At 36.9% G+C, this 70271-nt stretch overlaps 10 protein-coding genes, 1 non-coding gene and 2 pseudogenes across 14 annotated transcripts; 3 read left to right on the forward strand and 10 right to left on the reverse strand.

The window, feature by feature from the left end:
- Window positions 1-2263: 2263 nt before the first annotated feature.
- Window positions 2264-2952, reverse strand: LOC116108043. Its single transcript, XM_031394328.1, has one exon. It carries the CDS (start codon window positions 2860-2862, stop codon window positions 2416-2418), a length of 447 nt encoding a protein of 148 aa, XP_031250188.1. The 5' UTR covers window positions 2863-2952; the 3' UTR covers window positions 2264-2415.
- A 5952-nt stretch (window positions 2953-8904) lies between these two features.
- LOC116108013 lies at window positions 8905-9351 on the reverse strand. Its single transcript, XM_031394300.1, has one exon. The coding sequence runs from the start codon at window positions 9349-9351 to the stop codon at window positions 8905-8907; it is 447 nt and encodes a 148-aa protein (XP_031250160.1).
- Window positions 9352-13519: 4168 nt separating this feature from the next.
- On the reverse strand, window positions 13520-14095 carry LOC116108014. Its single transcript, XM_031394301.1, has one exon. It carries the CDS (start codon window positions 14093-14095, stop codon window positions 13520-13522), a length of 576 nt encoding a protein of 191 aa, XP_031250161.1.
- Window positions 14096-18506: 4411 nt separating this feature from the next.
- LOC116108044 lies at window positions 18507-19284 on the reverse strand. Its single transcript, XM_031394329.1, has one exon. The coding sequence runs from the start codon at window positions 19279-19281 to the stop codon at window positions 18565-18567; it is 717 nt and encodes a 238-aa protein (XP_031250189.1). The 5' UTR covers window positions 19282-19284; the 3' UTR covers window positions 18507-18564.
- An 8376-nt stretch (window positions 19285-27660) lies between these two features.
- On the forward strand, window positions 27661-30855 carry LOC116108036 (pentatricopeptide repeat-containing protein At2g15980). 2 transcript variants are annotated; one of them, XM_031394320.1, is made up of 3 exons: window positions 27661-29278; window positions 29376-29430; window positions 30532-30855. In XM_031394320.1, the coding sequence occupies exon 1, from the start codon at window positions 27727-27729 to the stop codon at window positions 29185-29187; it is 1461 nt and encodes a 486-aa protein (XP_031250180.1). In that variant the 5' UTR covers window positions 27661-27726; the 3' UTR covers window positions 29188-29278; window positions 29376-29430; window positions 30532-30855. The 2 variants fall into 2 exon arrangements, with proteins under 2 accessions (XP_031250180.1, XP_031250179.1); XM_031394319.1 differs by lacking the exon at window positions 30532-30855 and having other exon boundaries at window positions 29376-29450.
- A 750-nt stretch (window positions 30856-31605) lies between these two features.
- Window positions 31606-33392, reverse strand: LOC116108037 (CASP-like protein 5C1). Its single transcript, XM_031394321.1, has 3 exons — window positions 32999-33392; window positions 32098-32230; window positions 31606-32005 (listed from the first exon to the last, which is right to left on the reverse strand). The coding sequence occupies exons 1-3, from the start codon at window positions 33133-33135 to the stop codon at window positions 31805-31807; spliced, it is 471 nt and encodes a 156-aa protein (XP_031250181.1). The 5' UTR covers window positions 33136-33392; the 3' UTR covers window positions 31606-31804.
- A 2633-nt stretch (window positions 33393-36025) lies between these two features.
- Window positions 36026-38562, reverse strand: LOC116108041 (mitochondrial import receptor subunit TOM6 homolog). 2 transcript variants are annotated; one of them, XM_031394326.1, is made up of 2 exons: window positions 38313-38562; window positions 36026-36283 (listed from the first exon to the last, which is right to left on the reverse strand). In XM_031394326.1, exon 1 carries the CDS (start codon window positions 38484-38486, stop codon window positions 38322-38324), a length of 165 nt encoding a protein of 54 aa, XP_031250186.1. In that variant the 5' UTR covers window positions 38487-38562; the 3' UTR covers window positions 36026-36283; window positions 38313-38321. The 2 variants fall into 2 exon arrangements, with proteins under 2 accessions (XP_031250186.1, XP_031250184.1); XM_031394324.1 differs by having other exon boundaries at window positions 38309-38562.
- A 3390-nt stretch (window positions 38563-41952) lies between these two features.
- Window positions 41953-43851, forward strand: LOC116108040 (RING-H2 finger protein ATL65). Its single transcript, XM_031394323.1, has one exon. It carries the CDS (start codon window positions 42082-42084, stop codon window positions 43303-43305), a length of 1224 nt encoding a protein of 407 aa, XP_031250183.1. The 5' UTR covers window positions 41953-42081; the 3' UTR covers window positions 43306-43851.
- A 1733-nt stretch (window positions 43852-45584) lies between these two features.
- On the forward strand, window positions 45585-50586 carry LOC116108030 (annotated as a pseudogene).
- On the reverse strand, window positions 46189-46262 carry TRNAI-AAU. The gene has a single exon. It is a non-coding gene; the product is annotated as a tRNA-Ile (tRNA).
- Window positions 50587-51309: 723 nt separating the features above from the next.
- LOC116108034 (cold-regulated 413 plasma membrane protein 1-like) lies at window positions 51310-57297 on the reverse strand. 2 transcript variants are annotated; one of them, XM_031394315.1, is made up of 5 exons: window positions 57191-57297; window positions 52810-52975; window positions 52278-52385; window positions 52121-52191; window positions 51310-51758 (listed from the first exon to the last, which is right to left on the reverse strand). In XM_031394315.1, the coding sequence occupies exons 2-5, from the start codon at window positions 52959-52961 to the stop codon at window positions 51505-51507; spliced, it is 585 nt and encodes a 194-aa protein (XP_031250175.1). In that variant the 5' UTR covers window positions 52962-52975; window positions 57191-57297; the 3' UTR covers window positions 51310-51504. The 2 variants fall into 2 exon arrangements, with proteins under 2 accessions (XP_031250175.1, XP_031250174.1); XM_031394314.1 differs by lacking the exon at window positions 57191-57297 and having other exon boundaries at window positions 52810-53008.
- Window positions 55248-57187, reverse strand: LOC116108016 (annotated as a pseudogene).
- A 5101-nt stretch (window positions 57298-62398) lies between the features above and the next one.
- LOC116108032 (cold-regulated 413 plasma membrane protein 1-like) lies at window positions 62399-64650 on the reverse strand. The gene is made up of 4 exons (XM_031394313.1): window positions 63619-64650; window positions 63131-63238; window positions 62974-63044; window positions 62399-62741 (listed from the first exon to the last, which is right to left on the reverse strand). Exons 1-4 carry the CDS (start codon window positions 63801-63803, stop codon window positions 62488-62490), a joined length of 618 nt encoding a protein of 205 aa, XP_031250173.1. The 5' UTR covers window positions 63804-64650; the 3' UTR covers window positions 62399-62487.
- Window positions 64651-70271: the final 5621 nt, after the last annotated feature.

Consider the following 70271-nt stretch of genomic DNA (forward strand, 5'->3'; position numbering starts at 1 on the left):
TCTCGGAACCTTGAAACTACCAATCGAGTAAGAGCTCTAATGGCTACCTCTATTAACAATCAAGAAAGAACTCGAACTTAGAATCTCTTGATTAATACACCCAAAAGTCCTTCTCGAACCATTCAAATCAGACTCTTATTCACTCCTCGTACTATCTTATAAAGTCGAAGCCAACTATAAAAGTGAATAGATATTTGTCAGTTTAAAATTTAACCCATGAGAATTTGCTAATGATACATGTTAAATTAATGTTTGGTTATGTTTTTTATTTGGAAATTTGTAGAATATTTGACAAAGATAGCAATAGCAGTATAGATATATACAAGGGGGGAAGCTGTCTACAACTTGGACAGTCTTGAGAGGCTCAAAATGTTCCTTGGGAGAAAGAATCCAAGGCTGAGGCTCCATGCCTCTCATTATCCTCAATCACTATTTCTGACGCTTCTGAATCCATTTTTTAACTCTAAATATTTTAAACAATGTGTTTCTAATGTGAGTTAAAAAAAAAATAAAAAAAAATAATACTTTTATTAAATCAATGTATTCTATATACATTTGCGAGACTTCGGAAAGATTCTTATAACTATCCACTCATGGGTGGCCCAGCAGTAAGGACGAACCACAGGGATTGTATATGACTTCAATCCACAATTCTAGGTTCGATTCCTCGTTAGACGTAAAGGTAATATATTTAGAGATGACAATGGGTCCGATATTTTTGGGTACCCGATCCGACCTGTCCCGAAAAGGTCAGGCTTAACTATCCACTCATGGATGGCCCAGCAGTAAGGACGAACCAAAGGGATTGTATATGACTTCAATCCACAATTCTAGATTCGATTCCTCGTTAGACGTAAAGGTAATATATTTAGAGATGACAATGGGTCTGATATTTTTGGGTACCCGATCCGACCTATCCCGAAAAGGTCGGGCTTTACTTGATGTTCGCGGGCTTGGGCTTGGGCCTGGGCCTGATTTTAAGGCCCACCTTGAGTACGGGTTGTGCCTGGGTATGTCTTCAGGCCTCGGCCCAGCCCGATAATTTTAGTATTAATTATACTAAATTACCCTTATACTATATATTTAATTACAAGATTATCCTACATATATATACTCATTTTCTCCAAACCCTACATGGATAGATGGATGCACTTTGTGAAAAGTTATTTATATATTTGGTGAGTATTCAAAAATAAATTAATATTTAAAAATTGTTTATAGAATTAAAAATATAAAAAAAAAATTAAAATTTATTAATATTTAAAAATTCACATTATAAAAATGAGCAGGCTTGGACTGGGCCTAAGGTTACAAAAAGTTCATCGGGTCGGGCTTGGGCTTTACTTGTGATACCCGTGACGGGCTTAGGTGGGGCTTGGGCCTTTGTTATGAGGTCGGGCTTGGGCCTGGGCCAAAAGATACCTAGTCCCGGCCTGGCCCATTGCCATCACTAATATTTACTTATGATTTAGTTAAAGGGCCGCGACGATAAATTGTTATGGGATAGCTTCCCCTAAATATTTGAAGGTGTTGTTGCTATGGCTATCAACACTCATGGACATGGTGTCAAGTCCATGGTGACTTCAGGCCCATCTCTAGTCTTTTGAATTTTTGATAAACCAAAAACCATTTCCTTTAACAAGTGAATACAAGAACGAAATAGGTAAAAAAAATAAAGTGATAGAAACCATAAAAGGAAGGAGACTAGGAGACCAATTACTTAGAAATATCTTGTTAAAAATTTTTATACTAAATTTCTAAGGAAAATATTTCTAAAAACATTTAATAGAAGTATTCTTCTGATTTTTTTTTTTTCATTTGTTATTTTAAAAAACCAAGACTATTTTTTTTTTTTTTTTAACTGAGGTATTCATATCAGTTTACGCATATATCAATTAATCTTCAAGAGAAAACTATATTACAGTAATCCACCGTCATGGCTCCTTAGGAAAATCATTTATTTACCTAACAAAAAGACTATTTCACCGCATACCTAACATCTTTAATTAAAAAAAATTAAACCCTTTTGAAGGGGTAGTGTGAACAAGACATTTAACCTTATTAAATCTCTTAATTATTGACCATAAATCTATAATTAAGCAATTAAATATTTAAACACATGATAATATTTTCATATATTTATTTTTGAAAAAATATAAGGTTTTCTTTTGTCCCTTAACAAAATTCAAACCCTCTCTCACATGTTCAAGTATTATTACATCAAGAGCTACAATATTAATTTCAAAATTCAAAACATGCCTAATTAAAATTTTAAACTATATTCTAATTAATTAATATATTGTATTAACATTAATTAACAATTAATTAAGCGCGTTACACACTAAAATCTCAACATTAAAAAATATTTAAAGCTTCCAGCTAGGGGACATCTCTTCGGTTTCATCGGTCGGGTCGTCATCTCCTCGCCGGAACCTGAAAGCCGGTCGGAACTTCACAGAAACCGGCTGGCGCAGGCGTGGCAACCACTTGATACTTGAAAGGCGGTTGTGGGGTTAACTTGGGAAGAGCTGAGCTAGCTTTTATGGCTAGTGAACACAAGTCCTGGAGAGTGAGCGGCGCCTGAGACTTGGAGAGTGGCATGAGGAAGTAAATTTGACCCTGTTGGAGTTTTTCTTCTTTTGAGAGATGAGGGACTTGGGAGCCGATGAACATGGACTCGGAGCTACAGAGATAGCAGTTGGGGTTCTGGGAGAGGATATTTCTGGCTTCAATGGGTTCTCTAAATTCCTGTAGCCGTCCATCCAAGTGAATGATCTTGACTGTGAGTGGCCTCTTGAAGTTGTTGTTGTTGTTGCCACCATTTCCCTTCCTGTATGAAGGAGATACTGCGCAATTCCCCATTGATTGATTCTGTAAAATGAGCTGAGCTGAGTTGAGTTTGGTTGGATTGGATGAGGAAGAAGGTAAAGAGAATTGTGTTATATATAGGGAGAGAAAAAGCATATTTCAAGATCGACATTCCAACAGTGATTCCTGCTGTATTATATAATATTAAGTACAAGCACTTGGAATTTGATATATGTAAGAACTTTTTATTTTTTAACCTTTATGGGCTGCTAAGCGAAGGTATGTGAAGTCAGTGATTATGTATGATTATAAAGATAATCATCTATGATTAATTTAATGTAAAGAAAAAGCCACATGACATTTACTAGTGGATCATAGACTAGTTTTCTTTTTTAATAATTGAGGTGTTCGGGTCAGTTTACGCACACTTCAACTAATCTTCAAGGAGAGTTATCCCATAGCAACTCACCGTCGCAGCCCTCCAAATAAATCATGAGTAAATGTACTACATTTACACCCAACAGGGAATCAAACCTAGGATTAATTATAGGTTAGACCATTTGTAGCCTCATCGGTTCGCCCTTACCCTGGACTACCCATGGGTGGGTAATTGTTGCATGTTTGCTTACAGGATCCACCAGAAAATTAAAGATGTTAGGAGGATGGTAACCTGAAAATCCAGACTAACTTGTGCGCACCTCAACTAATCCCTGAGATCTATTAAATACTCTACAAACCTAAAAGACTAAGTAAGTCATAATGTTATTGTGGTAGATAACTCAAGGTTTGAATTTTAAAATTCAAAGAAGTGAGTAAACCTCCTTAACCGTCAGGTCAACCCTTTAGGATTAAATCGATATACTGTTCATTAGTGTATGCCTCCGATTTACAAAAAGTATTAGCATAGTTTTAGCCTATCAATCTAGAATATACTCAAATAATTCAGAAGAAAAATAAAAGCGTGTGTTGGGAGGAGAAATGTACAGAATTTGATAGTGAGATCACGAGAGGACACATTACATCAAGGTAGGGAAGGAGGAAGAATCGAGGTCAATACAGGGAAATTGACAAAACCGCGGCCTTCAATTAACAATTTATGATGGTCGTATGATTCACATTTGAGAGGCAAAGACTTGGTTTCTGAAACTGCTTTTCCTCTTTTGACCTTTTTTTCTCTTCTCATTGGATCTCTAATCCTTTAATGGGGTCTCTCCTCCATTTTATATAATCACTTCTCTCCTCCATTTTATATAATCACTTCACTTGCTAGACGAATGAGGATGAAGCAGATGAATTTAGATACAGTGAAAGGTCTTAACAATAATTTATAGTCAATATTCTTCACATATATATGATCATTCTTTAATCCAACAATCGCTTTAATTAGTCTTTATTTATGTTTTTTAATTACAATGATTGATTAATTTTTATTTTTTTATTATAATTAGAGTGTTTGTACCAGTTTGAACTCACTTTAACTAATATGTGATTTTCCACCTCCATTGCATGTAGCTTTCACTATATATCATAGCAAATTTCGACTGTTGTTTCCATATTTAACAAAAATTAAAATTAAAATTCTAATAAATATCTTAGTTACAAGAGATAATGAGATTGTATCAGCCCTAAGGGTTTAGTCTGACGATTAAGCAGGTTTACTCACTTTCTTAAGGTCTTGGGTTCAAATCTTGAAATCATCTACCTCAATAATATTGTAGCTTACTTAGTCCTTTGGGCTTGTAGGATGTTCAATGAATCCAGAGATTAGTTGAAATACGCACAAGCTAGCTCGAACACCATGATTATTAAAAAAAAAAAAAAAAAAAGATTGTATTTACAAGAAAAGCAACAACTAGTGTTTTCTCTAAAACTTAATTGGAAATGCAATTTTTTTTTTTTTTTTTTTTTTTTTATGACCAAGGATGTCTGGCCCAACTTATGTACACCTCAACAATATCCCGAGATCTTGAAACTATTGGTCGAATAAGAGCTCTAGTGACTACTCCTAATAGCAACCAAAGAGAGACTCAAACTCAAAACCTCTTAAGTAATACACTCAAGAGTTCATATTGAACCACTTGACCACCCAGGTATAGTTAAAATGCAAATTCTTGAAGTCTCCCATCTTGTAGGATCACTTTGGCCATGGCTACATTTGTTGCCTAATGAACTGAAAATGCCCATATGTTTTCTTGATCAATTTCATGAAAAGATTCCAATCCCATGTTTTTTCTAGAAGCAAACCAATCATAAGACCGTTTGGCTAACCCCTCGTGGATGGATGGATAGTACAAGAATTTAATTATATACTGAAAATAAATAGATTTGAAGCTTTTGCTATGGCATATTGATGTGGTCAAGATTTTGTCTCAAGAGTAATACTACACTAACAACCCTTTCTCATAACTCTGACGTGACAACTCGCAATTGGTCAGATCGTAATTAATTAGTGGGACCCATGTGGGAAAATAAGAGACCCGTTGTGAACTGGTCAATTGTAAGTTGTCAAATCAGGGTTATGAGAGAAAGTTTGTAAGAGAGGACTGTTGGTGTAGTATTATTCTTGTCTCAATTCAAATATTATGATCCATGGAAAATTGACCTTTTAATCCATTAAATTTCGTTAATAAATCTTTGTATCCAATATAATTTTGTATTTATTTTATGCGTTGGATTGATAACAAAAAAACAAATTAAAATATTTTTGATATTTCAAAAGAACAAAATAAAATAAAATTGCTGATAATGTTTGAATTTGTACTATTTTGATTAAATAAAATAACCGCGTAAAATTTTTCCAAGAGCCTCGGCCGGCGGCCGGGCCCCCGCCCACCATTTAGTGGCTCCATCGCTGCTATGGCTGTCAACATGGACATGGAGTCAAGTCCACGGTGCCTTCAGCCCCCATCTCTGTCTTTTGATAAACCCATAAAGCATTTCCTTCAACAACTCAATACAAAAATATGAAGTGATAAAAACCACAAAAAGGAAGGAGACCAGGAGACCAATTATTTGGAAATATCATATTGTATAACTTTTAAAAGGGTTTATCACACTGACACCCCTAAGATTTGACAAGAAATTATTCCGCCCTAGTTTTGGGAAACTAACACCCTCGCCCTCAGTTTATGTTCGTTAAATATAACAGTATTAATCGTTTTGATATTATTGCATTTCTCACATGTAAAAATAGGTTGATAGTTTATAAAAAAAAAAAAAAATTATCCTTTAAACCGTTACATTTAAGTCATAGAACATAATCTCCATTGTAGGTGATAGTGTTAGTTTCCGAAAAGGGGGAAAATGTTTATTAAGTCAAATGTTGGGGATAACACTGTGATTATCCCTTTTAAAAAACAAAGACTATTTCAGCACATACCTAACACCTTTCCCCAAATATAAACACAAATTTGAATTAAGACTAAATACATTTAGTACCCCTAAGATATCGAAACTTACATCCGGTCCCTATGTTATCTGACTTATCCAACGACCTCCCCTATTGTTAGTTTTTTTCCGTTAAAACTAATGTTTGACCAATTTTGAATTTTAGAATGATCAAATAACCCCTAAAAATAAGTTTATAAAAAATTAAGAAAAATATCTAAATTTTTCAGAGAAATTTTAACTTAAGATGAAAAAATTCAACAAAATTCTTTGAATTTAAGATTTTCTTTTTAAATTGGTTGATTTTCGATTATTTTTTCAAATTTTTTATGATTTTTGGTTCTTTCAATCTTCTTATGAATTCAATATAATTTAAGATTTTCTAGTATTTATAAGAATGTTTTTCGAAAATTTTAGGTTTTTCAAAAAAATTCTTTAAGGGCAATATTGTCATTTAGTGGTCAAAACCAGTCAAAAGTCAATTTTAATAGAAAAAACTAACTACAAGGGAGATAGTTGGATAATATGGATAACACCGGGACCGAATTTCAATTTCAAATAACCCAGGGGTACTAGAGGATTTAGTCCCTTTAAATTAATCCCTTAATGGTGAAGGGTTTGTATGAACAAGATATTGTCTCATATTGACCTTATTAGATCTCCAAATTTTTCTCCAAAAAATCTATAAGCAATCAAACATTTAAACAATTCACTCGTAGGTTGCCCAACGGTAAGGACGAACCAAGGAAGATGTGCATAGAGCCTCCTCGCTCACCACTTAGTGGCTCCGCTGCTATGGTTGTCAACACGGACATGGAGTCAAGTCCATGGTGACTTTAGCCCCCCAACTCTGTCTTTTGATAAACCCATATAAAGCATTCCCTTTAACAACTCAATACAAAAATATAAAGTGATAGAAACCATAAAAAGGGAGGAGACTAGGAGACCAAATGCTTAGAAATATCATATTGTATAACTTTTAAAAGGGTTTATTACATTTTCCCCCCTAATTTTGGGAAACTAACACCCTCACCCTCAATTTTTGTCAATTAAATATAACAGTATTAACCATTTTGATATTATTGCATTTCTCAGATGGAAAAAAAGGTCGATAGTTTGTTAATTTTTTTTTTAATCCTTTATACCGTTATATTTAAGTCATAGAACATAATCTCCATTGCAGGTGATAGTGTTAGTTTCCAAAAATGGGGAAAAACGTTATTATATCAAATCTTGGGGATAACAGTGTAATTATCCCTTTTAAAAAATATATATATTTCAGCACACGCCTAACTGAACACCTTTCCCCAAATATAAACCAAATTTAAGTTAGGACTAAATCCATTTAGTACCCCTGAGATATTGAAATATTATCCGGTCCTTATGTTATACGAATTATCCAATTACCTCCCCTATTGTTAGTTTTTTTCCGTTAAAACTAATGTTTGACCAATTTTGAATTTTAGAATGACCAAATAACCCCTAAAAATAAGTTTATACAAATTTAAGAAAAAAATATCTAAATTTTTCAGGAAAATTTTAACTTAAGATAAAAAAATTCAATAAAATTCTTTAAATCTAAGATTTTCTTTTTACATTGGTTGATTTTCGATTATTTTTTCAATTTTTTTTAATGATTCTTGGTTCTTTAAATTTTCTTATGAATTCAATATAATTTTTAGATTTTCTAGTATTTTTAAGAATTTTTTTTTAATTTTAGGTTTTTCTTTTAAATTTTCAAAAAAAAACCTTTAAGGGTAATATTGTCATTTAGTGGTAAAAAACAATCAAAAGTCAGTTTTAACTGAAAAAACTAATGACAACAAGGGAGATGGTTGAATAATTTGGATAACACAGGGACTAAAGTTAGACTTCAAATAACCCAGGGGTAGTAGAGATTTAGTCCATTTAAATTAATCCCTTAATGGTTAAGGTTGTGTATGAACACGATATCGTTGTATTGACCTTTTTAGGTCTCTTAATTATTCTCCATAAAATCTATAAGCAGTCAAACATTTAAACAACCCACTTATGGGGTTAGCCTAGCGATAAGGGAGAACCAAGGGCTATGTGCTTAGCTTTAACCCATAGTTTTAGGTATCGCAAGCGGTAGGTTGATAGTTTCTCTCGAGAATTAGTTATGTTGGAGTCCCACACCGACTAGACACGTTCAACCTTATTGATTTATAAGAGAGAATAATTTTCCTATTCAACAAGGCCTTATTTGGTGAAACCTACTGGTATTAGAGCCCATGTTAAGTTGAGCTGAGTGTTTGACCAGCGAATGAGGAGTTAGAGCCGACAACTACCTTCAATAATAGGCATGATCCAACATATGAGTTTGACCATAAGAGGGAGTGTTGGAGTCTCACACTGATTAGGCACGCTCAAGCCTCCTCTAATTCAACAAAGCTTTATCGGGTCGAAGTGTGTCGAACACCTCGGTTAACAAATAAAATAAAAAATAAACATTTAAACTCACAATAATATTATTTATTTATTTGAAAATTTTATGTATTTTCTTTTGTCCCTTACACAGTAATTGTTCTATTATTACATCACCCTCCACGCTTTGGCCTCGAGGTTTGCATCAAAAGCTACAATATTAATGTCAAAATCCAAAGCATACCTAATTATAATTAAACTATATTCTAATTAATAAATATATTATCATTAGTCAGCAAGCTGATCGTCACTTTGGTTTTATCGTCATCCTCTTCTCGCCGGAGCCTGAAACCCGATCGGAACTTCACAGAAACCAGCCGGCGGCGTCGTGACTGCTGCTGCTCGATACTTGAAAGGCGGTTGTGAGGTTAACTTAGGGAGAGCTGAGCTAGCTTTTATGGCTAGCGAACACAAGTCCTGGAGAGTTAGCGGTTCCTGAGATTTGGAGAGTGGCAGTAGGAAGTAAATTTGACCCGGTTGAAGTTGTTCTTCTCCGGCGAGATGGGGGACTTGGGAGCCGACGAACATGGACTCGGAGCTGCAGAGATAGCAGTTGGGGTTCTGGGAGAGGATGTGTGCGGCTTTGATGGGCTCTCGGAACTCCTGTAGTCGTCCATCCATGTGAATGATCTTGGCCGTGAGTGGCCTCCTGAAGTTGTTGCAGCCACCATTTTGTTTTGTGTATTGAACCGATATTGCGCAATTTCCCATTGATTGATATTCTGTAAAACTGAACTGAGTTGAGTTGAGCTGGGGAAGAAAGTAGAGAGAATTGAAGTATATATTATGAAGATCATGTGATCTGTAAGAGGGGTTACGTATATTATGAAGGTAGCGAGGAAGCAACGAGGTCAATAAAGGGAAATTGACGAATTTCAGGGGGCGGGGGTTAGGGGTTGTTTCGATTATTAGATATGATTCACATTTGTGACGGGAAGACTTGCTTTTAAAAACTTCTTTTTCCTCTTTTGACCTTTTTCTTTTTCATTGGCTGTCTAATCCCTTTCATTAATCCTTTAATGATACTTTATCACCGGTAGACTTTTAAAATATTATTTTATTATCTAAATTTATATTTCAATGATAAATAAAGAGCAAACTCGATCCAAACTGTTGAAGCTTTTGAAGAGGAGAGGTCGATGAGTCTTTTAGTGGTGAAAGGTTAAATTTTGGTAGTTAGGATTGATCAAAATTTGGCTTGGTAAGAGTGACTATGCAAACTCTAATAACTTGATTATCAGTGATTGGCGTGGTCGACGGGAGTAGGGTTTGAAAGATTTTAGAGAGTGATGATCGAAGAAGAGAATGATGGTAGTTTAGGGTCGCAAAGATGTCGGAATTGGGGATGAGAATAGTGGTAGTTTGGTATATTTTGAAGAGAATCGGGGAAGATTTAGATATGTTTCACATTTGTGTGAGGGGAAGACTTAGCTTTCAAAATCTTCTTTTTCCTCTTTTGACCTTTCTCCTTTTCATTGGGAATCTTATCCCTTTCGTTAATTCCTTTAATGAGTCCTCTTTATTTTATCAATAAAGATTTATTTATAATTCAATCTTACAAACTCTCTCATAATCCTGATTGATCAGTTTACAATTAGTCAAATAGGATCGATAATTGGGTAAGCGGGACACATTACGAGCTGTCACATATGTGTTATGAGAGAAAGTTTGTGAGATTAGATTATAAGTGTAGTATTACCCTGATTTAATATAACAATAAAGATTGACCCACAACCCAATCTTATAAATTTTCTTTCACAACCTCGATGTGGCAGTTCGTAATTGGACAGATATGACCCATTACAAGTTGACCCATTGCAAACTTCCACGTCAAGATTGTAAGCAAAAGTTTGTGAGATTGAATTGTAAATAGTAATGTCATTTATATAATTACTTAGCTACATGAATGAGGATGTTTTAATTATTATTTTTTTTCACATATTTATAAGTATTATCTGATATAAATATTTTGAAGTTTGAAATTTTTAAAAATCAAAGGATAGGAAGGTATGATAATTTGATTGGATTAATTGACACTTTTCGATTAAATTAGAATAATAATGCTTATATTGGATTCTCTACTACCAATTTTTGAATTTTGATGCATGAAATTGCCATAGTCCCAAATTTTAATTACATTAATTAATTCCCAATATTTTTCNGTAAGCGGTTCCTGAGATTTGGAGAGTGGCAGGAGGAAGTAAATTTGACCCGGTTGAAGTTGTTCTTCTCCGGCGAGATGGGGGACTTGGGAGCCGACGAACATGGACTCGGAGCTGCAGAGATAGTAGTTGGGGTTCTGAGAGAGGATGTGTGCGGCTTTGATGGGCTCTCGGAACTCCTGTAGCCGTCCATCCATGTGAATGATCTTGGCCGTGAGTGGCCTCCTGAAGTTGTTGCAGCCACCATTTTGTTTTGTGTATTGAACCGATATTGCGCAATTTCCCATTGATTGATATTCTGTAAAACTGAACTGAGTTGAGTTGAGCTGGGGAAGAAAGTAGAGAGAATTGAAGTATATATTATGAAGATCATGTGATCTGTAAGAGGGGTTACGTATATTATGAAGGTAGCGAGGAAGCAACGAGGTCAATAAAGGGTAATTGACGAATTTCAGGGGGCGGGGGTTAGGGGTTGTTTCGATTATTAGATATGATTCACATTTGTGACGGGAAGACTTGCTTTTAAAAACTTCTTTTTCCTCTTTTGACCTTTTTCTTTTTCATTGGCTGTCTAATCCCTTTCATTAATCCTTTAATGATACTTTATCACCGGTAGACTTTTAAAATATTATTTTATTATCTAAATTTATATTTCAATGATAAATAAAGAGCAAACTCGATCCAAACTGTTGAAGCTTTTGAAGAGGAGAGGTCGATGAGTCTTTTAGTGGTGAAAGGTTAAATTTTGGTAGTTAGGATTGATCAAAATTTGGCTTGGTAAGAGTGACTATGCAAACTCTAATAACTTGATTATCAGTGATTGGCGTGGTCGACGGGAGTAGGGTTTGAAAGATTTTAGAGAGTGATGATCGAAGAAGAGAATGATGGTAGTTTAGGGTCGCAAAGATGTCGGAATTGGGGATGAGAATAGTGGTAGTTTGGTATATTTTGAAGAGAATCGGGGAAGATTTAGATATGTTTCACATTTGTGTGAGGGGAAGACTTAGCTTTCAAAATCTTCTTTTTCCTCTTTTGACCTTTCTCCTTTTCATTGGGAATCTTATCCCTTTCGTTAATTCCTTTAATGAGTCCTCTTTATTTTATCAATAAAGATTTATTTATAATTCAATCTTACAAACTCTCTCATAATCCTGATTGATCAGTTTACAATTAGTCAAATAGGATCGATAATTGGGTAAGCGGGACACATTACGAGCTGTCACATATGTGTTATGAGAGAAAGTTTGTGAGATTAGATTATAAGTGTAGTATTACCCTGATTTAATATAACAATAAAGATTGACCCACAACCCAATCTTATAAATTTTCTTTCACAACCTCGATGTGGCAGTTCGTAATTGGACAGATATGACCCATTACAAGTTGACCCATTGCAAACTTCCACGTCAAGATTGTAAGCAAAAGTTTGTGAGATTGAATTGTAAATAGTAATGTCATTTATATAATTACTTAGCTACATGAATGAGGATGTTTTAATTATTATTATTTTTTCACATATTTATAGTTACTATCTGATATAAATATTTTGAAGTTTGAAATTTTTAAAAATCAAAGGATAGGAAGGTATGATAATTTGATTGGATTAATTGACACTTTTCGATTAAATTAGAATAATAATGCTTATATTGGATTCTCTACTACCAATTTTTGAATTTTGATGCATGAAATTGCATAGTCCCAAATTTTAATTACATTAATTAATTCCCAATATTTTTCAAGCTGAATGGGAAAAAATTAAATTCCCTTTCAGTTAATTAAGTTTTTAAATTGTAAAACCCGTGTGTTTGACCTTTTGTAGTGAGCATCCGTTAGTTTCAGAAATACGAGTCTAACCCTTGAGGGTTTTTTTTTTTTTTTTTTTTGTGTGTGTGTGTGTGTGTGTCTAGTGAGTACACATTAGGAGTGAAATCGAGTCGACTATCTGACTAATCGAGTCAAATCTGACTATTCGAACTCAACTCAATTGCTATAGTACTGAATTTGAGTTCGAATTCAAGTTTGATAGAGCTTGAAGAATCGAGTTCAAACTTGAAATCGATACCTGAAATTAGAATTCGAGTTCGAATTCAAGGTTTAATCGAGCTTAATCAAGCTTTTTTGAGTCAAATTGTACCGTGATCAAACTCGACTCGAATCAGTATTCGAGCTATTCGAGTCAAGCCCGAGCCAATGCCTACCCCTGTTACCCGGTGGTTTTGGAAATGTTACAGTAAAACCAACGGATGCTCAGGCCGGACATAAAGGTTAAGATTGTATTTCTGAAATCAAATGGATGTTCACTACCAAAAAGATAAAAAAAAAATGCCAAATTTTACTATAAAAAAACTCAGAAATTAGTTACAGTTGGTATTTACTTATTTAATTACCAACTGTAACTTTCTCTGTAGATGTCACCTCAAATGGAATTTAATTACTTTTGTCTTTCTTCTTGGATTAAGTAGTAACCAAGAACAAACTGATCAGCTTCTTCCTCAAACATGCTCTCTTTTAATTTGATTTCTTCACATGATCATCGTCGATCTACACTTTCCCTATACATCAGGGCAAAAATTTCAGTGGAACATGAGTGTTTGGCTTAAAGGAAAATCATAGAGAAAATGAAAGAAAAAATCTCTAGTATTCATTCAATTTGCAGACAGTTAAAATATATATAACCTTCAAATTTTGAAGTTACTTACAAGGATAATATATGGCCATCAACTCCGATGATCATCTCCTTTTTCCTCTATAATAACGCTCAACTTTGTAGCAAAATGACCTCTTCCACGACCACGACCACGACCAAGACTACCGCCGCCTTGGCGTCTCTGCCTCACCATGGATCCTCGACCAACACCGCGGACAGCACCCCTGCTGCCACGTCCAACTCCACTGCCAACGACAACCTTCGGACTACCTGGATCCAAAGCCCTAGGGCCCGTAGTATACATTAAAACATCATCTGTTTTCACCCCACACGACCCGCAACACTTCCGGTCGCCATGGCCCCCACCACCGCCCTTCCTCTTCTTCAAAGCCAAGCTCGCTTTCACGACCAAAGACGCCATCTTCTCGCCTCTGAGCGGACTCTTCAACCAGCTCATCGGCAAGGCAAAGTAAAGCCGACCCGGTTGAAGATCTTCGTCGCCATTAATGGTGGAAATGAAGCTGTCGAAGTCCATATCATCCATGTTGGACAAAAAACAGCTGGGGTTTTTCTCTAAAACCTGTGAAACCTTAACTGGACATGCAAATTCTTGAAGCCTCCCATCTTGAAGGATCACTTTGGCCATGGTGGCTACATTCGTTGCCTCACACGAACTACAAATTCCCATATGTTTCTGAAGATCAGTTTCATGAAAATTAATGGAGGGGAAGAATATGCAAACACGTCTAGATTATATAAAATATATTTTGTTGGTTTATGCCTTGAAGCAAAGTCAATAAAAAAATCTAAGAAATTCGTTCGGTCGACGTTCATTCCACAATTGAATTAATTAATTAATTATTGAAATAATTTGTCCTAATATTTTGGATCCATTTGTCTTGACCAACTTTAATTTGATCCAACTCAAGAAACACGCAATGTTCATAGATTTTTAACTATATTTTGGAGGTTTATGTATGATGTGTGACGTGATTAATTAATGGATTATAGAAAGAGTAGACAACTTTTTTCCACTCTAAAAGTTTCAAAATACCATTTTTCCACCCAAATTTAATATTCCGTTACTATCCAAAGTCAATTCCGACGGCAAAAATTCTCTCCGTCACCACCATTTAAACCTCCGGTCTCTTCTATACAAAACCCCTCTCACTCGGACACCTGATTTCTCGCCGATTGTTAGCTACTGTAAAACTAAGGTTTCATATTCTTAGATGATGATTTTCGATTGATTTTTACGGCGAATATTCAATCGGTCACTACCATTCGATCCATCGGCCCCCACTCTACCAAAACTCTCTTATCCTGACTCCTAGTAACTCGTTGAACGTCGGCTGAGAAAGTGAAGTGTATTTTGGATATTAACAGAATATAAACGTTGGGTGAGAAAGTGTCATTAAGGCAAACCTTGGGTGGAAAAAAGTCGTTTACTTGATTAGAAATAATTTTTTTTAATTAATGTTTTGAATGTTACTCAGTTAATTAATTTAAAAACAAATGTTGGACAGTCCGACATGAAGCCAATTCAGAATGATTTGGAAATTAATTAATTTTGTGATTATGTTGTATAAACTTTCAGAACTATATTTGGAAACAATGTATATATATACAGTCTGTTTGGATTAGATTCTAGTTGGATCATCCTTGAGATCAGGAAGACGAACTAGTCAAAAGAAGATTAAATATAAAGGTTTCTAATCTTCTTTATAAATGTTTAATTATTTAATTTTCTCACGGGTGGATCAAATAAGTCTAAGATTCTTCATTAAAATTATGAAACCTCACATCTGTAACTTCAAGAGAAAAGAGATGCTCATCGCAATGAATAAAAAATATATATTATTTCCCTTCCAAATCAATATATAGCATTCAATTTTTTTTTTAATAACTGAGCTGTTCGAACCCCAGGTAAATCATGGGCAAAGGTACTAATCCTCACCATAGTTTTATAACCCGGATCAGACCGACTAGTCGGGCCAGTTTGACTGGGACCCAACAGCCTCTCCTGTCTGGTCCAGGTTCCAAGGGGTTTCTGCTATATTTCAAATTTATAGGGATTACTTTGTAATTTTCAAGGGGTGTTTTTAAAATATTTCAAAGCTTTAGAGACAACTTGAATTTTTTGGGCATTCTTGAAATAAATTAAAATTTTAGGGACTGATTTGAAAGTTTTTAGGGGTATTTTAAATATACTATAATTCAGGGACTAATTAGCAATTTTTTTAAAATATTTTTGTTGCTGACGTCACTGGTCCAACCGGTTGGACCGGTTGATCTATGACCCTATCACTTTGTTCGGTCTCACAACGAGTCGGGTTTTAAAACAATGATCCTAAGGGGGAGCTATCCCATATTAACCCATCGCCATGACCTATCAGATAAATCATGGACGAAGATATTAGCTTTATACCTAGCAGGAACCGAACCTGGGATTATGAGTTCTACCGATTTGTAACCCTCTTGATTCGTCGTTACTGTTGGACTACCCACTGGTAGGTTATAGCAATCAATTTTGAAGGAAGTGAATCACGAGAGACAATAAGACACTTTGCCTATCCTATTTGATAAAGTTTGAGGTGGGTTTGACTCCTCACCCAATAAAGCCTTGTTGAATGGGAGGATTACCCCCTCTTATAAACCAGTAGGCTTAAGTGTGCTTAGTCAGTGTGGGATTCCAACACTCCCCCTCACGATCAAGCCCATATATATGTTGAGTCATGCCTATTATTGAAGGTAGTTGTCGGCTCTAACTCCTCATTCGCTGGTCAAGCACTCAGCTTAACTGAACCTGGGCTCTGATACCATGATAAAATTTGAGGTGGGCCTGACTCTTCACCCAATAAATACCATGATAAAATTTGAGGTGGGCCTGACTCCTCACTTAATAAGGCCTTATTGAATAGGAGGATTACCCCCTCTTATAAACTAGTAGGCTTGAGCATGCCTAGTCGGTGTAGGACTCCAATACTATTCCTAGTCAAGTAGCTAATTAATCAGCTAATGAAGAGATTTGGGAAATATCTTTCATTGATTGATTAGATATCCATTCTTTGTTTAATTTGTAATTAGTTTATTCTCTTTCACACAGAATTCATTGTATTAAGTTGTTATGTGAATGTTTAAATATATATATATATATATAATTTCATTCCTAAAATTTATTTTAGCTCGGCCCATTTATTTGTTAACTTTTACCTTTGACCCCCATAAATACAACTTTCTGAAATCATGTTTTATATTGTATTATCCCTCTCATAAGTGGAATTAACAGAATCTAGTTTACAAGTGAATATGTATTGATCATTTTCCCAACAATTTTGATTTCTCAGTTTGGTTTCGGTTAACACAATTTAGTGCATCCCATGAGTCTGTTAACACTAAATTATTTTAGAAAAATCAGCAAAAAAGATTATAATATTATATATTTCAACTTCAATTAGAAATGAAATTCGCAAACCATTAGTGCATATTAGAGGTGTTCAAAAGAATCGATTGGAATCAGAACCAGCGGGTACCCTAGGTTTGGTTCCGGTTCCTACCCAGAACCAGTCGTCAATGGGTAGGTTCTAGTTCCAAATTTTTGGAACGTTATTGCGCTGTTCCGCTTCCGGCCGGAACCAGGAACCAGGAACCAAGACTAATATAAAATAAAATTAAAGATTAGGGGGGTTAATAAAAACTTTTATAGAAAACGTAATGTGAATACATTTATATTTATATTTCATAACATTTAAAATAAGTTGGTTTGACTTTTGAGAATCCACCTTTACAAAGTAATGGAGTTTGTAATTTTGAATTTGTAATTTTATTTTTGTTAACAAGTGCCAGGTGGGGGGTATTTGTAAGTTTTTAAGGGTTTTTTTTTCCATTTTAAAAACTTTCAGGGGGTCATGTAATTTTACAGGGTACCCAGAACCGGAACCGGAACTAGAACCATTGTTATAGGTTCTGGTTCTGAGTACCTAGGAACCAGAACCGTCGGTTCCGGTTCTGGTTCCAAATTTCAAGGAACCGTCGGTTCCGGTTCCTTTAAAAAGTGTAGGGTACCCAGAACCGAACATCCTTAGTGCAGATAATGTTTTCTTTTATTATTATTATTATTATTATTATTATTTGGTGATTAAGATAAGTATATACAACCACTTGTCTTGTGGGCGGGTAGTAAGATTTTAGCCATCTGAGTGGGTTATCTAGAGGTCTTGTGTTCAAGTTAGGACTTCGAAGGTTAGTTGAGGTACACGTAAACAGACCCGGATATCCTAGTTAAAATAATAATAATAATAATAAATTAGATAAGGGTAAATAAAAAATTGAGATTAAGAGACTATAGTTGAAAAACCCACCAAAATATGCTAACTTTCATTTCAACCCCTTAAAAGGAACCAAGTTATATTCATAACATAGAGTTGAGATAGAATTTGGAGCAAACAACTTTTTCCCATCCAGATAATGGCTTAATGACACTTTTTCACCAACAGACTTTTAAAATACCATTTTACCACCAAAATATGTATTTCGTTTCCGATTCCGACATCGTTGCGACCCCGCATCATCACCATTCTCTTTCCCGATTATCACTCACCAAAACCCCTCAAACCTTACTCTCGTCGACCCTATCAATCGTCGGCAATCGAGCGATTAGGATTTATGCAACTACCCCTCTTAAGTCAAATTCCGATCAATCTCAACCACCAAAATTCAACGTTCCACTACCAAAAGACTCATCGGCCTCCCTTCTTCAAAAACCCCAATAGTTTGGACCGAGATTACTCTTTGTTCACCACTGAAATATAAATTTGGATTGTAAAATGACATTTTAAAAATCTGTGAGTAGAAAAGTAGTTAACTTTAGAATTTATTAACATAGGGACAAGGGCACATGGACCTTAAACATTCCCTACAAATTAAGATAAAATGAATAAAGGATCGATCATTATGTCATTGAAATTAACCCTGTTGAATAAGAATAAAGTAGTCAATCTCTGATGACGATCTCTCATACTTATCCAATGATCCAAACATAATCGTTATTGATACCATCTGACATCATACAATTCTCGGAAAAGGATAGCATTACCGACGATCGATCGTCGATCATCATCCTCTCGACATCAAGTTCCCAATAACCCCAGCAATAAGAGTGGTCGGATCTCCGAGCACGGCCGAAATCACAAATTGTACCGCCATACCAGCCATCTCGCAGCATTTCTGCACCTTCCCTTTACTCTTCTTGTGGTGAGCCTGCAGAGTGTTCTTCAAACTCGGAATTCTAGTTTCCAATTTCCTGCTTTTCCCACGTCCAAAATATAACTCATGCCAATTCTCCACCAACATATCTTTCACACACGCCACATGCAAATTATATTTCTTGCAGGCCGACCTGTAACTCCAGCTCCTCCCTTTGCGTCCACATTTGTGACACGAAGAGCTCACCTTCCTGTACAGATACAGCTTCACTTCGCCGTCGTCGAGCACCATTGGAAGCTTCGCGCAGCAGGGATGGAGGTCGAACCCACACGTATTGCAGTGATAGACAAAGCCGGTAACGTCCCTCTCGCAGGCGTTACAGTAGCGGGGTTTGTCCCCCGGCGGCCTCGACAGGAACTGGAAGGAGCATTTGGTGTAAAAAGGGTGAGAGATTGAAGGGGAAGGAACAGCACAGTGTACGTGAAGATCGAAATCACAGGTGGAACATTTGTAACGCGATCCAATTCCTACTTCTTTGCAGCCGTCACACTTGAACGGAACTTCATTGTACTCGAATTTGAGCTTATGTTGAGGGTGGCAGAAGTGGGAAATTTCATTATACTTCATGGTGAGTCTATGATAATAATTGGCAATGGCTGGCCTTTGAGAATTGAAGCGATTATATATAATGGGATTGAAAGGGATTAATGGTTGATTAAGGCTCTGTAATTGGGATTAATTTAGCTTGTTGATGAAGCTAAGTATAGAATTATGCTTGGGAATGGTGAGAATGAAGGAATCCCCACGTAAGATGAGAAAAAGAGTAACTTTTTCCCACCCAAGGTTTGCGTTAATAACACTTCACGCCCAAAAGGTTTCAAAATATCACTTTCTCACCCAAATTTAATATTTCGTTACAACCTAAAGCCGATTCCAGCAGCAACAATTCTCCCCATCACCACCATTTGAACGTCTAGTCTCCTCTATACAAAACCCCTCTCACTCTGGTACTTGATTTCTCATCGATTGTCGGTTACCGCAAAGCGAGGGTTTCATATTCTTCGTTAATTTGTAGTTGATTCTAGTGTCGAATATTCAATCAGTTACCAACATTCGATTCATCGGCTTCCACTCTTTACTCTGGCTCTTGGTAACTCATTTAACGTCGGCTGAGAAAGTAAAGTGTATTTTGGGTATTAAAGGAATATTAACTTTGAGTGGAAAAGTGGTATTTTGAAACTTTTTGGGTGGGAAAGCGTCATTAAGGCAAACCTTGGGTGGGAAAAATACGTTTACTCATGAGAAAAAAGAGAAAGACACAGCATATTGAGTCATGTCCCACGTAATTAAGAAGAATTATATTCGAATTTTCCACTTTAAATCTATTAGTGTATATGTCAAAATTTGTATAAGCAAATCAGGAAAGTGCACTAGATGGAATGAATATTGTATTGGGAATTTTTTCTATTAAAATGAATTATGAAGAACAAAAGCATGGTTTCTATAACACTTCTCTTCTGTCAGGTATCCTCTAATTATTCTATTTTGATGAAAACTTAGAGAATTTATGTCTGAAAGATTGTGTAATTTGAAGCATAAATCCTGTTTACAAACATCGTTTATAGTTTCTGGATCTATAAATACTTGAATTATCTCAGGAATGTTGAATAAATCGTTTAACTTTGAATAATAAATGAATAAATTATAGGGAAGATTTTTTATAAAGATGAATCTTGAAACATATGGCTATTCTATAGGACTTTGATGATGGAATCGAATAAGAACAGGGCATATAAAAAGTTGGTCTGGGCCAGATTAATAAAGATTACTAAATCAATTAATTAAGCTAATTATATGCTTGGAATTTTAATCTTTAATCTCTCTTTATCATAAGGCAAAGAATCCGAAACAGGATAGCTTGAAGAATTCATCAATGGATGACTTTGATGATGATGATGAATTTTCTATTATATATCGACTGGAATGGTCATCAAATTCTCAACATAAAAGAATAAAATCTCCAAGTGCAATCTATTTATATCCATTGATCTTGCACAACATGATAAAGAATAACTTTTTCTTTTGTCATGAATACATATCTTCTTCTTCTTCTTCTTCTTCCATGGAAAGATGTGTTCTCTTAACTTGTATTAAGGAAACATATGCTTGGTGACCACCATTTGATTTTTTAATGAAATCTATACGCCATAAATTCACTTAATTTGATGCAAATCCCTGGGTTCACGTCACGTGTCATCTTTTTTAGGTTAATTTTATTTACAAATTTGTCATTATAATAGTGTATAAGCTTATTTTTTTAATTCAAATTAGGGATCTGATTTTGATTCATACTTTGTAAGCCTTACTTGTACACAAGGTTTTAAAACCCAGCCGGGGAGTAACTCGGTCAAGTCATCGGGTCACTGGGTTGGCTGGTCGAATCAATTCAACCACCAGGTCAAACCGTGATGTCAGCATGATGACGTCATTCTAACATCAACATGACATATAAAAAAATAATAAAAAGCGGTTCAACAGCTAGGTCGAACCGGCAATTCATAACAAAAAAATCGATCGAACCGCAATTCAAACAAGGTCATTTGAAAATTCCGGCTTTTTAGTCGAATCGACCATGCTTATACATAGAGAAAACACAAAAAACAATACAAGAACAGTAAATATAGGATTTGCACTTAGCATCCGAACCATTTTCATTTTTTTTTTCTTATGCTATTGTTTGGTTCTTATTCATCCATTGATCTAACATCGAAATCACAGTTTATACAAACTCCTACATAGATTCGACCATAGAACCTACATACTTCTCATTAGTGCAAATCACAACATCAGCATATCCTTTTACTATTAATGATTAAATATATATATTGTATTATCCAATTGTACGATTGTATATATCTTGATCAACTTGAAGGAGTGCTTGGAAAATTCGAAAAACTTGGCATCTTTGCATCCATTATAGCCATGTGTTGACATAACATAACATTAAATGAATCGATTCCCCTTTTAACATTGGAAATAAACTATGTTTCAAGGAGATAATTAGAGAGATATCTCTGTTAAAGTATTAGTTCAGCAATATAATATTAGGGTTATACCTGCTTTGATCAGTTTGTTGAAACGTAGATGATGACGATGGTGATGAGATTGTAATGAATATATGCTTTACCAATTACTGAATGAAGTTTCGTTATCAATTTGTACAACGAAACTTCTGGAATATTTTGCAGTAGTAATGTATTTGTACTTGGCATCTGCAAGCTGCTTCATCTTCATCTTCATCCACACTCATCATCTTATAATTCTCTGCTGATAGCAATTGTTCTTGGGTCAAAACATATCGATTCTCTGCTCTTAATTCTTTCTTCATTCGTTTTCTTCAACACCTTTTTAGTCCTCCAGTCCTTGAAAGCTATTGAATCTTCACTCTCAAAGAATTGTTACGTGTAGGTATTTTGATTTTGACAATTAATTGAGATGAGATGAGTACGTGTAAGTTTTGAGATGAGATGAGTAGTTGGTGTCAAAATCAAGCATGTGTACTCACTGTTTTAATTTAATTGTCATTATTTCCTTAATCATTCATGAGTACTTATAATTTTTCGTACATCACAAATATTACACATGTGGGCACAAGACCGCTTTCTAACTATTTGCAATAGTATTTGTACAAATAATATATACGAACAGAAAGGCACACATTCGAGAAACAATATTACATAAGAGCTTATCTTATTTACAAGGCTTAAAAGAGTAAGTCTATACATGAAAATTAGAAAATGAGTTCGGAATTACTGATAATAGGGACGAAGATGTTCAGCATTCCAAGCTCGCGGTACTTCGGAACCGTTGAGTCTTTTAAGGTGATAAGTTCCCAGTCGTATCACCTTAGCGACGCAGTATGGGCCTTCCCAATTTAGTCCCAACACTCCCGCACTTGGTTCTCTTGTACCGAGAATGACTTCTTTCAAAATAAGGTCGCTGACCTGGAAGTCTCTTCTCCTAACCTTAAAGTCGAAGAACCTTTTCGCGCGCTGTTGCTAGGCTGCTATCCTCAGCTGAGCCTTGCTGCGATGTTCTTCAACAAGATCCAGACTTGCACGCATAAGCGCTTCATTGTCTGTTTCATTGAACAAGTCTTTCCGAAGTGAACCAGTCCCTACTTCCATTGGGATCATCGCCTCGCAGCCATATGCCAGCGAGAAGGGTGTTTCCGAAGTAGAGGTTCTCAGAGTTGTCTTGTATGCTCATAGGACTTCTGGGAGGTCGTCGGCCCAATTACCCTTGGCAGCGCCAAGCTTGGCTTTCAAAGTATGCTTGATGGTCTTGTTGACAGCTTCAACCTGGCCATTTGCTTGCGGTCTTGCGACTGAGGCGAATTTTTTATGGATCCCCAGCTCATCGCAAAACTGCTTGAATTCCTCATTGTTGAACTATTTCCGTTATCGGAGATGAGGGTATGAGGTACACTATGTTTTTGAAGACAAAGTCCTTGAGCTTCTTGGTAGTGATTGCGGCCAAGGGTTCAGCCTCGGCCCACTTGGTGAAGTAATCCACAGCGACCACCGCATACTTGACCCCTCCCCTTCCAACTTGCATGGGTCCAATAAGATTGATTCCCCATATGGAAAATGGTCAAGGGCTGGTCATGAGGTGACTTCGCTGGCCTGTTGCTCAGATTCCTTAACCAGTTGATATGAGAATTTCGAAATGAAATCGGCAGCAGCCTACCCTTTAATGGTTGCTTTCGATCTGTATTGTAGATCGAACTGATTCAGTTCCATAGCCCACTTGAGCAACTTACCCGAAGCCTCTAGCCTCTAGAGGACTTGCTTGAGCGGATAGTTGGTCAATACATGGATTGTGTGGGCGTGAAAATAAGGTTGCAACTTCCTGGAGGCGATCAGCAGGGCATAAGCTAATCGCTCAATTTCTGGATACCACATTTTGGCGTCCAACAAATGTCTACTCGCGTAATATACAGGCCATTGGACCCTGTCTTCTTCTCGAATTAGAGCTGCACTGACTGCATACTGAGAGACGGATAGATATAGGAGAAGAATTTCCTGAGGGAGAGGCTTGGACATAAGAGGTGGCTTTCCGAGGTGCTCTTTAATACTCTAGAACGTCTATTCACACTCGGGAGTCCACTCGAACTTCTTGTTGACCCTGAGTATGTTAAAGAATGGCAAGAAGTGATCTATTGCCTTTGATATGAAACGACTGAGTGCCACTATTCGCCCATTGAGACTCTGAACCTGTTTTCGGTTGGTCGGGCTTTTCATACCAAGGAGAGCTTGAATCTTTTCGGGGCTGATTTATATTCCCCTCTGGTTAACCATATACTGCAAGAATTTTTTCGAGGATACTCCGAACGAACACTTGAGAGGATTGAGCTTCATTCTTTATCTCCAGAGTATACCGAACATCTCAGCGAGATGCGCTATGTGATCTGAAGCGATATGCGATTTGACCAGTATGTCATCAACATAGACTTCCATTGATTTTTCAATCTGCTCGGAATACATTCAGTCAACCAGTCGTTAGTAAGTCGCCCCAACATTCTTTAGGCCGAAGGGCATAACCTTGTAGCAATACAGCCCCCGATCTGTAACAAAGGAGGTATGCTCTTTGTCCGGCGCGTACATTGGAATCTGATTGTATCCCAAGTAGGCATCCATAAAACTCAGCAGCTCGTGCCCGGAGGTGGCATCAACGAGCTGGTTGATTGAAAGATGTCCTTTGGACAGGCTTTGTTGAGGTCAGTGAAGTTAACATAGGTCTGTCATTTTCCATTAGGCTTCCTTACCAAAACCGAGTTGATAACCTAGCTCGGGTAGAGTGCCTCCCGAATGGATCCATTTAGGAGGAGATTATCTACCTCAACTTTCAAGGCAGCATATCACTCCAGATCCATTGCTCTTCTCTTCTGGCGGACTGACCTGACCTCATTATCGATATTCAAGGCATGGCATATGATATTTGGGTTGATCCCGACCATGTCGGCATGAGTCCATGTGAACACGTAGATATTTTCCCTGAGGAAGTTGGTCAAGTTACTGGCGAGCTGGGGGTTGAGATTACTTCCAATTCTCAACACTCAGCTCGGCTCGCTCTGATCGACCGATACTTCAGATAGGTCCTCAACCGGCCCACTATAAGGGCATTCTTGGATACAAGGATCCATGTTATCCTCAGCTGGGCCAGGCTGTGGCTCGATCTTGCTGATCGCCATTACCTGTTCAGGGATGCCGACTGGAGTTCATTTTCCCTTGCACGCCATCTGCACTACCCTTACATAGCAGTCGCGAGATGCGCATTGAGATCCGCTTACTTCCCCTTTCCCCGTTGGGATAGGGAACTTCATCTTTAGATGGTAGATTGAGATGACTACTTTGAAGCTTCGTAGTAGGGGTTGTCCCAAGATGTCATTGAAAGCGGATGGACAGTCCACTACTAGGAACTCAGTCATTTTGGTCATTTCGTCGGTATCACCCAACGTGACCGGGAGCGAGATTATCCCCTCGAGAATCAGATGATCCCCGGTGAAACCATACAGAGGGATGGAGGCAAGCTTCAGATTGACCTCATCCAGTTTCATCCTTTCGAAAGCTCGCTGGAATGAGATGTTCACGGCGCTTCCATTGTCCAACAACATTCTGTGGACCTCACACCGCCCTATTTCGGGTGTGATGCCAAGAGCATCATCATGACCACCATTTGATTTTTTAATGAAATCTATACACCATAAATTCACTTAATTTGATGCAAATCCCTGGGTTCACGTCACGTATTATCTTTTTTAGGTTAATTTTATTTACAAATTTGTCATTGTAACAGTATATAAGCTTACTTTTTAATTCAAATTAGGGATCTAATTTTGATTCATACTTTGTAAGCCTTACTTGTACAAAAGGTTTTAAAACCCGACACGGGGAGTGACCCGGTCAAGTCACCGAGTCACTAGGTTGGTTGGTTGAACCATGATGTCATCATGTTGATGTCAGCATGATGACATCATTCTGACATCAACATGACATATAATAAAATAATAAAAAGCAGTTCAACCGCTGGGTCGAACCGACAGTTCATAACAAAAAAAACGGTCAAATCGCGATTCAAACTGGGTCATTTGAAAATTTCGGTTTTTTAGTCGAATCGACCCAGCTCGATCACCAGTTCCTGGTTCAACTGGTTGAACCAGTCGGGCCAGGCCGGGTCTTAAAATCATGCTTGTACATAGAGAAAACACAAAAAATAATACAAGAATAGTAAACGTAGGATTTGCACTTAGCATCCGAACCATTTAAAAATTTTTTTTCTTATGCTATTGTTTGGTTTCTTATTCATCCAGTGATCTAGCATCGAAATCACAGGTTTATACAAACTCCTACGTAGATTTGACCCCAGAACCTACATACTTCTCATTAGTGCAAATCACAACATCAACATATCCTTTTAATATTATTGATTAAATATATATATTGTATTATCCAATTGTACGATTGTACATATCTTGATCAACTTGAAGGAGTGCTTGGAAAATTCGAAAAACTTGGCATCTTTGCATCCATTATAGCCATATGTTGACATAACATAACATTAAAGGAATCGATTCCCCTTTTAACATTGGAAATAAACTATGTTTCAAGGAGATAATTAGAGAGATATCTTTGTTAAAGTGTTAGTTCAGCAATATAATATTAGGGTTATACCTGCTTTGATCAGTTTGTTGAAACGTAGATGATGACGATGGTGATGAGATTGTAATGAATATATGCTTTACCAATTACTGAATGAAGTTTCGTTATCAATTTGTACAACGAAACTTCTGGAATATTTTGCAGTAGTAATGTATTTGTACTTGGCATCTGCAAGCTGCTTCATCTTCATCTTCATCCACACTCATCATCTTATAATTCTCTGCTGATAGCAACTGTACTTGGGTCAGAACATATCGATTCTCTGCTCTTAATTCTTTCTTCATTCGTTTTCTTCAACACCTTTTTAGTCCTCCTGTCCTTGAAAGCTATTGAATCTTCACTCTCAAAGAATTCTTACGTGTAGGTGTTTTGATTTTGACAATTAATTGAGATGAGATGAGTACGTGTAAGTTTTTAGGTTCGGTGAATATTAATTTTTTTCAATCATATTATCATTAATGAGTAATTCTTAATTTACAAAATTTGGTATAGAAGAATATCTCCTAGAATGGATAGACAGACGGTCTCAAGTTTAATTTCTCATATGAGTCTTCACGATTTAAGTGAGAGTTAAGTAGGGGGCTGTGGCGATGAGTTATTGCGCTAGTCTTCCACAGGGGTTAAGTTGGGGGTCGTGGCGGTAGGATATTGCGCTAGTCTCCTCGAGAATTTGTCGAAGTGGTAGATATTGGGCTTTCAATGAGGTGTCAGATATTGGGCTTTAAATTTTTTTGTTTTTTTTAATCACCAGGAATGTCTGGCTTAGCTTGTGTGCATCTTAACTAATTTCTCGGGACCCTGAAACTGCCGACCAAGTAAGAGCTCTAATAGCCATCCCTATTAGTGTATAAAACTTCTTTTTGCTCTTTTACCGTCAGGCCACCAAATCATGGTTAGAAAAACTTTCAATTCCATGCACACCTTAACTAATTTTCTGAGACCCTAGAATTATTGGTTGAATGAGAGTCCTAATAATCATCTCTATTATTGCTTGAGAGAAGTCAAACTCAAGAGCTTGTAGAATTTTCTTTTATTCTTTTATCATCAAGCCATCAAGTCGTGGTTAGAAAAATGTTCAATTCCATGCACACTAATTTGTTTTTAGAATTGATAATCCTTAATTAATTAAATTGAACACTGTCTAGGGTGATCCCAAGTTTAATTTCATAAAATAATAATACTAATGATAAATTTGGAACGCATTTCATCTAAGAAAAATGAAAATTGTTGAATAGGGTCACCCATTAATTATTTCATTAGATATATAATATTTGAAGAAAAAAAAAAAGAACTGAACTGAGACTATACTATGTCGTTTTATTTTTAGTTGCAGAGGCAGAAGCTTGTAAGAATGGCAGTTCGAATCCTTAAACACGCACGCTTTACAATCCCAAACACCCTGTTTTTGTCCCAATTTTCTACCTCATCTCCTCCACCGTCTGATCAATCCCACCACATAATCTCCACCGTCGTTTCACTCCTCACTCACCACCGCTCCAAGTCACGTTGGACTCACCTCCACTCACTCTGCCCCTCCGGTTTCACACCATCCCAGTTTTCCCAAATTGCCCTCGACCTCAAGAACAATCCCCATCTTGTCCTCCGCTTCTTCTCCTTCACACAACGCAAATCTCTCTGTAAACATGACCTCAACTCTTATGCTACTGTCATTCACATCCTCTCTCGGGGCCGCCTCACTTCCCATGCCCAAAATGTTATCCGGGTCGCCATTAGATTTCCAGAACCGAACCCGGTAATGAAACTTTTTGAAATTCTTGTTAAAACCTATAGAGAGTGTGGTTCAGCTCCTTTTGTGTTTGATTTGTTGATTAAGTGTTGTTTAGAAGTGAAAAAGGTTGAAACTTGTGTTGATATCGTGAGAATGTTGATGTCTCGTGGGCTTGGTTTGAAAGTTAGTACATTTAATGCTTTGATATGGGAGGGTTCGAGGTGTAAAGGAGTGAACTTTGGGTATGAGATTTATAGGGAGGTTTTCAGGTTAGATTGTGAAGAGAGTGAAAGAAATGGTAAAGATGTGAAAAGGGTTGTCAGGGTTAGGCCTAATGTGCATACATTCAATGCTTTGATGGTGTGTTTTTATAGAGAAGGGTTGTTGGAGAGAGTGGAGAATATATGGTTTGAAATGGAGGGAATGGGATGTGAAGCTGATTGTTATAGTTATGGTGTTTTGATGGTTGTGTTGTGTGAGGAAGAAAGGATGAGAGAGGCGGAGAAGTTATGGGAAGAAATGAGAGATAAGGGTGTGGAGCATGATGTAGTGGTGTATAATACAATTATTGGGGGGTTTTGCAAGATTGGACAGATTGGGAGGGCTGAGGAGTTTTTTAGGGAGATGGAGTTGAGTGGGGTTGAGAGTAGTTGTGTTACTTTTGAGCATCTTGTTAACGGATATTGTAGAGTTGGGGATGTTGATTCGGCCGTTTTAGTGTATAAAGATATGTGTAGGAAAGATTTTAGGCCAGAGGGTTCCACGGTAGAGGTTTTGATTAGAGGGCTTTATGATAAGAGAAGAGTTTTTGAAGCAATGAAGATACTGAGGGTTGGAGTTGAAAAGTTTGGTCTATCTCCTACAAAGAAAAGCTACATGTTCTTGATAAAGGGATTGTGTGAGGAGCAGAAGCTGGAAGAAGCATTGAAGGTTCAGGCAGAGATGGTGGGAAAAGGGTTTGAGCCCTGTTTAGAGATTTACAATGCTTTTGTTGATGGATATATGGAACAAGGAAATGTGGAAGTGGCAAATATGCTGAGAAAGGAGATGTTAGAATCTCAAAAGAGGCAGGAAGAGGTTTAGATTTTTAATTGTTGTATGAGTGTTTGCCGACGCCGAGTCATAACAGCAGCCAGTCACCAGTTATTTTGAGTTGAATGGTGTGAACTATATGGTGCGTTTTTTTCTTTACAGTAGCACACTTAATATTTTCTAATGAAGCAATTAAAATAATTTTACCAATTCCTGAACATTATCTATGGATGCTTCAGGTTGACGTTTGCGTTGCAGACTTCTTATCTGATTGATGCAAATTCCTTGTTGAAGGTGAAGTGAATCTTGATAAGGTGATGTATGGCACTCAATAATGCCTTTAGCAGTTTGATTTGAGTTGCCTATCAAAAAGTAATAAAATTTTATTTTATAGAATGATCTAATACGTTTGGGATCATAACAAAAATGCATTTAACATGAGCCATAATGGGCAAACTTGAGGTTAGAGCTCTAATCTTTATGGCAAACTGCAGATTATACAGGTAAAGAAGAAATAACTGTGAAAAATTATTTGATAATCAACTTGAATGATCAATCTTATTGAGTGGTTGTGGCGGGGGTCCATCTATAATTAGTTGCTTTCTTCTCTCATCCTTATCATGGTCTTCTTCATCTCTGCCAGAGTGAGCTGATTTTTTTTGGTACACATTGGATGAACATTGAAGAAGCAGAGAAGAGATAAAACCAGGAAATCCAGAGATACCTCTTCATGCTAGAGTTGTACCTTTAGAACTCATCTTCATCCATGTTAGAATGCCTTGCATCTGCCATTACTCAAATATTTGCTCCATTGCCGTGAAGATCATAGAAGTAGAGCTTTGAAGACGATGTCCTCTTTTCCATGATTCTCCCTTAGTAATATGATTGTAAAGGTGAATAAGAGATATAAACACAAAACTTAAACCAACCCTGTAATTTAATTAATAAGTACCAGCTAAAGATATCTCAGTGGTTTCAACATGTTCCATATTTGCCAATGAATTCAGTTATGGACATTGAAACGGAGGACTTGATGAGGATATGGATTCAAACCACTTTCCTTAAGTGATGCCAAGCCTTGTAGTCTGTTGTTCAAATATTGCTGCCACAAAAATAATCACTATTAGGGTCAGTAAAACAACAAAAGAGCAAGTATTGCTTCCTCACTTTCTCAATCATGTCAAAGAGAAACGAAATTTTTTGAATATAATCAAACGGTTGAGTATACCGTTGAGTCCATGAGGCAGTAGAATAGGACTGGCAAAGAGGGCTTCATGAATCCACAACTAAAGCTTTCAAAAGAAAACTTTAATTTGAAAGCCATTTTTACTTTGTATATTATGTGTACAGATATTTCATTAGATGTTGCTCACAGATGACTATAACTTGCTGCAGAAAAAATGGCTATGAGTGGTTCCTCATGCACTGCAAGGGAAGAATTCAAATGTTTCGGCACCTTAGTCAATGACAGAATCAAAAATGGAAATGTGGAGCTGTGAAGAAGCAGAAGGTGATTTTTTTTTTTCTCAGATGCCCGTCTTGTTCACCATTTTCTTCGACGTAACATTCCATATATTAGTATGATTTCTGTATGTTAAATTGGATGTTGAAGAATACAGTCTCCCTTTGTGAATAAAATGGCATTCACTGGAAGTGACTTTCATTTGCTGTTTCCTTTGAATTTGATCAGCATTTTGAGTGAATTTCCATATCTGTTTTGGGGAGTAAGAGCACAAGNACTTAAAAGCCATTTTTACTTTGTATATTATGTGTACAGATATTTCATTAGATGTTGCTCACAGGTGACTATAACTTGCTGCTGAAAAAATGGCTATGAGTGGTTTCTCTTGCACTGCAAGGGAAGAATTCAAATGTTTCGGTACCTTGGGCAATGACAGAATCAAAAATGGAAATGTGGAGCTGTGAAGAAGCAGAAGGTGATTTTTTTTTTTCCCATACTCAGATGCCCATCTTGTTCTCCATTTTCTTCGATGTAACATTCCATATATTAGTATGATTTCTGTATGTTAAATTGGATGTTGAAGAATACAGTCTCCCTTTGTGAATAAAATGGCATTCACTGGAAGTGACTTTCATTTGCTGTTTCCTTTGAATTTGATCAGCATTTTGAGTGAATTTCCATGTCTGTTTTGGGGAGTAAGAGCACAAGAGATTGATTCTTCACCTTCTTTTCCAATTATTAGGGTTAAACCACCACTGGGTGGCTTAACGATCAACAAAGACTCTTGGGTGTATTACTCAATAAGTCATGAGTTTGATCTACCTATGTTGCTAATAACGGTGACCACTGAGAGGATTTACTCAACTGTAAACTTTAGAGTCTCAGGAGATTAGTTGAGATATGTGCAAGCTGGTCCAAACACCCCTGATTAACAAAAAAAAAAAAATATATATATATATATATATATATGAAAGAGCTGAAAATTTTCAAATCTCAGAAAAAGTCTCTGAAACAATATTAATAGAATTCTTGCATTGGTACTTGAACTGCATCTATGTTTATTGTTATAGGAGTGAAACAATTTAAGCTTGCCTAGAACTACTGCTTGTGTACAATTTGCAACTGTATCATTGATGATTATGAAACATTGAAGGCTACTACTATACAAACAGAACCACAAAATTCTGAAACTTCTGAGATAGACAATCACCACCACAAAGATGGGAGTAACCAAAGGTTGAAAAGAGACGAAGCCGAAGAAAGAAACCAGGTCAAGAAGGCCATTGCAGCAGATATTTGATATCTACTGCAAAACTTTGTAGGGCAATAAGCTCCATCAGCGTGGAGTAGGAGATCTACAACACTAGCAGTTGAGCATGCTGCAGCTAGTGTAAGAATTGATAAAACCTGTCATGAAATATATCATGAATTTATCAAATCTGTTTTCCATTAGATTTATCCATCTGTTTTGTAAGTGAATCAAACTGTACATAACATACCCAATCTCCTAAAACAATTATCAGCAGAATTCCGGGTTGTCGAATGGGGCATTTAACCAGAACAGAGTATCCATCCACAATTGCCAAAGTAACACTCCAGGGAATGACCAAACCCATTATTGTTACCAAATAGCTGAAATTTAAACAGTACAATGAGTATTAGAATGTGAAGAAAATTGTAGATTAATGGAGATATGAAATGATTTTGTTGGTGAGCGAGCAACTGATATTGAGAAAGTCAAATCAGTGGAAGAACTATCAAAAAGGCCAACTCACATTTATGAAACTGCCAAGACAACCATGTGGGTATCAATAAGAACAAAAATAATGAATTAGGACTTAATCATACAGACTAAATCTATTACTTTAATGACTATCCATGATAGCAGCCAAGGCACCACTAAATTTTAGGCTTTTGAGCTGGCACACACCGCACTCAAACTTTCTTTAGGCCTGGATGAACAAATTCTTGATCATCAAAGTGATTCAGTCATATGATGCGGAGCTCATCAAGGGTTCTGGTTTTGATATGATATGGAACAAAACTGGCCACAGTAGTTGGAGCTGATGACTAACTAAATTCATATGAAAAGGAAAAAAAAAAAATTGCTTAAATTTCAGAATCAAATGGGAGCCCTACAGTCAAATCACTCTGAAAAACAAAATATAATCAATCTGATGTAGTGAAAATTTTGACAGATTCTATTCAAAAGAAAGACTTGGAAGTCTTAACAACAAAAAAAAAGTATGCAATTTTCCTTTCAATCAATCAATCAATCATTTAAAAATCAGACCAAAATTCATATTCTATTTGTCCAAGAAGTTAGCAACCAAGATGGAATCCATAATTGAAAGGAAGAAAAGAATAGAAAAGAGAGAAGAAAGAAGAAAGAAGAAATACCAGAAAGCAGTGTAGCTATAGAACTCAACACCTAAAGACATGAAGAGAAGAGAAGCAGAGGAGAAGATGGCCTGGCCTAATCTCAAAGAGAAACTGGCACTGGTTCCAACAGAGCCAGGTACTACATCCGTCGCCATCTTTGCATGGAACCTATACTTATACTACTACTAGTATTATTATTATTATTTCTTGCTCTGTTCTTCACCTTCAAGCTCATCTTCCTCCTTCAACTTTCAGCCATACCCGCCTCCGCCACCACCACTCCACAAAATATGTCATCTAGATTTGGTTGCAAACATTCTCCGCGCAAGTATGGCAAAGGCCAGAAAGAAAGAGAAAGAGAAAGAAAGAATGATAGAAAACCGGCAAGTTTACAGGTCAAGAGTTTGAACTCGTGAAATGCAAAATACCTTTGATCATTGAATAATTGATAATAATAAGAAGAAGAAGAATTAATATATACTATAATTAATACTTAATAATCAAGGTTTTTCTTCAATTATGGTGAAATTGACACTTGTGTTTTGTAATCTCTGTTTTCGGGTCTCATTGCATATGATTGTTGTAGGTGGGATTTGTAACTTTATTATAAAGTAACTTTCTTTTTTGGGAACCGGAGTGTTCAGGCTAGCTTACGCACGCATCGACTAATCATCAGGATTCATCAAACACAAAACCTGGTAAGCCACGGTATTATTGTAATAAGTAACCCCAAGGTTTGAATCCAAAAACTCAAAAAGTTAGCAAACCTCATTGATCGTCAGGCCAACATGTTTATTATAAAGTAACTTTGATTGACATGTAAAAATGGTATTAATCGGGGTGTCCGGACCAGCTTGCATACACCTCGACTAATTCTCGAAGTCCATTGAACATCTTACAAACCCAATAGACCAGATAAGTCACAAATATGATAAATAACCACTTTGTTAGACTCGAATATAAGACCACTGGATAACTCACCCAGATGGTTAAAGTCTTGCCGTCCGACCACAAAACTAGTGGTTTTAATAAAATAAATCTACTAACCCCATTAACTAATTAATGTTTATTACAAGTTGATAGATCTCGTTAATCAAAATTAGATCATTAACCTTAGGATTAAGGGTTCACCAAATTGTTAAATGGGGTAATGTCGTATTATCAAAGCAATAGATTTCTTCTAAACAACAAGCAAGTATATAATTAGGTCATTGAAAATTAAATAGAAAATTTAACCACACCACCCCTTTATTATTCTATATGTCTTAAATGGTTGGTAAGAAATTAGGGACATATGGGAGTGGGACCAAAAAAGTGCTTTTTTCTAAGAAAGCTAGAAGCATTTTTTTTTTTTTACAGAATAAAATTATAAAAAATAAAATAAAAAAATAAAAAATAGTAAATATCTTAGTCAAATTAATATGCAAATAAGGAGAAGAACAAGGTGAACCAATGCTTTTAGCTTTTAAAAGAGGGTTGTGGACTTGCCACTTGTCATTTCTTTAAACAATCCCTTATTAGTGGGAAAGTTACATATCTCAATTTAGTGGTGAATCTTTGTTTTTGGATTTTATTATATCAAATTCCTCTTTTTAGTTACAACCTTCAACCAATCAAAAGCATTCAGTCTCGTAAAACCAGTCAAAATCTGAAAATGTTAAAAGACAAAGTTCCATAGTTGTGAGATACAAGAAAATTTATCCCATACAACTAAGAAAATATCTTAAATTCGATACGATATGATTCGTTCACTTTGATGACAACACAAATGGTTTAAAAGGCACAAAGAGGAGTGAATTATTTTAAGAGTTAACGACCTTTTCTCACTCAAATAATAGCTTAATGATACTTTCTCACTCACAAACTTTCCTACTCAAACTGTTGGAGTTTTTAAAAAGGAGAAGCCGATGAGTCTTTTATTAGTGGAAAGTTAGATTTTAATGGTTGGAATTGATCGAAATTTAACTTCAAAAGAGTGTCTGCACAAACCCTAATTGTTTGATTATCGACGATTGACAGAGTCGACGAGAATAAGATTTTAACAGTTTTGATGAGTAATAATAAAAAAAGAGAATGGTGATAATGTGAAGTCATAACGATGCCAGAATCGGAAACAGAATATAAATTTAGATAATAAAATAATATTTAAAAAGTCCGTGAGTGAGAAAGTATCATTAAACCATTATTTGGATGGGAAAAAGCCATTATTTACTCTTATTTTAATGGTGAATTCACATGGTTAAGTGTGTCGGCAAGAACTCACATTGGTGGGTGGGGTAGCACCCATTATCCACACATGTTGTCATGTTCCTGTCACCAATTCTCCTGTACTAAAAAAATTTCCTATCTTCCAAACAAAGACTAAGAAGAATTTGTTCTTTGCAAAAATCCCAAATGAAAAAACAAAGACTTTAATCAAAATGAATGCAAATAAATGCAAAGTAAAAGCGACAGCACACCAACCAAGAATCAAGAATTGAGTTTTCTTTATCAGCTGGGCATTGCCGTTGCAACTTGAAACACCAACCCAGAATTTCTTGCTATTAAAGGATTGGGAGGTCCTGGCTTGTAATACAATTGATTGGTTGCAGGGGTTTTGATAGATTTCACTATCAAAAGTCAAATAACAAATAAGGTTATGAATCAGCTGTATGCATGTGACGTGTTTTCTAAGCAGACAACTGAAAACTCTTATCATCTATTCAATGCTCACCTAATTGTTTGTTTATTTTCTACACATCTATAAACTAGTTATATGCAGTTCACCCTAATTCTAAAACTGTGTTTTCAATGAACTTGTGCAACTACTTCCTTCACACAACAGTCAAACATAAGAACATCAGAAATCGGAAATTTCATCAAGTAACGACTAAATTAAACGGAGAAATTCAGGCTGAACCACTCGTTTGTCAAAGATATTCACGGACGAGAAACAGAAATCAAATAAAGTTAGCAATTGAGGCAAATTATACACCTAGCCATCACCCTCTAAATGGATGAAGAAGGTGATTGATTTGTTTGGGGATTCAAGCATAGCCGCCAACATGTGAAAAACATGATAGAAAATATTATTCCTAGGATGAAATTAATTTACCGATATTACTACCCAGTAACAGAAAGTATATTCAATGAGATATAATACTAGACAAGTCATTACATACTGTGAAAGTAGCCAAGCCTCCAAATTATAAAAAGCTACAGGGACATTGCCACAAAGCAAAGCAAGGGCACATTTAACCTAATGCAAGGACAAGCAGACCTCAAACTTTTCCCATTCCTGTGCATTCCTCTCTCTTACACCAACTGCACCACCAAACAAAGAGACAGAAAGAGATATATCAGCAACAATAACAACCTGATGTAATACTATAGACATGAAAGATAGAAATCCTTGATAGAAAAAGAATTTGGAAAAATAATAAGTCAGCAAAACCATATACTTCATGAATGAATGCCTCACTCCCATACCCACTAAACCAATAAAAAATGCAATTACTCTGGATATCAACACCTCAGAGATCGCTATAATAAATGGCCTCACCATAATGAAAGAATAAGAGAAGCTAAAATGCAAATGCAGTACAACCAATTATTTCACTGTTAGGGCGACTTTCACATTCACAGACAACTGCTGATCTAGGCAGCATCCCCTGAGGGCAATCATATAATTCATGCAATTTGTTTCTTGATCATTCGATGCAGATAACAAGCATACAACAGAAAATGACATTTTACATCAAAAAGTGCCACTAGCAAAAGGGCCAGAAAACCTTGAAGATTGGGCTCAGATAATAGATCATTTCTCAAAGCCCCACTGAAATAGATGCCAGCCTTTACTTTTTATGTTTTCCCAATTCAATAAAAACACACCAAATACACAAAGTACATATAAAACATCAAGATGACTAGAAGGCATGTACAATGAAGTGTAAGAGATACAGCAGCACGCTGAGAAATAACACGGCATCAATGCCAGGCAGACATCAGACTGAAGTATAGACAATGTAGTATTATAGCTTCAAAAGTTTTAACTAGTACCAAGCCAGAAGGAGAACATGATAGTTGCAAACATTACAGATAATATAGCATACATATTTATCCAAGTAAAGTTCCCCACAAGAACTATGACCACAAAGCCCGCCTTTACAAATAGTAAAAATTTGGAACAAACCAAACAAAAGATGTTATCATTCAAAGGAATTTAGATCTCTTAATATCTATGCCAAAAGAGTGCACATCCATGCAGACAGGAGATAAAGAGAAGTCCTAGATTTGCTATATAAACTTAGCACAATGGCAACCTGCAGCTACTTCCACCACTCTAATCAAATGAAAATTGGGGAAGAGAAACAGGAACTTTCTAGATGCATCTGCATCACTTTGCACTAGCCACCCACATTCCTTAAGACAAGACAATGATCATATCTCCAAAAATCACAAACATTATTGGAAAAAAAAAAGTAATTACTAAGATTTTTTGTGCGAAAATCTCCCAATTGTTTTAATTTTGGCAAACTCAGGTGCAAAGATAATCACACCAGTTTACCCTGAAGGAAAGCATTAACAAATATCACTCCAGTCAATGCATTTGCTTCTATGAAACAAAATAAATATAGTCATGGTCACTAAGATTTTTTCTTCCCATACCAATGCTCCTAGTTATTAGGTTCAATCTGCATCTGAAACTCAGATGGCTATTAGGTGGCCCTTACAAAGCAATACTCCATTAAAACCCTACAGCTTCCTGTAAATTCAACATTGCAAATTTTTTTATAAACAACTTCCTTCCAGTTGCTTCATACATAAAAGATACTTGACACAGTACGCACAAAAAAATAAACAAAATTACAATACTCCACCACTCCCTACTATTTTCATTCCATAAAACTTCTCCTTACCATTCCATCTTACATTATCACTAAATTAACAAAGCATTCTCCCACTCTCCACTATTTTACCTTTATGTTGAATCAGTATATCCAAACCTTCTCCACAGAATCAATGCATGCCTATTGGGTTCTAATACCACATTCATCACACTTCCTCTTATGGAAATTAAATAAAAATAAATAAACCAATCCACTAATAGACCTCTCAAAATCATATCCAACCGCAAGTAAAAGGTTCAACAAAACACAAAGACGTCCACGAGCAATCCAAACAATATAATTTAAAAAACCAATAAATAAATAAATAAGAAAACCCCGTTAATTCTCATTCATAACGAAACGAATAAAAAACTCAGATCCTTGACAAAAACGAACCCAAAAAAAAAAAAGACCCACTTCCCAAATCGACCCAAAAATAACAACGAAAAAAATAAATTACCTACAAGTGAGATCTAAAATTCGAGCTTTAGCTCTTCACTTTCAGCAGAGAAGTAGTGAAGAATATAGGGAGTGACACGAACCACGGCAACCCAGGCACCGAACATGGCCACGTGGGTCCGTAGCTGCTTCAAGGCCGCGGCCTTGTCTGGCTTGCGCATGAACAGTCCTGGAAACATGATTTCTCCTTTTCTTTGCCCTGAACCTAAAACCCTAGATGCGTTTTGCCTCTTTCTATGCAACTACGCTTCGGGGTTTTAGGGCGTGAAGTGAAATTTAAAAAAAAAAAAAAAAAAAAAATAGGCACGTGCTAATCACCTGCACAAATCAACAGTGATCTCTACACGTGTATCTCAACGAGTCCCGATATTTGGAACAATATCACTAAAACCCTTATGTTGATTAAAAATATAATTTACCCCTTACCGTTCATAAATATGAAGACTGGCCCACGTTATTTGATAATTGTTATCTAAACATTATTGTTTTGGAAATTTAAAGATTTTCTGAATACTTTAATGGGTCAAAATCAAGCTTTCTTTTCACGTCCTTGGTGGAATTATTTTTATAATATGATTAATTGAAGTTGAAAGCCTTAAATAATGTTGATTTCCCTTAAATCCAAAGTAGAATCGGTAAACATCATCCAAATTATGTTATTTTTCAATTGTGAAAGCTTTTTGTGGCCTATTTGTGTTTAGGTATAGGCTCTACACCACCAAGATCGAACCGGCCGATTCGATCGAGAATCGAACCCTTATCCAATCCTAGTACATCCTAAACCAATTATATTAGTTAGACGGAATTGATCAAGGTTGAACAGATGGAATAGTGCCAAATCATCGAGTTAGAGAACCGGACCAGTGATATTAGTATGGCATAATAAAATTTTAAAATTCTAATAAATTTCCAAAATTATTTCATCTAAATCCAAAAAACAACATAACTTAAATAGAATAAAACGAAATCCCAAATCCAAATCCCAAATTCAAATAACAATATGTCATGCTGATGTAACTGGTTCGATCGANTTTATTAAAAATATAATTTACCCCTTACCGTTCATAAATATGAAGACTGGCCCACGTTATTTGATAATTGTTATCTAAACATTATTGTTTTGGAAATTTAAGATTTTCTAAATACTTTAATGGGTCAAAATCAAGCTTTCTTTTCACGTCCTTGGTGGAATTATCTTTATAATATGATTAATTGAAGTTGAAAGCCTTAAATAATGTTGTTTTCCCTTTAATCCAAAGTAGAATCGGTAAACATCATCCAAATTATGTTATTTTTCAATTGTGAATGTTTTTTGTGGCCTATTTGTGTTTAGGTATAAGCTCTGCACCACCAGGACCGAACCGGCCTATTCGATCGGGAATCGAACCCTTATCCAATCCTAGTACATCCTAAATCCAATTATACTAGTTAGACGGAATTGATCAAGGTTGAACTGATGGAATAGTGTTGAATCATCGGGTTAGAGAACCAGACCAGTGACGTTAGCATGACATAATAGAATTTTAAAATTCTAATAAATTTCCAAAATAATTTCATCTAAATCCAAAAAACAACATAACTTAAATAATCCAAAATAGAATTTTAAAATTCTAATAAATTTCCAAAATAATTTCATCTAAATCCAAAAAACAACATAACTTAAATAATCCAAATCCAAAATTCAAATAACAATATGTCATGCTGATGTCACTGGTTTGATCGATTGGGCAAATCAATCAACCCAAGAACCGACCCTTTGACCAGGCCAAGGCCTAGTTGCTCTACTTAATTCATCATTGCCATGATAAGTCATCAATTTTAGAATCAATGTAAGTTGGTCGAATATAATTTCATTGTTTATGTCAAGCTAGCCCAACATGATAGATCCAAAAGGTCTAAACAAGTGGGTTGCACCAACATGATACGACCCATTTTACACGTTTAAGTATACGTATTAGAAGCTATCAATCGCTGTTAAATTACACGTCTAAACCTGTCCACATTATCATAATTTACCCTAACCATTACCTACGAATGGATAATTGATGTTAAATTACTATATAAATAATGATCACTATCGATCGTCATGTCTTATGAGCGTGATATCACCGCTAAGAAATATATAAATCTTATGCGAAGTTTTATGTTATTTTATAGTTGTAACGCATTGAAGGGAACACACATTTTTCAAACAAATACTAAAGATATTTAATATTTTCATGAAGTAAAATGTGAAATTGATAATAAATATGATAAATCAACATAAGATAAGATTATTGTAATTGCAAATGTCACAACACAAGACTTAGAGCCTACAATTTTATTGAATCAAAATTCTTTATTAGATTTTGTGATCTAAGATCATAATCAAATGCAAATCTACACCGTTCATGGAAACTCATTTTTGGACTGATTCAAGAGTAGTGGCGCTTTCCTTTTTAACTTTCTCTCATTGCTTTATTAGTGCTCTACACCAAATTTGACTTCTATACTACGATTATTTTCTCAATGGGTTCTCATCTCATCAAGTGTGACATTACATATACAAATTAGTTTGATACCGTAAATAGGTTCGGGTAGAATTTACTTCCAAAAGCTAATTTAAGAGTGGAGAGAATCCAACCACATAAAACACCTAAGGAACTGGCATGATGGTCAAGAAGATTTGTTATCTTTATCAACTTCTTGGATTCAAACCATCTTGGAGTTCCAATCACATTTATGGCTTATCTTAGAACATTGGGCTTATAAGATGTTTAGTGAACCTCAAAGATTAGTTGAGGCGTAAGTAAGTTAGCCCAGACACCTTGGTTATTAAAAAAAAAAAAAAAAACCAGTCATATATATGCACCACAACAGTCTACTAAATCAACGATGTGAGACAAATACAACTTCTAACAATCATAAAAAAATTTCCTTGAAACATTAGACTTGTAAGATGTTTAATGAGTATCGTGTATTAGTTGAGATGTAACCTAAACACTCCGGTCATTTAAAAAAAAAAAAAAAAAAAAACCTACAAATATACACTAAAGCATTATACTAAATTGATAATGTGAGACAAATATAACTCTTAACGATAATAAAAAAAAATTATTGAAACATTGAGCTTGTAAGATGTTTAATAAGCCTCGAGAATTAGTTGAGGTGTAACAAAATAACCTGAACACCTTAATCATTAAAAAAAAAAAACCTCATATATATACTATAATAATATACTAAATTAACGATGTGAGATAAATACAACTTGTAAATTCTAATTACGAGAAATATTATAGGAATAATAGGTGATAAAATGTGATTATAATTTGAACACTAAGGCCGCAGTCAAAAGAGGGAAGATTACATGATGAAATTGAGCAAAACCCAGTCAACAAATCCACAAAAGTCAAACAAAAACTCTTCAGTGTTCTTGCATGAAAACCCCATTCAGTTTTGTTTGTGGAAGATCCTCCGACTTTGGGCCACCACATCAGACCTAACCTCTATTCTATAAACTAATAAATTAATTCTGTTTCTCACAGTTACCCAATCAGTATAAGCCACGTCACTCCTAGGATTTAAGACAACCCTTATTTAATGTTTAATACTGTGTGTCCCTGCCGCACCTGATTGATCCCACATGTGCCTTAAATTCAGTTACGTTGACGTGTCACTCACCCGCCACTCCCACGAGACATAACAGTCAACCCTAACATTAGACCCCTGAAATCCCCCTAACAATCTCCATTCAAAACTATCCTCCTCCTCCTCCTCCTCCACCACCGGCCGTTCATGTTCATCGCCATGGTCACCGGAAGCTTGCCACCTGCCTACTCTGCAATCCCCTCTCAATCCCCACCGTCCGTTAGTAACAATAACAGCAATAATAAACTTCCGGTTGACTTCAGTCCGCCTTTGATTGCCATGGTTGTAGTGGTAGCCACTGCTTTTTTAGTGGTCACTTACTCCCGTCTCATTTCTCGCCACATCCTTCCTCCTCTCCTTCGTCTTTTCCGACGTTGGAAACGCTGGCGCCGTCGTCGACGCCGCCTCCGCCGCTACCTTCCGTCCTCCAACGGCGACCCTCTCGACTCTCCTCCCTTCTACCCCTCCCCCTTCAACCATCCCATCGACTCCTTCCATATACCCTACGGCCTCGACGAGTCCGTCATTAAGGCCATCCCGCTCTCAATCTTCACTACGAAAAACAAAACCGCTGCTGTGAAGCCGTTGCAGGAGGCCAGAGATTGCGCCGTTTGCTTGTTAGAGTTTGAAGAAAACGATTACGTCCGTACACTCCCTGGTTGCTCCCACTCGTTTCACGTGGACTGTATTGATATTTGGTTGAGGTCTCACGCCAATTGTCCGTTATGTCGAGCTGGCATTTTTTCGTCGGAGTCTCCGTTTGTACCGTTTATGGCGGCAAGAATTCGGCCTAGTTTAGACGACACGTCGTTTTTCCATAACATGAGTGTTTCGCTCGAGTCTTTATCTGAAATTCCAGCTCCGGTGACAACTGCGGCAACGAACACGACGGTAAACGGTAGTGAAATCACGCCGTGTGTTGAAGAGGGGACAGTGTTAAATAGTGTTGATAACTGTAACTCTGAGGAGAGATTCAAGGGCCGTGATTTTTTGTTGAAGCGGTCGTATTCATTCGGATTCGAGCGGAGTATAGCGTCGGAAAGGATGGTAACAGAGGCAGTAACAGCGTCGCCATGGAGGTACAGGAGAGGAAGTTTCTGGAGTAAACGGCCGTCACCGTTTGGGTCTTTAACGAAACCTCGAGTATTCTCATTTAGATATTACAGAGGAATGAAATCACCCTTCTTTAGACGGAGAGGGTTTTTCCCGTTTTCAGAATCGAGCGTGAGATTCTCCGGATCATCAAGACGAAGCAAGTCAATGACGAGCCCGATGTTCCCTCGATCATCGGCGACGGCATTCTCATCTAGCCGGCTGAGGTGCGGGGATCCCGAGGCGTTATTATCACCGGACAGGTTTAACAGAAGATAATATTAAAAAACGTTTCTTGTTGCTGGTCAAAGAAGGGTGACACGTGGACGGAGAAGATGAAGAGGAGGTGGGAAATGGAGGGTCGGAGATTTGAGGAGGTGACGGTGGAGATGGGGTCGAGTGATAATTAATGGAGAGGGAGGAGAGGGAAGAGGAGAAAGAAAGAAAGGGGAGCTTTAATGGCGATGGTCTGGCAATTTGTAGAGAACATTAAATGGGTGTGGGGAGGGGCATTTAATGAAAAAAATTGACGACAGAGGGAGGGAGGGAGGGTTTTTGAGAAATGTGTGAAACGGCACCGTTTTCAGTCATGAATATGTAGAGAGTGAGAGTGAGGGTGAGGGTGAGGGTGTTCTTTGTTCAATCTTATAATATGATTTGGGAAAACATGGAATTGGGTGTGAAAAGTTGTTTTAGGGGATTATGGGGGTGGTCTTTGTATTTGACCAAATGAATGTTTATGAGTAAATACTAAATAGTAATGTTAATGCTCTTTTATGGTAAAGCTTAAATGCTTAATTAATCAAGCTGGTTTTTTTTATTAAATGTGTCTTAAATGTGTGCTTGGAATCTTGCATTTTATCTAATTGGTCCTAGGCCCACGAAAGAGTCTAGCTCGAGTAGCTCGTGTGTTGAGTCGAGTCAATGTGTCTTAATGAATGCTTGTGATCTTGCATTTTATCTAATTCGGCCTAGGTTTGCAAACGAGTTGAGCTCGAACTCGAGTAACTTGTGTGTTGAATCGAGTCAAGTTTGAGCCTAATAATACTCGACTCGAGCTCGACATATTATATAAAATTCAAAATTTATATTAATATTATATACGTAAATTAAAGTAATTAAAAATTTGAAGCCTTAAATCCCTAATGAGTCAGGTGATTCTAGCTCAACAATTAAAACTCGATCAAACTCGAGTTTCAACTATTCCAACCAAGTTAAGCTCGAGTTTCTTAATATTTGGATTGGCTTGACTAGACTGTAGTCCTAATTGAGCCAAATCTTGTTATTAGGCTTTTTTTTTTTTTATGGAGTTATGGGAATTGAGTGAGTGGGTTGAAAACCCTGAACCAAAGACGACGACATAATTGATGAGCAAGCAAAGTTTGTTAATATGAAAACAATTAAGAACAATTATGATATGCCTCAAATCCCTAATGAGCCAAGTGATTTGAGCTTGAGCCCAATTTTGACTTGGTTACAACCGAGTCGAGCTTAAACCAATCATATATCTATCAAGCTTGACAATTGAAGTTCACAAGAGATGAACATCAACTACATTTACAAACACTTCTCATTAACTTTCTCTCACAAACATGACATGTCAACTCACAATTGGTCAGCTCGCATGGGTCTCACTTGTCCAACAATAGGTCTCGCTTGACCAAGCTAATTGCAAGCTTAAACCGAACATGAATCCAATCCAAAGATAGAGTGTGAGTGGGAGGGAGTGTCTCAACATTAAATAGCCTCTCATTTTAGGTAAGGTAACAAGCCATACCCATTTTGTCATGCCCAATCCACCTACATTATTAGCTGTCTTTGAATTTATGCCCTTTCCATTGCTGTCCATTTTCTTCTACATTATATCTTAGCTACTTTTGCAGCCTCATAAACAACCAACTTTGACACCCCTTTTCTATTAAATCTATCTATTCTATGGTTATCATTATTAAGTATTTTTTTCAAAGGTTTATTTCATTTTTCTCTCATGAGATCATTTAGTATTAAACTCAACTACTTTATTTAGAAAGTATTAAACACCCCGTCGTGAGTTTTCTGATAATTCTATAAAGGGTTATTTATATATATAAATAAGGGTCATGCACCTCGACTAATCCTCCGGAGTCTTGAAGTTAACGACAGAGTAAACCCGGACTTCTTGAGTAATATATCCAAGAATCTTTATCGTCCTACCCGACCAATCAGGGGTGGTTATATGATTTTCTTCTTGCATAAACAAACTAACCATGAACAAAAAGTCTTTGTTGGTTGATTAACCTCTTGAAGTTTCATTAAAGAAGTTTAATGAAAACCAAAATGAGAAGAAATTAAGCCACAAACATTAGAAAATAATAAAAGGACATAACCATATTCACCAACCAGTCATCTACCTCCATTAATGAGAGGCAAAAGCTCCACATGTATATATATATATATTCACATCAAAACCTCCCAAAACAACCTATCACAATAAAGACCCCCATAAAAAAAAAGTACTTCAAAACCATTGGCCTTACATTAATCTTTAAAATTTATTGAAGCAGCAGCAGCAGCAGCAGCTCAACCAACTCTCCCACCCCCACCCTCCTCCTCTCAGTTTGTGTTAAATTTAATAAAGAGCTTTAGCTATAACTAGTTTTAAGTTTCAACTCTTGTCTTTGTGAAGTTCTTGAAGCTCGTTTCTTGCGCTTTTAGATGACAATGTCAGGGCCTTATACTGTGAAAGTTGAAGAAGCAAGGCAGGCGACGGGTAATAAGCCGTCGGCCGGGCCGGTTTATAGGTGCATTTATGCTAAAGATGGTCTGCTACAGAGTCCGGCCGCGTTGGAGTCTCCTTGGCAGTTCTTGAGGTATGGTTCTTGTGCTTGAAATGAACGTTACAGTTTTGATCTTTTTAGTAACCTGAAGTTTCTTTTTCTGAAAAAATGTAACTTTCTGGTTAACTCTCAAAATGCTTTCTGCAGAAGCAGATTTCATGTGTTTTTAATCCCAGTAACTTAAACAAAACAGAACAGAACAGAACAAAGATCAGAAAACAGAATAGGAAAAAACTTTGTGCAGAAGCAGATTTCACGTGTTTTTAATCCCAGAAACTTAAACAAAACAGAACAGAACAAAACCAAGATCAGAAAACAGGATAGGTAAAAAAATGCAAAACCAGTTTGGCCCATGCAGGTCTCGAACCTGCGACCTTCGCGTTATTAGCACGACGCTCTAACCAACTGAGCTAATAGGCCAGTTGGTGGCAAGCGTTGTAGATACATATTTGTCTTAATTTAAGTTTTTAAGTCTTTCTCAATGGAGTTTGATGGCTAGAACTCTGTATTTGCTGGCAGTGACACTGCCAAAAGGATCCCAAATAGCCCATTGCTGGGTCGTCGTAAACTCACTGATGAAAAGGTACAAATACTCTTCTTCTCTCTTGAATGAATTCATGTTTACAAATTTAAAGTTGAAGTTCTGTTTTGCATGTAGTCTCTATACAGACGAGTAGTGTAAAGATCACACAGAAGCCATTAGAGCTCATGAACTCTTTTTTTTTTTTTATAAAAAACTTAAATGACAAAACCATTTTGAATTTTCAGGGTGGTCCTTACATATGGCTCACTTATCAAGAGGTTTATGAAACTGCCATGCGTTTTGGTTTCTCCATCAAGAGCGTGGTGTCAATCCTGTAAGTGCCAACTTTTTTAAGAAATGAACAAGTCATATTATATGAAAACGAAATATTTAATATATCTTGTGTTTCTAGGGACAACGTTGTGGAATATATGGGTCCAATTGCCGGAATGGATCTAGCAATGGAGGTATACTTAAATTTCATATAGAAAATATTTTGCAGTGTTCAGGAATTATTCCACATTAATATGTAATTTACTGTTTCATTCATTGAAGGCCTGATCAACTTTTTTTTTTTTTTTTTTTTTTTTTTTTTGCAGGCTTGTACAAGCCAGGCTATAACATATGTAACGCTAGATGACACCCTTGGTGTGTTTTCTTTCATTATCAATGAATCTTAGGCTTGTAAAATGCAATACACGGTTGAGTTGGATTACGCCATGGAGAAACCTGACATTGTTTCTATTTCAGGTGCTAATGCAGTAGAGTTCATCATCAACCATGCTGAAGTTTCAATAGCTTTTGTTCAAGAGAACAAAATCCCAGCTGTAAGCACATGATTTGTTATCAGGAGGCTTCTTTAGTTTCTCTTCATGTACATAATTATGGAATTCTTTGTGCAGATTCTATCTTGCCTTCCAAGGTGTTCTTCAAATTTAAAAAGTAGGTCAAAATGCTACCTGTTTGAAGAACTTGAAACTTGAAAGGTTCTGTTATTTATAGTAGTTACTAATTAAACTATTGATGTTCTTCCTTCAGCTATTGTAAGCTTTGCCAAAATTTCCAGCACACAGAAGAAAGAAGCTGAAGAACTTGGCGTATCTTGCTTCTCTTGGGAGGAATTTCTACAATTGGTAAGATGTTCAACCTGCTGTAACTTTTTTTTTTGGTTACTGCGGGTGTCCAGGCAGCTTACGCATACATCGACTAGTCCCTCAACCTCGAATAAGGCTTTCAAAATAGGGTAAACCTTGCAGTCCGTGACCAATAATATTAACAGCTATTCTTGTGATTTAAACTTGAGACCACAGGGGGAGCAAAACCCTTGGCCCTAAGCCTTTACCACTCGGTCAACCCATTGTTGGTTAACCTGCTGTAACTTGGTGTTCGATTGTTGATCTTATTTGTTTTAGCTTGCAACATTGTAATCCTATCCTTTATTCACCTTTCTACAGGGAAGTTTGGATGGGGAACTTCCTCTGAAAAAGAAGACTGACATATGCACAATAATGTACACCAGTGGAACAACAGGAGAACCAAAAGGTGTTGTTCTTACTAATGAGGTGATCATGACAGAAGTACTGAGCATAGACCAATTATTTGAGATTACAGACAAAGGGGTGAGAAACCAACCACTAAATTATGTTTCTAAGCTAAATGATTATGATTTCTCCCATTGAATTTTGCCTTTTTGGCACAGTTCTTTAACCTTGCATAATTTGATGAGATTGCCTACTTATTGATTTACGATTTTCTCCACTACAGCGTTCAGAAGAGGATACATACTTCTCATTCCTTCCTTTGGCCCATATATATGATCAAACAATGGAGAACTATTGCATCTACAGGGGTTGCTCCATAGGATTTTGGCGAGGCGTAAGATGAATCTTCATTTCTTGCCATGATTTCTTCAGTTTTCTATTTAAATTTCTAGTTTAAAGCTGTGTCTAATATGGCTTTTCCTGCATATATGCTTGTAGGATGTCCGATATTTGATGGATGACATTCAGGAGCTGAAACCAACTCTATTTTGTGGGGTTCCAAGAGTTTATGATCGTATATACACTGGTATAATATACACAGAAATGAGTAAATTTTGTCTTTTTTTTAATTAATTTCAACTTTCAAGCACCCAATTTTCTGTTGACATCTAAACATTGGTCCTAAACTTGTGCTTGAAGGAATATCCAATAAAATTGCATCTGGAGGTTTATTGTCGAAGAAAGTATATGAATTTGCATATAACTAGTATGTTGTCCGATAAACCTCCTTGTCATTTTTCTTTGTTTTTCTACTGTACAAACTAACAAGAAGCTACTGCAGCAAGTTGAGCTATTTAGAGAAGGGTCTGCCACAAGACAAAGCAGCACCTAGGTTGGACAATTATGTCTTCAGTAAGGTCAGTCATATACCCTTCATCAGCTTCATTTGAATACTTCTCTTTTACATTCTAAACAAATATTAATTTTGCCAGATTCGGCAAGCATTAGGGGGAAGACTCCAAGTCATGTTATCTGGTGCCGCGCCATTGCCTAGGCATGTCGAGGAGTTTCTGAGGGTCACTAGTGGCACTCCTTTAACACAAGGATATGGTATAGCAGAATGATTCTTCTTCTCTGTACTTTAGGAAAAATACAGAAGATTTCTCCATCATGTCTTCAAAGGCACTGGACTTTGCATAATTTGATAAACAAAATCATATTATATCGATCACTCGTTTAAGGTTTCTCTATTTCATCTTTTATCCTTACATGTAATGTTTTAAACATGTAGGTCTTACTGAAAGTTGTGGTGGGTGTTTTACATCCTTAGCCAATGTATTTCCCATGATGGGAACTGTTGGGGTCCCTATCACAACCATTGAAGCAAGGCTTGAGTCAGTGCCGGAGATGGGATATGATGCCCTTTCCAGCATGCCACGGGGAGAAATTTGCCTCAGGGGAACCACCTTGTTCTCAGGTTACTACAAGCGGCCAGATATAACCAAAGAAGTTGTTGTTGATGGCTGGTTCCATACAGGTAAAAAGGGCTTCGCCTTGCGTATGCTCAAACTCGAACTTTTCACTAAGACTTGAGAAACCAATATGGGCACATAAAAAATTCATCTGAATGTTTAATAGTTACTTCCTTGAAAAACATGTACATGGACATAATTATAAGAGATTTGCAGGTGACATTGGAGAATGGCAACCAAATGGAGCAATGAAAATAATTGACAGAAAAAAGAATATATTCAAGCTGTCGCAAGGTGAATATGTTGCTGTGGAGAGCATCGAAAACATATACTTGCAATGCCCTCTTATTGCATCAGTATGTTTCTGCATCCCTTTGGCTGAACATTCTATCTTTAGAATTAACATAGAATAAATTACTGCTATATGCCTAACAAATGTTAATCAATAACTTTACACAAATGCACAGATATGGGTGTATGGGAACAGTTTCGAGTCATTTCTTGTTGCTGTGGTGGTCCCTGACAAAAAGGCACTTGAGGAATGGGCGGCAAACCACCTTCCTGAGGCAGTTGATTATAAATCACTGTGCAAAAACCTCAAGGCAAGGAAATACATTTTAGATGAGCTGAATAGCACTGGTCAGAAACACAAGGTATGTGGATTATTTTCCTGAAGTTCCTTCTTCCTAGTTTCATGATCAATTATCCTCATTCTCATCTGACCTGATCGACAACCTGCAGCTTCGAGGTTTTGAGATGTTAAAAGCTGTTTACTTGGAACCAACTCCTTTTGACATAGAGAGGGACCTAGTTACTCCAACATTTAAACTCAAGAGGCCTCAATTGCTCAAATACTACCAGGTTTGCTTTATTCTCTTTCTTGAGGCATATTGATTTTCTTAGTTAAAAATAGTGTAAGTTCAACCATGTCTCATTAACTTTGAAATATCTTATGCCACTGTCGTCTGCAGAACCAGATTGATGAACTGTACAGTGAAGCTAAGGAACCGAAGGTATAAGAAGCTGTTTTGGAAGCTTCAAAACCTGATGTTCAGATATACAGATCTCTAAAAGTTTCCTGCTTCTGTTTCCCATTTAGTCTTGTTCGTATACCTTAGTGAAAGAGAATACCCGACAACTGAAGTGACTTGGAATGCTGATCCTTGTTATTATTTGTAGATAAATAAGAATGTTTGAAGCTTTCTAATATGTGAAATTATGTAAACACTAGTCAAATTTTAAAACTACAAAGATGTTTTCTGCTGTCATTTTCTTTCCTCTAAGGCTAAAAAAGCTTGCAAATGCCTACCTTTTACTTTCATCAATATAAAGTTGGTCAAGAATGCATCAATATAGAGAACCCAAGACCTGCAATTTTGAAGAAATTTATAGGTAAACGAGGAAACTAGATTGAAAAAGGGTTACTTATTAGAGACAGTGAGTTTCAAGTAGTTACTTTCACCAGACGTTCAAAGATGCATCGAGATAGACCGACACAAGCCCATTCCCATATGCATGCTTGCTTAGCAAGGTGTAATGAATCCCATATGAGAAGCGTATTGGGGAGATCTTGGGCTTATAAATGAAGGGAGTGTCTCCACCTAATAGGTTAGCTTTTTGGGTATGAAACTCCCAGCCCGTGACAAGTGGTATTAGAGCAGACCTGATTTGTCTTTCGATGTCCTGTCAAGCGCCCACGTAGGGGTGTCCACGTGTGATTATGGGTCCACACAAGAGTGAGGTGGACGGGTAGGCAGAGGGCCCTACCTATGACCAGGGCATCACAGGATTGGGTAGGAGAGAATGTAACGAATCCCACATCGGAAGTGTATTAGGGAGGTCCTAAGCTTATAATAGATTAGCCTTTTGGGTGTGAAACTCCTAGCCCGTGACAAAGGGTGGGCTGAATCTTGCATTTAGGGAATCAAAGGATTTTGAATCTTCCTAAAGTTGTTAAAGGGGAAATGTTGCATGTCGGAAAACCAGTAGCATAAATACAAAACCAGAACCCAGAAGTACTTATAATACATGAATGATTGAAAGTTTCAAACAAGGTTCCCTTTCCACATTTTTACAGAACATAGCAATGACAATGAATTTGTAAACATAACAAAAATAATGGTAAAAGAAGGCAATTCATGACATTTGCAGACTTCAAAACAATGCAGAGGTGGTTGAGAGAGTGTCTATATAAAGTCAGTTATCAATGCCCATGCTGGATAGACCAATAAAATGATAATGCCAACCGAGTTTGATATGCCATTGGCTCTTGTGAAGGAATTTCTGAACCCACCAGATGCTCGGATGTGTTCTTGCAGCAAATAACAAGCGATGACAAGACATATCGCCACACCAATCCAGCTGCCCCTTAAGGTGCTTGCAAATAAACTGGGAGCCACCACTAGCAGAAGAATCAAAGCACCTGGCATTTCCAGCCAATCTGCAATTACAGACATAAACACTGAGCCAAACATATTCGGGTAATGATCTCTATTGGTGTGCTGGAGTTGTCGACTAATTTTACACTAATGGGTTACGTAGACGCAATCAAGGGTCCCATTAAACGAGAGAAATGAGGAAATATTGCAATAATATTGACTCAGCTGAACGTAGTCTATATTAGGTGAATTAGGATAAATCATGCGTATTATTCTCTTTACTGTTTGTGATTTGTTTGTCTGTTATATTGGTTTCGTATTTGTCTCTATTTTGTTCACGGTGAACTCCAAAGTGAAGCATATGTCTGCATCATAACAGTTCAAACACAATCAAGTATAACAGTGACTAAAACCAGTGTTTTACCTGGAAAACGACTAGGGAAGAAAAGGCGAAGCACAACAGCAATGAATGCAATCCATCTTCCTATTTCTCCCCTGCATAGGAAAGCAATTTGTTAGCTCCAAAGAAGTGGAAATTGAAGTCATGGGAAATAGGTGCTTCATATTAAAAGGAAGATCACCTGAATATGTTGAAAATTAGTGAAGGAAGACTAAAGAAGATATAAGGGATCAGTAATCCTGTAAGAATGTTAGTTCGCCAATGCGTTCGGTCCAAGACCAACAGGTAACTGCAGCAATTAAACAAACAGTTTAAGTTAACGATGAAAATATTATAAGAAAAACATATATATATATATATATAACCAGAGTCAATGGCAACTTCATGAAAATGTAACAGATCACAGAGGGGACATAGAAGAAAAGGTTTAGCAGAAAAGACTTTAACTACAGACAAATCAAATCCCTCTGTGAGGCTAAACAAACAATCCCAGAAGTTAAAAGCAATCAAATTCTATCTCTATGATCACAGCAGATTAAATTTATAAAAACGAAATCCCTTCAATGATCTAACAGGTTTTTAAGAAAATCGATCCACTAAGGAATTGAAAGATGAAATTTCTGGTCAACAGTCCCATTTCTCCATAAATTTTGCCATTCAGAAAAAAAAAAGATTAAAAGCAACAGAACAAGAGACAGATTGAGAGAGCATACATTGCAGCAAAAGAAGCAATCCATTCAAGAATAGAGGTTCCAAATCCCATTAATCCGAGCTTGATGCCATGATTAACCAACTTCTTAGCAGCCACAGCAAGCTCTTGCATATCAGAGTTGATCAAATCCTTCGTAACCTGTTCACTTCTCATTGCCAAGTAACCACTTTTCTTTCCCACCATTTTTCTTCTTCTTCTTCTTCTTCTTCTTAAGGTTTCTGATCTAAACACCCAACTCAGAAGTTTCAAGCAGCGAAGTTTACTATAGAGACGCAAGGTTTGACTGTTGGTTTGTGAAGACAACGTAATCTAATTGACCCAATCCAAATTTCTTCCCGCCACGTGGAGGCGGGAAGTTGAACTACATTATTGCTGACAGTTGTCCATTGTTACCGAACTTTTAAAAATATGAAATAATCCGTTAACCGGCAATTATTTGGTGGCGGTAACATTAGCTTATGGACATGTGTATAAGTTTACCAGAAGAGTTTGGAAGGAAAGGGACATTATTATTATTATTATTATGATAAGATCAAGGTTAGCAATATGGTCAAACAATTACTCTTACTGTTTTAAGTAAGATAATAATTAATTTATAATAAAACAAGAATATCTTCAAAACACTATTCCACCAACATGGGGCGGTGGATTCATACTATTGTAGGATATTGTAGGATTGGCCTATAAAGTGTTCAATTCTTCTATCTTCCATCTTCCATGTTATAAAGAGTAATACTAGTCTTACAAACAGGTATACAAATAGAAAATCCATACCTTTAAAAGAAGGAAAAAAGAGAGAGAAAGAGAGAGGTAATCATTAATTTTAAGGGTAAGGATTGTCTCTTTATATGGTTCTTTGTATGCCTCTTTGTAAGGCTAGTCTTATTCTGTTATAAATCCCCACCGAATTAGAGATATTGTAGATAGACGTATAATATCAGGTTCGATTTCTCACATGAGCATCTATGATTTAAGTGGAAGGTCGTGAAGTGAGTTGTGCGTTGCGTTAGTTACTTTTAAGAATTAGTCGATATGCACGTAAGCTAGCTCAAATATTTTGGATATAAAAAACTGTTAGTCTCCCTTGAGAACTAGCCGAGGCATGTGTAAACTGGCTTGAGCGCCTATTTTGGTTATAAAAAAATCGTTAATCTCTCTAGAGAATTAGTCGAAGTAAGCGTAAAGTAACTCAAATACTCTGTTTTATTAAAAAAAAAAAAAAAGTTATTAATCTCCGCAAAGTATATGCAATTTGCCTTGACTTTTGAAGGAAAATAAAGAATTATGACCCAAAAAGAGAGCTCTTCTGCCTGAAGAGTTTGGAAGGAAAGGGACATTATTATTATTATGATAAGATCAAGGTTAGCAACATAGTCAAACAATTACTCTTCTAAGTAAGATAATAATTAGTTTATAATAAAACAGTATAAAAAACAATTAATTAATAAGAATATCTTCGAAACACCATTCCACCCACATGGGGCAGTGGATTCATACTATTGTAGGATTGGCCTATAAAATGTTTAATTCTTCCATCATCCATGTTATAAATACCCACATATCTATGGGTAGTCCAGATAGTTAGAATAAATTAGGGATAGTATAAATAGATGCATGATCTTAGATTTAATTTCCCACCTGAATATCTGCAATTTAGGTGGAGGCCATGACATGGGTTGTTGAGCTAATCCTCCCTTGAGATTAATCGAGGTGTATGTTCCGCTGGTCTTTTCTAAGAATTGTTGAAGTACGCGTAAAGTGGCCTAACATGAGAACAAAACTGCTATTCTTCTGAGAACTAATCGAGGTGAGTGTAAGCTAGCCCAACACCTACTTTGGTTTAAAAAAACAATTAGTGTTTCTCTAAGGATTAGTCGAGGTGCACGTAACTGACCCCAAACATCGTGGTTACAAAAAAAAAAAAAAAAAAAAAAAAAAATTGTTATAATCCCCATTAACTACTGCAATTTGCCTTGACTTTAGAATGAACCAATGCCCCCATGGAAAATAAGAGTTATGACCCAAAAGAGGCTCTTTTGCCCAAACTCTCAACATTCTTCACCTCATCACATCTCCCTCTTTAGCCTTCAACTTTACCCAAAAAAACCTCTGTTAAAAACCGGACCGGCCAATCAGACCAGGACCCGACAGCTTCTCCGGTCCGGTTCAGTCTTGGAGATTTTTGTAATATTTCAAATTGGTTATTTTATAGGTGTTTTGGAATATGTCAAAGTTTAGGGATTAATTGGTATTTTTTTGGGCATTTTGAAATAAATGAAAATTTAGTGATTAGTTTGAACTTTTGGGAGTTTTTTTAATATATTAAAATTTAGAATTTATATGTAATTTTTAAAAATAAAATTCGCTAACAATCGTCCAATCGGCCAGTCTAACCGGTTGGATCGTTGAACCATGACCCGCCAGCAAAACGGGTTACCCTCAGGTCCGGGTTTTAAAACAATGCAAAACCTTGGAATCCTGTAGTTCCATAATCACAACCTCACTGTCTTCTTCAATTGGTCTAATTTGCACTCCTGTTCGTAAAACCATCCACAATGGACCTGCTGATTCTGCAGATTCTACAATACACAAGTACTCAAAAAAGTGTTCACCAGAATAACCATCACTTTAAATCTGATGATTTCAAAGAAGAAGGTTTAAATAAGAGGAGGACTGATAGTAACGCTTTGAAAATAAATCAGCATACAACTTGATGATATGGTGACATTCCAATCTTTGAAGGTCTTCATGTGAGAGAGTTCAACTGGCACAAGCATCAACATGGAGATTTATCTGAAAATTTTCTCATCTGCAGCTGATCTCCATGAACCTTAGGGATAATAAAATCAAAGATTGATGGTATTGACTTGCAATTTCGACCAAAAGGTCTGTCGAATTCTTCTTCCCTCGGATATCAAGAGAAGAAAATTGAAATGGCAATCGAATGTGATAATTACTTCTGTTCAAAGCGGACTAGGGTTCATGCAGAATATATAATATATATATATATTTTTTTTTTTGGTATATCTCAGCTTTTGTTCTTTACAAATACTCAAATCCAAGTAATATAAAGAAGCTTTGGCAATTCATGAGATTTGCAGACTTCAAACAATGCAGAGGCAGCTGGAGACTGCCTATATGAATCAGTTATCAGAGCCCATACTGGATAGATCATAGAATGACAATACCAACCGAGTTTGATATGCCATTGCTTTTGTGAAGGAATTTTTGAACCCCACCGATGCTCGGAGTGTTCTTGCAGCAAATAACAAGCTTGGCAAGACATATTGCGACACACATCCAGCTGTCCCTTAAGGTATCTGCAAATAAACTGGAGCCACCACTATCAGAAAAAAAGCAAAGCCCCCGGCTCTCCAGCCAAGCTGCAATTACAGAACAACAATGGCCAAATATTTCAGGTTATGATCTCTTTCTTAAGTACAAGATATGATGCATAAGAGATCAAACAACTTGTAGACTCAATCCGGTATAATCGTCTGGGCAAAGTTCCAGATGATGAACTCAAAAAGTTAAGCATCTATTCACATCATAAAAGAAAGTTCAAACACAATCAAGTAAAAACAGTAACTAAAAACCAGGTTTTTACCTGGAAAATGTCTTGGGAAAAAAGGCGCAGCAAAATAACAATGAAAGAGATCCATTTTGAAATGTCTCCCAGATAGCAAAGCTTTTTACACCAAAGAAGTGGATTTTGAAGTCATAGGAACGTTGCTACTTCCAAAGGAAAATCACCGTAATATTTCAAAAATTAGCGAAGGAAGACTAAGAAGATATAAGGGATCAGTAATGCTGTAAGTCTAGTTCTCCAATGCGTTCGGTCCAAGACCAGCAATAACTGCAGCAAGTAGACAAATAGTTCTCGGATTAGTTAGATACGTAAACTGATCCGGACACCCCGATTATTTAAAAAAACAAAAAAAAAAAAAAAAGTGGACAAAGTTTAAATCTCATAAAGGTTCTCAAGTCGCAATTACATCATCTGCAAAAGAACTACAACTTTAATTCAATGATCTATCAATAAAACACACCCTTCCAATTTTTTCCAAGAAAATCGATCCTAATATATTGAAAAAAATTCGGGTCAGTTTCCAGTAACACAACTCAATATTTCAATTTCTCCTTAAATTTTACCATTCAAAAAAGTCAAAGCAAAATACAGCAACAGATTGAGAGAGAACAACATTGCAGCAAAGAGGCAATCCATTCAAGAATAGAGGTACCAAATCCATTAATCCACCAAGCTTGATGGCATGAATAGCCAGCTTCTTCGCAGCAACAAAGCCTTGCACATCAGTGCTGAGCAAATCTCTCCTAACTTGTTCACTTCTCATTACCAAGTAACCACTCTTCTTTCCCATCATTCTTTTTTCCCTTTTCTCTTCTGGGTTTTGATCTAAACACAGAAGTCAGAAGCTTTCATAGAGTGCAGAAGTCACCATAGAGACGCAAGCTTTGACTGTATACAGGCAATTCAATTGGCACATTCGGAATTTTCAGCTGCTACCGAACTTTTAAACAGAATAAATTACTCTAAACCGTAATCCATCCAAAATAGCTCTGGATCGCCTGCCGTCAGCCTTCTTCCTCAAGTCTACCGGTTCAATCCCCTCCACCAAACCCGATGCAGCCCCAGTGCCCCCACGCCACTAATGTGATAAAACTCAATTACAATATTGTTAATAATTTTGTTTTATCAAAATTATTTCTAAAACCCTGAATGGTCTACATATGGAGACAAAATCGATTCCTTCAATGAACAGAACATGGAAGACAAATGACAATTAGCTCAAGAAATAAATAAAGAATAAAATTATATTATCAATCGCAAATTAACCAAAGGAGACACCAATCGAATATTTAAAAGAGTTCATTTTCAAGACATTAATCCCCATTCCCCACCACCGTTAAAGACCACCATCTAACACCAAACTGTAAAACAGTAAAACCCATCCACAAAATCCAACTCCAAATGACTAATACATCCAGTACCCTAACCCATCTACCCCATCCAATTCCAAATAAAAAATAACCCACAAATGTAACACAAATCACTAAAATCCATTCTCTACAGCAAATACAAACAAAGAAAAAAAATATTAATTTAAAATAAAAGGAAGAAGAAAGTGAGGAAAGAGTCGGTTTTCCGTTAACATTAACCATAGTGTAACAGTTGACAGATACACGGGGTTGAGAGCTATTTTTGGAATGAGAGGGGTTTATTAGAAAAGGTATATATCTCAGGCGGTTCAAAGAATTTTTCTTTAAATATGGAATACATTATACATATTTTTTAATTAAAATATTATGAATTTTTTTTTTTTCTTTTGAAAGGGGTTGGTATTTTAAGTAGACAATTATTTGGTTGTGGCGTATACTTTTAGTAAAGAGTTTCACGGAAAGGGACATTATTATTAGGGTTTAATAATATTTTCTTTTGAAAGGGATTAGGAAGTCTTGAGCTTATAAGGAGGGACCCTCAATCTAATAGGTTGCTTTTTAGGTGGGAAACCCTAGCCTTGACAAGTGGTATCATTGCAAACCCAATCGACCTTTCCTGTCTCATTAAGCAGCCATGCAGAGGGCCATCCACGTGTGATTGTGGATTCACTCGAGAGTAAGGTCATAGGTAGCGGAAGCCCCACCTGTGACGAAGTATCACAAGGATTGAGTGGGGAAGAAGTCGCAGATCCCACATTGGAAGTAAATTGGGGACGTTTTGGACTATAGAGGAGGTCCCTCCTTCTAATAAGTTGCCTTTTGGGTGTAAACTTCAGTCTACTTGATGAACTTTCACGAATTTATTAGTATCTAGAAAAAGGCAATAGCAAACAATTAAACCATAAAAAATATATGCTTATACCTCAAAACTTGGAATCTTGTAGTTCCATAATCACACACCTCATTGTCTTCTTTAATTGGTCTTTTGCAGTCTTGTTCAAAACTACCCACAATGCATATGAAGATTCTGCAGACTCTACGACTAGAATACTCAAATTAATATTCTTGATAACCTAGCTTCTCTGAAATCTGTATGATTTGTTGTGCCACAATCGATTGTCACCCCTGAAACCATTACTTCACCACGAGAATTAACAGCATAAAACTCAATCTTCAAAATGATTAATATCAAAATATGACTGTGCCATGTTTCTACTTGACGAAATAGAGGCAACAACAGGACACAAATAACAGTAAAACAAATCAAATAGTAACAAGAAAATAACACGCGCGATTTACCCTGGTTCACCCAATGTGGGCTATGTCCAGCTGAGTCATTATTTCAATATGCCTCACCTCTCTCGTTCACAATGATGAATTGCCCTATGATTTGCTATCACTCCATAAAAGAGAAAGTATGTTTATATACTAGGTTTAAGAGACTAAACCTAGTTTTACAAGATTCCTATTCCTAAGCCCAACCCAATAAATTAGTAACTTAAAGACCTACAGTGGTTATACATAAGAAGCCTAAAACCGCCTACGAACTCGAGGGCGTTGCCCCGCACCCCCGCCCACTCACCGGCAACGGACCTCCGAATACGTCTACGCTACCCATCAATGCTGAAGTAGTCGACAACTCCAACATTCTCCCACTTGGCGAATACTTCACACAATGAAGGCCCACCACAAACACCCTGTAACTTTGCCTAACACAACCTTGGTAAGAAAATCTGCACATTAACAATGTCTAACACCTTCTCTAACACACACATTTTTCCTCCACCTTTTGCCTGATGAAATGGTATTGTATGTCATGTGTTTTGATCGCGAATGAAAGGCAGGATTCTTGGAAGTAAATAGCTCCTTGATTGTCACACCCAATCTTCACAGCATCAAGCTTGAAACCAAGCTCTAAACTCAATCTTCGAGCCACTTAGCGTCCTTGCCAGCATGTGTCAATGCCATGTATTCTGCCTCAGTCGATGACAAAGCCACAGTACTTTGCCTTTTACTCATCCAACAAATAGCAGCACCAAATAAAGAGAATACATACCCACTTGTGGAACGCCTACTATCGAGATCACCTCCCCAATCAACATCCACAAAACCTATCACATCTAGCTCATCCCCGGTCGCCATGCCTCTATAACATAATGATAAATCCGAGGTCCCACGCAGATATCTAAGAACAATGTTTTAAAACCTGGCCCGGCCTGGCTGGTTCAACCGGGACCCGGAAGCTTCAACGGGCCGGGTTTAATTTTTTCCTATTCATCCAATACCCTAGAATTTTCGATGATGATCGACGAACAATTAACTGTCGGCATGTTGGGGCTTTTGAAGATCAATGTCCGGTGAATGTAATGGTGGTGAAAGAGTTGATTTCCTGTGAGTAAATCGACCGGAAATCGAACAAAATTGGCAGCGGCAACGATGAGATTTTTCCGGTGATTGACAGGGCTAATGACTGTGGGGTGAGGTGGGTTTTGGTCGGAAAGAAAAGGGGAGTAATTCTGGGGTGATGGGGAGGGTTGTTGTTGCCAGAATCAATGGTATCTGGCCTAGAATGCTGATGTCAACGTCGGTGAGATCTGGCCGAAATCGAACCTATTTCGGCCAGATCTTAGGTATATTTTGATGGAAATGGACTCAAGGGACGATTGGAGTTGCATCTGGGGTGTCGCTGCCGCTAATCAGTTGCCGGTGGATTTGTAGTTGGGGTGTATTTGATAAATTTCAAACCTATAGGGACTTCATTGTAATTTTTAGGGGTATATTTGCTTAATTTTAAAATTTTTTGTCAACCAGTTTGACCGCCAACCAGTCAACCGGGACCCAGAAGCTTTGCCAGGTTTCACCCTGGGTTGGGTTTTAAAACATTGTCTAAGAACCCTCTTTACAGCACTCCAATGTTACTTATCAGGATTTGACATAAAGCGACTCAAAACTCCCACTGCTTGTGCAATATCAGGTCGCGTGCACACCATGACATACATCAAACTACCTACAACACTCGCATATGGCACATGTGTCATTTCTTCAGCATCTTCCTCAGACTTAGGACATTTTTGGTGTGGCGTATAGTTTAGTAAAAGAGTTTCAACGGAAAGGGACATTATTATTAGGGTAATTAATATTTTTCTTTTGAAAGGAGTAGGGAAGTCTTGAGCTTATAGGGAGTGACCCATATCTAATAGGTTAGCTTTTTAGGTGGGAAACCCCTAGCCTATGACAAGTGGTATCATTGCAAACCCAATCGACCTTTTGTTCTCATTAAGCAGCCATGCAGAGGGCCATCCACGTGTGATTGTGGATTCACTCGAGAGTAAGGTCGATAGGTAGACAGGAAGCCCCACCTGTGACGAGAGTATCACAAGGATTGAGGGGAAGAATGTCGCAGATCCCACATTGGAAGTAAATTGGGGCGTTTTGGACTAATAGGGAGGAGTCCCTCCTTCTAATAGTTAGCCTTTTGGGTGTAAAACTTTAGTCTACTTGATGAACTTTCACGAATTTATTAGTATATCTAGAAAAAAAGGCAATAGCAAACAATTATACCATAAAAAAAATATATGCTTATACCAAAACTTGGATCTTGTAGTTCCATAATCCACACCTCATTGTCTTCTTTAATTGGTCTAATTTGCAGTCTTTCGTAAACTACCCACAATGCATATGAAGATTCTGCAGACTTACGACATAGAAGTACTCAAAGTATATATTCTTTGATAACCAGTAGCTTCTCTGAAATCTGTATGATTTGTTGTGCCACAATCGGATGTCACCCCTGAAAACCATTACTTCAACCAGAGAATTAACAGCATAAAACTCAATCTTCAAAATGATTAATATCAAAATAATGACTGTGCCATGTTTCTACTTGAACGAAATAGAGGCAACAACAGGAACAAAATATAACAGTAAAACAAATCAAATAGTAAACAAAGAAAATAACACGCGCGATTTACCCTGGTTCACCCAATGTGGGCTATGTCCAGCTGAGTCAAATTATTGCATATGCCTACCTCTCTCGTTCACAATGAATGAATTGCCCTATGATTTGCTATCACTCCATAATAAGAGAAAAGTATGTTTATATACTAGGTTTAAGAGACTAAACCTAGTTTTACAAGGATTCCTATTCCTAAGCCCAACCCAATAAAGAATTAGTAACTTAAAAGAAACCTACAGTGGTTATACATGAAGAAGCCTAAAACCGCCTACGAACTCGAGGGCGTTGCCCCGCAACCCCGCCCACTCACCGGGCAACGGGACCTCCGAATACGTCTACGCTACCCATCAATGCTGAAGTAGCGACAACTCCAACATTCTCCCACTTGGCGAATACTTCACACAATGAAGGCCCACCTCATCAACACATGTAAACTTTGCTAAGCTCAACCTTGGTAAGAAAATCTGCAGCATTAACAGTCTATCAACCTTCTCTACAACACCAATTTTCCTCCACCTTTTGCTGATGAAATGGTATTGTATGTCAATGTGTTTTGATGCGAATGAAAGGCAGGATTCTTGGCTAAGTAAATAGCTCCTTGATGTCACACCCAATCTTCACAGCATCAAGCTTGAAACCAAGCTCTAAACTCAATCTTCGAAGCCACATACTTTACAAATACTCAAATACAAGTAATATAAAGAAGCTTTGGCAATTCATGAGATTTGCAGACTTCAAACAATGCAGAGGCAGCTGGGAGATTGCCTATATGAAATCAGTTATCAGAGCCCATACTGGATAGATCAATAGAATGACAATACCAACCGAGTTTGATATGCCATTGGCTTTTGTGAAGGAATTTTTGAACCCACCGGATGCTCGGATGTGTTCTTGCAGCAAATAACAAGCGATGGCAAGACATATTGCGACGCCAATCCAGCTGTCCCTTAAGGTGTCTGCAAATAAACTGGGAGCTACCACTATCAGAAGAAGCAAAGCCCCCGGCATCTCCAGCCAAGCTGCAATTACAGAACAAACAATGAGCCAAATATATTCAGGTTATGATCTCTTTCTTAAGTACAAGATATGATGCATAAGAGATCAAACAACTTGTAGACTCAATCCGGTTATAATGTCAGTCTGGGCAAAGTTCTCAGATGATGAACTCAAAAAGTTAAGCATCTATTCACATCATAAAAGAAAGTTCAAACACAATCAAGTAAAAACAGTGACTAAAAACCAGGGTTTTACCTGGAAAATGTCTTGGGAAGAAAAGGCGCAGCACAATAACAATGAAAGAGATCCATTTTGAAATGTCTCCCCTGAATGGCAAAGCAATTTATTAGCACCAAAGAAGTGGATTTTGAAGTCATAGGAAACAGTTGCTACATTTCCAAAGGAAAATCACCTTAATATTTCAAAAATTAGCGAAGGAAGACTAAAGAAGATATAAGGGATCAGTAATGCTGTAAGAATCTTAGTTCTCCAATGCGTTCGGTCCAAGACCAGCAAATAACTGCAGCAAGTAGACAAATAGTTCTCGAGGATTAGTTAAGATACATGTAAACTGATCCGGACACTCCCGATTATTTAAAAAAAACAAAAAAAAAAAAAAAAAGTGGACAAATAGTTTAAATCTCATAAAGGTTCTCAAGTCTGCAATTACATCATCTGCAAAAGAACTACAACTTTAATTCAATGATCTAACAAGTAAAAACACAACCCCTTCCAATTTTTTCCAAGAAAATCGATCCAATAAGTAATTGAAAAATCAAATTTCTGGGTCAAGTTTTCCAGTAACACAACTCAATATTTCATATTTCTCCTTAAATTTTACCATTCAGAAAAAAGATTCAAAGCAAAATACAGCAAGAAACAGATTGAGAGAGAACATACATTGCAGCAAAAGAGGCAATCCATTCAAGAATAGAGGTACCAAATCCCATTAATCCACCAAGCTTGATGGCATGAATAGCCAGCTTCTTCGCAGCAACAAGAAGCTCTTGCACATCAGTGCTGAGCAAATCTCTCCTAACTTGTTCACTTCTCATTACCAAGTAACCACTCTTCTTTCCCATCATTCTTTTTTCCCTTTTCTCTTCTGGGTTTTGATCTAAACACAGAAGTCAGAAGCTTTCATAGAGTGCAGAAGTTCACCATAGAGACGCAAGCTTTGACTGTATACAGTGCAATTCAATTGGCACATTCGGAATTTTCAGCTGCTACCGAACTTTTAAAATAGAATAAATTACTCTAAACCGTAATCCATCCAAAAATAGCTCTGGATCGCCTGCCGTCAGCCTTCTTCCTCAAGTCTACCGGTTCAATCCCCTCCACCGAACCCGATGCAGCCCCAGTGCCCCCACACCACTAATTGGGATAAGAACTCAAATTACAATATTGTTAATAATTTTGTTTTATCAAAATTATTAATCTAAAACCCTGAATATAATCCTCCATGGTCTATATATGGAGACAAAAATCGATTCCTTCAATGAACAAGAACATGGAAGACAAATGACAATTAGCTCAAGAAATAAATAAAGAATAAAAATTTATATTATGCAATCGCAAATTAACCAAAGGAGACATATCACATCGAATATTTAAAAGAGTTCATTTTCAAGACATTAAATCCCCATTCCCCACCACCGTTAAAGACCACCATCTAACACCAAACTGTAAATAACAGTAAAACCCATCCACCAAAATCCAACTCCAAATGACTAATAATCATCCAGTAACCCTAACCCATCTACCCGCATCCAATTCCAAATAAAAAAATAACCCACAAATGTAAAACAAAATCACTAAAATCCATTCTCTACAGCAAATACAAAATCAAGAAAAAAAATAATTAATTTAAAATAGAAAAAGGAAGAAGAAAAGTAGAGGAAAGAGTCGGTTTTCTCTGTTAACATTAACCATAGTGTTAACAGTTGACAGATAACGGGGGTTGAGAGCTATTTTTGGAATGAGAGGGGTTTATTAGAAAAGGTATATATCTCAGGCGGTTCAAAGAATTTTCTTTTTAAAATATGGAATAACCAGATTATACAATAATTTTTTAATTAAAAAATAATTATGAATTTTTTTTTTTCTTTTGAAAGGGGTTGGTATTTTTAAGTAGACAATTATTTGGTTGTGGCGTATACGTTTAGTAAAAGAGTTTCAACGGAAAGGGACATTATTATTAGGGTTTAATTAATATTTTTCTTTTGAAAGGGATTAGGGAAGTCTTGAGCTTATAAGGGAGTGACCCTCAATCTAATAGGTTAGCTTTTTAGGTGGGAAACCCCTAGCCTATGACAAGTGGTATCATTGCAAACCCAATCGACCTTTCCTGTCTCATTAAGCAGCCATGCAGAGGGCCATCCACGTGTGATTGTGGATTCACTCGAGAGTAAGGTCGATAGGTAGACAGGAAGCCCCACCTGTGACGAGAGTATCACAAGGATTGAGTGGGGAAGAATGTCGCAGATCCCACATTGGAAGTAAATTGGGGACGTTTTGGACTAATAAGGGAGGAGTCCCTCCTTCTAATAAGTTAGCCTTTTGGGTGTAAAACTTTCAGTCTACTTGATGAACTTTCACGAATTTATTAGTATCTAGAAAAAAAGGCAATAGCAAACAATTAATACCATAAAAAAAATATATGCTTATACCTCAAAACTTGGAATCTTGTAGTTCCATAATCACACACCTCATTGTCTTCTTTAATTGGTCTAATTTGCAGTCTTGTTCGTAAAACTACCCACAATGCATATGAAGATTCTGCAGACTCTACGACATAGAAGTACTCAAAGTATATATTCTTTGATAACCAGTAGCTTCTCTGAAATCTGTATGATTTGTTGTGCCACAATCGGATTGTCACCCCTGAAAACCATTACTTCACCACGAGAATTAACAGCATAAAACTCAATCTTCAAAATGATTAATATCAAAATAATGACTGTGCCATGTTTCTACTTGAACGAAATAGAGGCAACAACAGGAACAAAATATAACAGTAAAACAAATCAAATAGTAAACAAAGAAAATAACACGCGCGATTTACCCTGGTTCACCCAATGTGGGCTATGTCCAGCTGAGTCAATATTATTGCAATATGCCTCACCTCTCTCGTTCACAATGAATGAATTGCCCTATGATTTGCTATCACTCCATAATAAGAGAAAAGTATGTTTATATACTAGGTTTAAGAGACTAAACCTAGTTTTACAAGGATTCCTATTCCTAAGCCCAACCCAATAAAGAATTAGTAACTTAAAAGAAATCCTACAGTGGTTATACATGAAGAAGCCTAAAACCGCCTACGAACTCGAGGGCGTTGCCCCCGCAACCCCCGCCCACTCACCGGGCAACGGGACCTCCGAATACGTCTACGCTACCCATCAATGCTGAAGTAGTCGACAACTCCAACATTCTCCCACTTGGCGAATACTTCACACAATGAAGGCCCACCTCATCAACACACCATGTAAACTTTGCTAAGCTCACAACCTTGGTAAGAAAATCTGCAGCATTAACAAGTCTATCAACCTTCTCTAACAACACCAATTTTTCCTCCACCTTTTGCCTGATGAAATGGTATTGTATGTCAATGTGTTTTGATCGCGAATGAAAGGCATGATTCTTGGCTAATTAAATAGCCCCTTGATTGTCACATCCAATCTTCACATCATCAAGCTTGAAACCAAGCTCTAAAATCAATCTTCGAAGCCACATACCTTCCTTGCCAGCATGTGTCAATGCCATGTATTCTACCTCAGTCGATGACAAAGCCACAGTACTTTGCCTTTTACTCATCCAACAAATGGCAGCACCAAATAAAGAGAATACATACCCACTTGTGGAACGCTTACTATCGAGATCACCTCCCCAATCAACATCCACAAAACCTATCACATCTAGCTCATCCCCGGTCGCCACGCCTCTATAACATAATGATAAATCCGAGGTCCCACACAGATATCTAAGAACAATGTTTTAAAACCTGGCCCGGCCTGGCCGATTCAACCGGTTCAATCGGGACCCGGAAGCTTCAACGGGCCGGGTTTAATTTTTTCCTATTCATCCAATACCCTAGAATTTTTGATGATGATTGGCGAACAATTAACTGTCGGCATGTTAGGGCTTTTGAAGATCAATGTCCGGTGAATGTAATGGTGGTGAAAGAGTTGATTTCCGGTGAGTAAATCGACCGGAAATCGAACAAAATTGGCAGCGGCAACGATGAGATTTTTCCGGCGATTGACAGGGCTAATGACGGTGGGGTGAGGTGGGTTTTGGTCGAAAAGAAAAGGGGAGTAATTCTGGGGTGATGTGGAGGGTTGTTGTTGCCGGAATCAATGGGATCTGGCCTAGAATTCCGTCGTCGACGTCGGTGAGATCTGGCCAAAATCGAACCTATTTCGGCCAGATCTTGGGTATATTTTGATGGAAATGGACTCAAGGGACGATTGGAGTTGCATCTGGGGTGTCGCCGCCGCTAATCAGTTGCCGGTCGATTTGCAGTTGGGGTGTGTTTGATAAATTTCAAACCTATAGGGACTTCATAAATTTTTAGGGGTATATTTGCTTAATTTTAAAATTTTTTGTCAACCGGTTTGACCACCAACCAGTCAACCGGGACCCAGAAGCTTTGTCGGGTTTCACCCTGGGTTGGGTTTTAAAACATTGTCTAAGAACCCTTTTTACAGCACTCTAATGTTACTTACCAGGATTTGACATAAAGCGACTCAAAACTCCCACTGCTTGTGCAATATCAGGTTGCGTGCACACCATGACATACATCAAACTACCTACAACACTCGCATATGGCACATGTGTCATTTCTTCAGCATCTTCCTCAGACTTAGGACACNTTTGTTCATTGAAGTGTTTATCTGTATTGAGTGATTGAAGTTCTGGGTTTCTAACATAAATCTATTTTTTTAAGTGGCAATACATTTTAGAAGTTTTAATTGCATGTTGTCATCTTTTTCCCTACTTTTTGTGGAAAATTAAGGTCTTGCTACTTTCAATCAGATTTTGCATATATGTGGAATCAGGGGATAAAAACATTAATTTCGTTCCTTAGAGTTCCTTTATCTAAGTAATTCTGTAAAATTGAATGACTAGAATTTGTTCTGATGTAGTCTGTCGCACTTTGGTGTGACTGCTTGAGATTTATGCAAGAATATGATCCATCTGTACCTGAATTTTCACCTGATGGTATTGCAAAGGCAAGAAATCTCTTTGAGCGTGCTATAACTGCTGCTAGTTTGCACGTTGCTGAAGGCAATAAAATATGGGAAGCATACAGGGAATTTGAGCAAGCCATTCTCCATACCATAGATGAGATCAACATTAAGGTGAGAATTTATAATATATATATTAGAAATTGTTTAGAAAATGTGCCTGAAGGGGATGCATTCTATTAATTAATTTACTTTATTATTTAAAGTCTTATTCCATCCTACTAGTTTGGTATTGTGGTTAATAATGCTTTTGCGGGTCTTCCTTTATATTTCCTAGAACCATGGCTCAAGTAGCATGCCCTGTTTATTTTAGAAACTTTTTTTTTCTTCTTTTTGTCATCTATGTATAGTTCATAAATTTTGTTCTTTCATTTCCCTATGAAGTGCAATGTACCAAGAAAAAGTATCTGTTTTCAAAATTTACATTTGGAAAATTACTGCTCTTTTGCAGGNAACGGAAAGGGACATTATTATTAGGGTTTAATTAATATTTTTCTTTTGAAAGGGATTAGGGAAGTCTTGAGCTTATAAGGGAGTGACCCTCAATCTAATAGGTTAGCTTTTTAGGTGGAAAACCCGTAGCCTATAACAAGTGGTATCATTGCAAACCCAATCGACCTTTCCTGTCTCATTAAGCACCCATGCAGAGGGCCATCCACGTGTGATTGTGGATTCACTCGAGAGTAAGGTCGATAGGTAGACAGGAAGCCCCACATGTGACGAGAGTATCACAAGGATTGAGTGGGGAAGAATGTCGCAGATCCCACATTGGAAGTAAATTGGGGACGTTTTGGACTAATAAGGGAGGAGTCCCTCCTTCTAATAAGTTAGCCTTTTGGGTGTAAAACTTTCAGTCTACTTGATGAACTTTCACGAATTTATTAGTATCTAGAAAAAAAGGCAATAGCAAACAATTAATACCATAAAAAAATATATGCTTATACCTCAAAACTTGGAATCTTGTAGTTCCATAATCACACACCTCATTGTCTTCTTTAATTGGTCTAATTTGCAGTCTTGTTCATAAAACTACCCACAATGCATATGAAGATTCTGCAGACTCTACGACATAGAAGTACTCAAAGTATATATTCTTTGATAACCAGTAGCTTCTCTGAAATCTGTATGATTTGTTGTGCCACAATCGGATTGTCACCCCTGAAAACCATTACTTCACCACGAGAATTAACAACATAAAACTCAATCTTCAAAATGATTAATATCAAAATAACGACTGTGCCATGTTTCTACTTGAACGAAATAGAGGCAACAACAGGAACAAAATATAACAGTAAAACAAATCAAACAGTAAACAAAGAAAATAACACGCGCGATTTACCCTGGTTCACCCAATGTGGGCTATGTCCAGCTGAGTCAATATTATTGCAATATGCCTCGCCTCTCTCGTTCACAATGAATGAATTGCCCTATGATTTGCTATCACTCCATAATAAGAGAAAAGTATGTTTATATACTAGGTTTAAGAGACTAAATCTAGTTTTACAAGGATTCCTATTCCTAAGCCCAACCCAATAAAGAATTAGTAACTTAAAAGAAATCCTACAGCGGTTATACATGAAGAAGCCTAAAACCGCCTACGAGCTCGAGTGCGTTGCCCCCGTAACCCCCGCCCACTCATCGGGCAACGGGACCTCCGAATACGTCTGCGCTACCCATTAATGCTGAAGTAGTCGAAAACTCCAACATTCTCCCACTTGGCGAATACTTCACACAATGAAGGCCCACCTCATCAACACACCATGTAAACTTTGCTAAGCTCACAACCTTGGTAAGAAAATCTGCAGCATTAACAAGTCTATCAACCTTCTCTAACAACACCAATTTTTCCTCCACCTTTTGCCTGATGAAATGGTATTGTATGTCAATGTGTTTTGATCGCGAATGAAAGGCAGGATTCTTGGCTAGTATAGCCCCCTTGATTGTCACACCCAATCTTCACAGCATCAAGCTTGAAACCAAGCTCAAAATCAATCTTCGAAGCCACATCCTTCCTTGCCAGCATGTGTCAATGCCATGTATTCTACTCAGTCGATGACAAAGCCACAGTACTTTGCCTTTTACTCATCCAACAAATGGCAGCACCAAATAAAGAGAATACATACCCACTTTGGAACGCTTACTACGAGATCACTCCCCAATCAACATCCACAAAACCTATCACATCTAGCTCATCCCCTTCGCCAGCCTCTATACATAATGATAAATCCAGGTCCCACACAGATATCTAAGAACAATGTTTTAAAACCTGGCCCCCTGGCGTTCACCGGTTCAACGGGACCGGAA

This window comes from Pistacia vera, unplaced genomic scaffold (assembly GCF_008641045.1).
Source record: "Pistacia vera cultivar Batoury unplaced genomic scaffold, PisVer_v2 Contig551, whole genome shotgun sequence".
NCBI lineage: Eukaryota > Viridiplantae > Streptophyta > Magnoliopsida > Sapindales > Anacardiaceae > Pistacia > Pistacia vera.

Excerpts from the sequence above, each read along its gene's own strand:
- LOC116108043 (XM_031394328.1), bottom strand. The coding sequence starts at position 2,862 with ATGGGGAATTGCGCAGTATCTCCTTCATACAGGAAGGGAAATGGTGGC.
- LOC116108013 (XM_031394300.1), bottom strand. The coding sequence starts at position 9,351 with ATGGGAAATTGCGCAATATCGGTTCAATACACAAAACAAAATGGTGGC.
- LOC116108014 (XM_031394301.1), bottom strand. The coding sequence starts at position 14,095 with ATGGCCAAAGTGATCCTTCAAGATGGGAGGCTTCAAGAATTTGCATGT.
- LOC116108044 (XM_031394329.1), bottom strand. The coding sequence starts at position 19,281 with ATGAAGTATAATGAAATTTCCCACTTCTGCCACCCTCAACATAAGCTC.
- LOC116108036 (XM_031394320.1), top strand. The coding sequence starts at position 27,727 with ATGGCAGTTCGAATCCTTAAACACGCACGCTTTACAATCCCAAACACC.
- LOC116108037 (XM_031394321.1), bottom strand. The coding sequence starts at position 33,135 with ATGGCGACGGATGTAGTACCTGGCTCTGTTGGAACCAGTGCCAGTTTC. Across the intron at positions 32,231-32,998 it reads TATAGCTACACTGCTTTCTG|CTATTTGGTAACAATAATGG; the intron begins GTATTTCTTCTT and ends TTTAAATTTCAG. Across the intron at positions 32,006-32,097 it reads TAATTGTTTTAGGAGATTGG|GTTTTATCAATTCTTACACT; the intron begins GTATGTTATGTA and ends ATTTCATGACAG.
- LOC116108041 (XM_031394326.1), bottom strand. The coding sequence starts at position 38,486 with ATGTTTCCAGGACTGTTCATGCGCAAGCCAGACAAGGCCGCGGCCTTG.
- LOC116108040 (XM_031394323.1), top strand. The coding sequence starts at position 42,082 with ATGTTCATCGCCATGGTCACCGGAAGCTTGCCACCTGCCTACTCTGCA.
- LOC116108034 (XM_031394314.1), bottom strand. The coding sequence starts at position 52,991 with ATGGTGGGAAAGAAAAGTGGTTACTTGGCAATGAGAAGTGAACAGGTT. Across the intron at positions 52,192-52,277 it reads CTAATTTTCAACATATTCAG|GGGAGAAATAGGAAGATGGA; the intron begins GTGATCTTCCTT and ends TTTCCTATGCAG. Across the intron at positions 51,759-52,120 it reads CTTCCCTAGTCGTTTTCCAG|ATTGGCTGGAAATGCCAGGT; the intron begins GTAAAACACTGG and ends CTGTAATTGCAG.
- LOC116108032 (XM_031394313.1), bottom strand. The coding sequence starts at position 63,803 with ATGATGGGAAAGAAGAGTGGTTACTTGGTAATGAGAAGTGAACAAGTT. Across the intron at positions 63,239-63,618 it reads ATTGCCTCTTTTGCTGCAAT|TTATTTGCTGGTCTTGGACC; the intron begins GTATGTTCTCTC and ends TACTTGCTGCAG. Across the intron at positions 63,045-63,130 it reads CTAATTTTTGAAATATTAAG|GGGAGACATTTCAAAATGGA; the intron begins GTGATTTTCCTT and ends TTTGCCATTCAG.